Source organism: Perissodus microlepis, chromosome 15 (genome assembly GCF_051167445.1).
Source record: "Perissodus microlepis isolate ML-2025 ecotype Zambia chromosome 15, ASM5116744v1, whole genome shotgun sequence".
In the NCBI taxonomy this organism is placed as follows: domain Eukaryota; kingdom Metazoa; phylum Chordata; class Actinopteri; order Cichliformes; family Cichlidae; genus Perissodus; species Perissodus microlepis.
In genome coordinates, this window is record NC_140475.1 from 10,177 (window position 1) to 64,852 (window position 54,676).

Genomic DNA, 54,676 nt, shown 5'->3' on the forward strand with positions numbered 1-54,676 from the left:
GTGTCTGTCTGTGTGTCTATGTGTGTGTCTGTGTGTGTGACAGACAGAGAGAGAGAGAGAGAGAGAGAGAATGATTGACACTTGCTGTGTATCTAAAAAACAAGCGCTCAAACAAACGAAAGAGAATGACAGACGCAGAAGGCGATTGTACTGTTTGCGGCAACCGACGATGCCTTGCTCTCCCCTTGTACAGTGCGTCGTGATGGCATGTGTGGACCAGGAGATGACGCAGTGCTCCAAAGGCCTGGTTCTGCTGTCCCTTCTGCGGTCTCCTGCTGCAGACGCTTCTGTGCAGGGAAAGTGCTTCCGAAAAAGGTTTGCAGCTCTATCTCCAGATAGGAGGGTCTGACAAAGACACGGCGGGCATGCTTGGAGTCGGGGAACGATTCTGCATCCGTGGACGCATCACACGACCGTTCTCCAACTACTGCCCCATCCTGTAAAGGTACTCTGAACCATGCCATGTTGGGCACCTGCGGATGCGCCCGGACACGGGCAATGCAATGACAGTGGAACCAGGCCCTCTGCACCTTCCTTTCTCCCATTGGGACCGTTTTGTCCCATCCTTTTTGGTCCCATTCGCCATATCTCCAGAACCGAAGAAGCCATCGGCGTGGGCTCTTCGCCACAGCGTCCGGCACCAACCAAAACCCCCACCTAGACACCAACATCAGCCCTCTACACCTCTTACTTTTTCAGTTATTCCACTTTTGTCCCATCCTCTCCTGGCTTTTTCCCCATAACCCTAACCCTATTACCCCCTAACCTAACCACTCTAATACCCAATTGGACTGAGTACCCCCCCTATCCCTGGAATGGGCCCTAAACCTAACCTCAGTACACTCTGTGCAAGGTGGGATTTGGACCCTAATCCTAACCTTTCCCTGCTCCTCTTTACCTCTCCTCCCTCCATCTTATTAACCCCATCCACGGGATCCCACTTTAAATTTCCTCTGGGTCATGCTTCGGGAATCCTGGACACCTGAGATGGAAGCAGGTACGAAAACGGTGTTTTCGTCTGAAAACGCTCCACGTCCACACTAGTATTTTCAGTCGTTTTCACACAGTTGTGCGTCCACATTGAACCGGCCAAAAACTCTTACGTTCCAGTCCTGCGCATGTGCAAAAGGCAGTGAGTATTAAAGAATTTGAAGAAAACCTATCTGGACCATGTACAAACTGATATTAATCTTTTTTAGGAATTGAGAGCAACCAAAACAACTGTTGTATAATGCACTCCGCTATCTTTGTTTAATTGGTCACATGACTGCATCACATGATGCGTTTTCAAAACACTGCATTTTTCCTTGGGGAAAACGATGTCTCAGTGTAGACGGGAGGACAGAACAGAGAGAAAGCGATGCGTTTTCAAACAAACACTCTCATACTCATAGTATCACAAATACTCTTCTGTTTTTAAATGAATGTTACAGATAATGTTCTTCGTTATGTAACTCTAAAACAACATTGTCCTTGAAGTACATGCAAAACTGATCTTCTTTTGTTTTACTTTGCAAAACAAATCAGTTGGAGAGGCTTTTCTGACAAGGATCAGTGAACTTATTTATTCAAGGGTTAACATCACAATGACAGACTTGGATGGACCTACCAGTGAAATTCAACCCCAGCATGTAAAATAAGGAATTGCACTCCTTAATGATCAGAAATGGAAAAAAACAGCCATTTCTACTCATCCCAGTGCTTCACTGAATGTCAAATACTTCTTGTGGCATACAGCACTGATCAGACCCGTACCTTTCACCAGTGTTGTTGTTTGTCTGAATGTTAATTGCTTTAATGCCAATATGATAAGAAATGTAGCACCTACCATTATCTATTGCCAATCAGATGCTTTTCAGATTGTATTACATAAGTCAGGGTTTTAGACTAACTTTTAGCCATGGTTGCACTGGTGTGCCTAACTTTTTTCTTAGGCGCACCAGCACAATGGTTAGGCGCACCAAAATTTTTCAGCACGATCGCTTAACACGTTTTGTGCCCAGTTTTACATGTGCACATTTAAGGGGGAGAAATTGATGTCCATACAGACACTATTAATTTATAAATGATTAACCTAACAATCTTTTCAATGCGAAATTGGAGCACATTTCTACCAGAAAGATAAGTTACTGAAAAACTGCTTGTGCTTATAGTGCGTTGGCACTCTTTGACAATATTGTAAGGCAATGTTATACTTAATCATCACATCAGCCTCTGACGACTTGTTTGCTGCTGCTGCCTGCCGCTTAAAGTCAGTGGAGAGAGGGGACACTTGGGCAGGGCATTTATTGCAGCATATAGCATATATCAATAGTCCTTTTCATCTTTTCTTATTAACCACAGCTATATCCACTTCTGTTGGGCCTAGGCTGCTCACTAGGGCTGGGTATCATCACTGATTTCTACAAGCCATTCGATTCCGATTCACAAGGTCCCGATTCGATTAAATTTTGCCTCAGACAGTCAGAAATATTATAATTCTGATCATTTATCAGTACTGATACATGTGAAACCTTATCAGAGGTGTGAGCATCATAGCAGATGCCTTTAGTTAGGGTTACTGTTCTCCTGACCACCACTGTACTTACTGAGAAAGACTCCAAAATTTTCAAATTTGGTTTAATCAGTCCATAAGGCCATACTGCAGTTCTTTTAAAATGTTTCATGCCTTAGTCTTTTCTCTCTGTTTCCCTTCTTCGGGGATGGCATTTTCACAACCACATGATTTTCATTTATGGTTCATCTCCTGCAAATGATGTAAACACTCCTGTCACTTCTTTCTGGCAAGATTTAGGCTAGGATCTCTTTGGGAATTGTCCCAAATGTGCTAAAAGGGACTCAAAGCTCATTACATCATGTTTGCTGATATGCAAATACGCAATATGCATTAGTTTGCAATCCTGAAGAACAGCAGGAAAATATAAAAAGTGAAAAAGACAGATTATGACTGGTCTTTAAGCTTTTGATATAAGATCAGAGGTATTTCCTGTTTTGGATACATCATCACCTTTAATTTGTGTATCATCCTCTGGCTCACCCTTGGCATGATGGATGTTCGCACTTAATTTGAAATATTTAAATAAGTGAGGAAGTCTTAACAAAAATGCAAAAAGAAGATGTGTGACTCTGTATGCACGCAACTTGTGTGCACACTTGAAAAGAAACTTTCCATGAATTTCACCCACTTCTTCAGGTATGACGTAAAATGGTTTGTTGCCCTGCAAAAGCTTAATAGATGTATTTAAATGATTTTTTAATAAAGAAAACCATAAATGTGAACATTTATATATTTTAAATACATAGATAACTTTGTAAACCCTAGCTGGATTATACAATAGTACAAATTTTGAAATGTTTCTATGATACTGGGGGGTTTTTGCATTCAAGGGTTAGCCTTTTGGGTTTGGTGAGTCTAGTTTCCTTTTAGTGTAAGTAAACTTTGGTGCTGCCATGACACCACAGTCTGTGAGTGATATCTTTACATCTTTTACCAATGTAAAACTGGATAAGTGAAGGATGGATGGATGAGTATATGGATGGATATTGGTGACAAAAATTAACCATCCTGCAAAACTGAACTATGTCTCTTACAACCCAAAGGACTGTGCTACTGTGTAATATTCTAACATATTGTTTTCACATTATGGTACTCCATACAGGAAACCACTGTAATGTTTCTGTGTCCCTGCAGCAAATGGGGAGCAGCATGAAAGTGGTGGCTTGAATCAACACCAACATAAAGTGCATTGCAAAAATCTCTTTGATCTCTTGCCAAAGGCAAAAGATCAAAGGCTTAACTCTAGATAGCTGAAAAAAGACATTTCTCACTACAGCATTTATTAGTTTGTTCAATTTAAGAACCATGCTTATTTTATATTATATACACTAGAATCGTCCCTGTCACACAACACACACACACTGACACGCTCTGACCTCCTGAAGGAGAATGCTCGATTTGTTAGACAAATATTCATGGAAAGTCAAAAGGCTCGACACATATGGAGAGATGCCATCAATGCAAATGGTCTTTCAAAACCAAAGCCAGAACAGCACTATCTGTGAGGGAATGTGTCCCGTAACACATCCCCTCCCAACCAAACGCATACGCACTACCCTTAACACACACCCTCTGTTCAGTATAACTTAGTGTTCATAAGCAATTTGCTCACTCACTTTGACTGGAAATCTGATCGGTGTCTGATAGACATGGAGTGTTGTTTGTTAATTGAAGCAAAGTTAATGGGTTAACAATCATTTTTGTGTAGAGTGCAGCAAAGGTAAGAATGTTTTATTTGTGTATTTCTTTAGATTGTTGTTTTAAGGAAAATAACAGAGGTGAGCTCTCACTACCACCTGACTGAACTACACACAAGTCTGCCTCTTGTATTAAATTATTAGAGTTAAAAGTTTCTGACATTTCAAATTAAGTTTCATATATTGTAGCCTTTCAGGTTTTATGTTGTCAATGTCTCCATCTGGATATATCAGTTTAAAAAAATGCATATTACCAAAACACTATCCCTGACCTTTGTGGTTCTTAAGATGTTAAATAATCATAGTTTAAGTCTGGCCCATTGCTACGGGCCATTCGATCCCTATACAACCGTTGTAAGAGCTTGGTTCGCATTGCCGGCAATAAGTCGGACTCGTTCCCGGTGGGTGATGGGCTCCGCCAGGTCTGCCCTTTGTCTCCGGTTCTGTTCAGAATTTTTATGGACAGGATTTCTAGGCGCAGCCAAGTGGCGGAGGGCTTTCGCTTTGGTGGCCTCAGAATCTCATCTCTGATTTTTGCGGATGATGTGGTTCTGTTGGCTTCATCGGGTGAGGGCCTCCAGCTCGCACTGGAATGGTTCGCAGCCGAGTGTGAAGCAGCGGGAATGAGGATCAGCACCGCCAAATCTGAGGCCATGGTTCTCAGCCGGAAAAGGGTGGAGTGCCCACTCCGGGTCGGGGATGAGTTCCTGCCCCAAGTGGAGGAGTTCAAGTATCTCGGGGTCTTGTTCGCGAGTGATGGGAGAAGGGAGCCGGAGATCGACAGACGGATTGGGGCTGCAGCTGCAGTAATGCAGACGCTGCACCGGTCCGTCGTGGTGAAGAGGGAGCTGAGTGTAAAAGTGAAGCTCTCAATTTACCGGTCGATCTACGTCCCTACCCTCACCTATGGCCACGAGCTGTGGGTAGTGACCGATAGAACGAGATCGCGGATACAAGCGGCAGAAATGAGCTTCCTCCGAAGGGTGGCTGGCCTCTCCCTTAGAGATAGGGTGAGAAGTTCGGCCATCCGGGAGGGGCTCAGAGTAGAGCCGCTGCTGCTCCACATCGAAAGGAGCCAGCTGAGGTGGTTTGGGCATCTGACAAGGATGCCCCCTGGGCGCCTCCTGGGTGAGGTGTTCCGGGCATGTCCCACCGGGAGGAGGCCCCGGGGCAGACCCAGGACACGCTGGAGAGATTATATCTCTCGGCTGGCCTGGGAACGCCTTGGTGTTCCCCCGGATAAGCTGGAGGAGGTGGCTGGGGAGAGGGAGGTCTGGACCTCTTTGCTTAGGCTGCTGCCCCCGCGACCCGGCCTCGGATAAAGCGGATGAAGATGGATGGATAGATGGATGGATAATCTAAAAAGTCATAAATCCTGTAATAGTTAAACCTTTAAATGTGAATCTCTTTATGTTTCTGCTATAGAAGCCCCCAGCATGCTATGGCTGTCATGAGATACATTACCATTCAGTATTACAATATGCTATTCCTATGATAAGAAACCCTTTAACATCTGTTTTGTTAACAGGATCTTCCCTTCCACAAGCCAAATAACAGAACTGAAAATACTTTGTGATTTCATCAAGTTGAGTAGAATCACAGTAGGTGAACAAGTTGTGTTTTATATCTATTCAGTTCACTGATTAGTTTAGTTTTTTTTAGTTTATAACATGGTTTGGTGCATACATTTCTGTTTCTGGATTTAAAAAAAAAAAGTGTTTTTAAATTATCAATATTTATGATACATTACGATTGCTGAACCAAACACATCGGCCGTGTCTTTGACTCAACAAGAAAATAATGTGGGCATAAGCTATACCGCATCACCAGGCTTTGTGTACACAGTGGTGCTATCCTACCGTTGGTGTGGACAGGAATGAACAGTGCACTGTTAAAAGAAAAACCACCAACTTGTTGTTTGCATTCATAGCCAACATGCAAAATGATGCAAACAGGTTTTTCCTAGCTAAATACAAGCTTCCTGTACTTTGGAAGGGAAAGCAGATAGCAGCTGATAAGAGTGTTATGGAAGCTAAGGACAAAAATAGTTTAAGATAGTTTAAGACTCATAGTTAAATATATGGGAGACCCAGTGCTGACACAGTTAATAAAAAGACAATAAAACTTTATAGTGAGATTTCAATAAGCGCATGTAGGAATAGAAACAGGTGAAGTCTTATACTGCATTTCAGCTCAGTATTTTGGTTTTAAAACCTCTACCTTTGCTGTCACGGTTCTGGGTCAGTTTCAACCCAGTATTTTGAGTGTTGATTGTTTAGTTTATTTTTGAATGTTTGTTGTGGTTTTGGGCGCTATGAGTATTATTATAATGATTGTTATTATTAGACTTCTATGTTTCTGTTTATTCATGTTTAAGGATTTGTTCTCGGTTGTATCTCACGTTTGGTTTAGTTCAGGCTCCGTGTGTTATTCCGTCTGTCTCTCAGTGTCAGGTCTGCGTCTTGGTGTAGTGTTCTCGTTTCCTGTTTTTTTGTGAAGGCCTGCGTCTCACGTGAGTGTGTTCAGTTTTACTTCTGTCTCGTCTTGTTGATTATTCCCAGCTGTGTCCACCACCTGTGTGTAATTCCCCTGTGTTTCCCTGTGTATTTAAGTCGTGTCCTTGGTCATTGTAGTTGCTGGTCCGTCTGTGTATTCCACCCTGCTTCATCGGTGTGTTTCCCTGCTGCCAACCGCCATCTGTTTCTGCTCGCTTTCATTCATGTTCAGGTTCGTGTTCTGTAGTCAGTTTGTTCCCAGTTTAGTTTAGTCTTTGCTCCGTTCGCCGTTTGTCCATTTCCTTTTTGTGTTTAATAAACCACCCTCACACCTGTACAAGTGCCTGCGTTTGGATCCTCCTTTATTTTCCACACGGCTCATTTCACTCGCCGTGACATTTGCACACTTTTGAATCCAGTGCTTTTACTGGCTTCAGAAAACAGAGTTCTAGCTTAGTGATTATACTTCCTGATACTTTAAGTTCTGACACTTTCAATTGAGTTCCATTTTATTTATAATAGCAAATCACAATAATAGTTGTGAGAGTGTTAATGTCCTTACAAATAGGACCAGTATTTCTTTATGCATCCATGTGCTGTACCTTGGATAAATTGTGTACTTTATGTATGTTCTTCATTGAGTGTCTCTCTTCTCAGCTTGTCATAACTCGTGTTTTTTTCCAGGTGATGAAAATGTATTCCAAGGTTTTCATTTTTCTGACCGGAGCTGTGTACATCTACTACCAGGTAGAGAACCCTCTTCAGTCTAATGGGGTACTTTTTTGTATAGGAGTACAGTTTACCAATCAAGGTTCAAGTTAAATGTTAATTATATTTTACTATTGTGTGTTATATACTAGTTTAATGTAGAAAATTCAACCTGTTTTATTCCAAATCTCAACTCCACAGTATATCCATATATTCACGTTTATGGACAGAGATATGATTTGTGTACTTTAATTTGTCTTAACATTGAATTGTTCGTTTTTCAGAATGTGTAATTTTGTAATTTTTCTGGTTTTGCCATTGCAGGTCCTTGCACAAGGTAAGCCAGTAAGGTAAAAAGTTAATATGTTTAAAATGTCTTCAAATAGGCAGCAGGATTAAAAGTCCTGGTCACCGCGGGTTTAAAAAAGTTCTAGCAGATTAATTCCAGTGCAACTGTCACTACTTCTGGATTTAGTCAAAGAGGGGTTTCATACACAAATACACAGTGCTCAAGCCATTTCCTGCTAGTGCAAATCTTTGCGTCCAAAATGGACAGGAGTTGAAGGTGATCACATTGATTAAGCTAAGTTTATTTAATAATGTATTTTAGTTTATTTTATTAGTAAGCCTTAGGTATTTCACAAGTAATGATGAGAACCAAAATCTACCTTTTACTATCCCAACAAATCTGAATTCCTAAATTGAACACAATAGTTCATCATGTAGTTAATATAATTTTTACATTTATTCTATTTCTCAAATACCTCTTCTTTTCAAATAAGTTGCTAATCACACAAAATAATAACATATATCAAATCTTATTCCTATTTAAGATATCTACAGCGCTGAGATAATGGTGGAGAGTAATGTCACACTGGATGCCCAAACTGTCCTGTCAGCTATCAATTCAACAAACCTCTCACTGAGCATACAAACAGTACAAATCATAAACACTGAACTGGTAGCAGGTATGTTTCTGGAACACTTTCTTGAATTTGTTGTTAAGTTGTAATTTTTTTGAAGTAGAATAGAATAGCTTTTATTGTCACTGTTACAAGAATAGTGAAAGGCTGTTTGGCATTTCTCCATGTATGTGAAGTACACAATAGCGTAAGTATTTACACAATAACAGACAAATTTACATTTACACAAGAAAGATATGTACAAGTTATACATACACCTGCAAATATACGGATATACCCATACACGCACAGACATACATATATCTATACACATGTATGCATGCGGACATACACACACACACACACACACACACACATATATATATATATATATATATATATATATATATATATATATATATATATATATATATATATATATATATATATCGGAGGAGCAGGTGCATTGAGAGGTGCAGTGTGATCAGTGATATTGCACATCGAGTGTGTATGTGTGTGTGGGGGGGTGATATTGCACATTGGGGGGGGGGGGGGGGGTGCTGTTGCAACTATAATAAATAAGGTTAGAATAAATACAGTTTAGAGAGGTAGGGATGTTGGTTGCATCGAAGTATAAATAGAAATACGGTTTATAAATAAGGTTTAATGTCCATGAGTATTGGCAGTGCAGTTATCCTCCAATCAGGGTGGAGGTAGGGCATGTTGGACAGCCTGTGGGTAAAACTTCTGTTGAGTCTGTTTGTCTTCGACCTGATGGACCTGTAGTGTTTACCAGAGGGAAGGGGGGGAAAGTGAGTGTCCAGGATGCATGGGGTCTTTGATGATGATGCTGGCTTTCTGCTGAAGTCTGCCAGTATAAATGTCTCTGAGGGGGGTTAGTGAAGTGCCGATTGCCTGCTGCCCTCACCACCCGCTGCAGTTTCCTCTTGTCCTCTGCGGTGCAGCAGTCGAACCAGAGTGTGCAGCAGTAGGTCAGAAGGCTCTCGATGGTGGAGCAGTAGAAGTTTACTAGCAGTCTCTGGGGTAATTGGGCCTGACGTAGTTCCCTGAGGAAGTACAGCCTTTGTTGTGCTTTTCCTGCCTGGTGGGAAATGTTTATGGACCAGGTAAGGTCGGCCGAGATGTGGACTCCGAGGAACTTAAAGCTTTCTGCCCTTTCTACCTCCTCCCCATCAGTGTAGAGGGTAGAGTGCCCCGATCGCTTTGTTCTTCTGAAGTCGATTACCATCTCCTTGGTCTTGGCTGTGTTCAGATGCAGGTTGTTGTCGTCACACCATTGCTTCAGATGCTGAACCTCCTCTCTGTAGGCTGAATCATCGTTGTTGTAGTCCTATGATGGTGGTGTCGTCAGCAAATTATATAATGGTGTTACTGGTGTGGATTGGAGAACAGTCATGGGTGAAAAGTGAGTATAAGAGGGGATTGAGGACACACCCCTGTGGGACACCTACATTCAGAATGAGGGTGGAGGAGGTGTGCTCTCCCATTCTGATGTTCTGGGGTCTGTTGCTCAGAAAGTCCAATATCCAGCTGCACAGTGAGCTGCTGAGTCATGGGTTGCTTAGTTTTTTAACCAGTTTGTGGGGTTGAACTGTATTGAAGGCAGAGCTGAAGTCCACCAATAGCATTCTAACATAGGAGTTACTAATGTCCAGGTGTGTGAGGGTTTTGTGAAGAGCTGTTATTATTGCATCCTCTGTCGTAAATAAATATATAATAATAATAATAAATAAGTAAATAAAATTGTGTAATCTAACCTTTAAAAAAAAAAAGGGTCATCAGGCTGTGATTACTTAATATTACTGCAGCTCTGTCATGTTGAAGATAATGTTTAACTGCAATTTGTCTATAACTGATGTTTTTCTTACAAGAGTCAAAACTATTGGACTGGACTCTGTTTTAATAAAAGAAGAATATTACCAATGTGCACTGTTTCGGGTTTTGTCAGGAAGTGCTCATTTGTCAGCTCTACTAAACTCATGTGAGATTACTAGTTTAGATTGATGAATAAATACAATGAACAAAAATATAAGCGCAACACTTGTTTTTGCTCCCATTTTTCATGAGCCGAACGCAAACATCTGAAATTTATTCTACATACACAAAAGACCCATGACTCTCAAATATTGTTCTCAAATCTTTATAAATCTGTGTTAGTGAGCACTTTTCCTTTACAAAGATAATCCATCCCACCTCACAGGTGTGGCATATCAAGGGGCTGATTAGACAGCATGAATAATGTACAGGTGTGCCTTAGACTGCCCACAATAACAGGCCACTCTGAAATGTGCACAGTTTTTCTTTATGGGGGGGAAATCAGTCAGCATCTGGTGTGCCCACCATTTGCCTTATGCAGGGCAACACATCTTCGTCGCATAGAGTTGATCAGGTTGTTGATCATGGCCTGTGGAATGTTGGTCCACTCCTCTTCGATAGCTGTGTGAAGTTGCTGAATATTGGTAGAAACTGGAACACACTGTCGTATACGCCAAGCCAGAGCATCCCAAACATGCTCAATGGGTGACATGTCCAGTGAGTATGCTGGTCATGCAACAACTGGAATGTTTTCAGCTTCCAGCAACTGTGTACAGATCCTTGCAATATGGGGCCATGCGTTATCATGCTGCAACATGAGGTGATGGTCGTGGATGAGTGGCACAACAATAGGCCTCAGGATCTCGTCACGGTACCTCTGTGCATTCAAAATGCCATCAATAACATGCACCTGTGTTCATTGTCCATAACATACGCCTGCCCATACCAGAACCCCACCACCACCATGGGCCACCTGATCCACAATGTTGACATCAGCAAACCACTCACCCACACACGCTATCTGCCATCTGCCTTAAACAGTAAAAACCGGGACTCATCTGTGAACAAAACACTTCTCCAACGTGCCAGATGCCACTGAATTTGAGTGTTTGTCCACTCAAGTCCGTTACGACGACGAACTGCAGTGAGGTTCAAACCCCAATGAGCACGACAAACATGCAGATAAGCTTCCCTGAGATGGTTTCTGACAGTTTGTGCAGAAATTCTTTGGTTATGCAAACCGATTGTTGCTGCAGCTGTCCGGGTGGCTGGTCTCAGGCGATCCTGGAGGTGAACATGCTGGATGTGAAGGTCCTGGCCTGGTGTGGTTACACATGATCTGCAGTTGTGAGGCCAGTTGGATGTACTGCCAAATTCTCTGAAACGTCTTTGGAGACGGCAAATGGTAGGGAAATGAACATTCATTTCACGGGCAACAAGTCTGGTAGACATTCCTGCAGTTAGCATGCCAATTGCACGCTTCCTCAAAGGTTGCGGCATCTGTGGCATTGTGCTGTTTGATTAAACTGCACATTTCAGGGTGGCCTTTTATTGTGGCCAGTCTAAGGTACACCTGTGCAATATCCATGCTGTCTAATCAGCCCTTTGATATGCCACACCTGTGAGGTGGGATGGATTATCTTTGTAAAGGAAAAGTGCTCACTAACACATATTTATAAAGATTTGAGAATAATATTTGAGAGTCATGGGTCTTTTGTGTATGTAGAAAAATTTTCAGATGTTTGAGTTCAGCTCGTGAAAAATGGGAGCAAAAACAATAGTGTTGTTTTTATATTTTTGTTCAGTGTATATTTTAGAGCTAGATTGTCATGCGCCAAGGCACACGTGCACCAAAGGATCAAAAAGCAGACTCGTATGCAAGCAGGAAAACACACTTTACTATGTTAACAAAAGGTGACCCGGGATAACCAGAGAAGAAAGCGAGGAACTGAAAAACTCGGGGATGTAAAATGACGCGGGGAAGCAGAGATCGGGACCGTGGGGAGGCTGCAACAGAAAGGGGAGAATATTACTTGAGAGCCGGGAAAACAGAGAAGCACTACAAGACAGGGTTTGAGTAGCCGGCTTACAATCAGAGTGGGGACCGTGGGACTCGGGAGGGGAGTGTGTAAGTCCGTGGAAAGGGAATCTGTGGAGTCGGTGATGAGGCCAGGTGATGCACCGGGTGGTCCAAGCGAGCAGGAGGACAGGCAGATGCAGGACGCCGGATCGAAATCTAGACACACAAAGGCAGAGTTAACGCCCTTCAAATAAGACATCTGTACAACGCTTCCACGGGAGGCTAGTTACCACAGAGAGGTGATTAACGGACTGGCGTGGAGCATCTGTCAGCGCGGGGTTAAATAGTCCTTCAGGTAATCGCCCCGGATGGAAAGCAGGTGTGCCAGTAATGGCCCAGCCCGGGGGTGTGGCCACCAGGGCATCCAACACACACACAGACACCTTAGACACAGGACCACGGACCATGACAAGATATTTTTACATTACATGTTGTCTACTGTTGTACTGTGAAGGAAAGCAGGTGTCAGTCAAATTTTCCCATACAGTTCTGATGATCCAGAGTGGCCCTAACCCTCAAATAAAAAAAACTAAAAAGAAAAAACTCAGAGAATTAAGAATGTTTTCTTTTATTTCTAGAGTGCCTCATTGTTGGAACTGACACGAACTGCAACTGCTCTACAAATTATCTTTGGAGCAATGAAGTGTGCTACAACTACAGCTGCTGCGGGCATGCTACTTGCAAACAAAATGTATCCTACATCACACCCCTCTGTTCTCCTAAAGTTCAAGGTAGATCTCCTGAAATGTGTAACTCTTTTTTTGTTTGTTTTTTTGTTTATTATTTTTATTTTTTTTCTATTCTGTTGATTAATGATATGGAATAAGTTTTAGTGTATACCAGTGTTATAGAGAACTAATGCAAAATTAAACTATTTGCATTAAAATGAGTGTTGAAAACATTAAAAGTACTTAAAAATAGAAGTGCTTTTTTTGCAAGTAAACAATATTATTTATTTGAAAAAAATATATAACAATAGTCAAACATGTCTTTGGTCAAATTTGACAACAGTGTCTGTTTTGTTGAATAGTATTAAGATACTGTTTTGAATTTCCAAAATATTGCCATGAAAAAAGCACCTATGTTACAAATAAATTAATCAAAAACAAAGCATACACTGAAAGTAATGTAACAACTTGAACATTTTGAACAATTACACCTAAATTAAAATGAGAAAATGTACTTGGATTCCAGTTGAAACTAAATTAATATAAACTATAATAAGTGTGGTGTACAAATCTGTTGAATACAGCTATGTTTATCCTTTGCTTTTCACTCTTCTACTTTTTCAAGATTCAAGAGCTTTATTGTCAATACAGTAGTATTCACAGTATACAGTGTACTGAAATGCTGTTCCACCCTAAGCCCCCCATTGTGCATTTATAAATATATAAAGAATATATATCCAAGAGATATAAAACTAGGAATTATAAATAAATAACATGCTAAGTTTTGGTAAAAATTAAGGGATAAAAAGGTACTAATTACTAACTATACAATTCTATACAATACTATAATGGTAACTATACAATATTACCTGTACGATAAACAAAGATAAACAAAGACAGGACTGAGAGAATACAAAGTGGAATGTGCAGAAGGTATTGAATACCAGTTTCAAGCTATTGTCAGGATATTATTGATGAGACATGACAAAGACGTGTGCGAAATGCAAAATGTAAAGATTTCACCTAAAGAATTTAGGTGTGTGTTCAGAACTATGTGACTGAGTCTGCAAATGAGAATATTGTTCCCGGGACCAGTTTGTAGTGGATTTGTGGTAGTTTTTGTTGTTTTTGAGTCTTTTGATGATTATTGTAAGGTGTTTGTAGAGGTGTATGTTTATATCAGTCCTTTTGTGGTAGTGAGTTGAGGGCTATGACTGCTTGGGGGAAGAAGCTCTTGCAGTGTCTGGTCATTACAGTTTTAATGCTGCAAAACCGTCTGCCAGATGGAAGGAGGGAGAACAGTGCATGTGAGGAGTGGAAAGTGTCCTTCACTATGCTGTTCGCACGTCGAATGATGTGTCTGTCATAGAGTTGGGAGATGGATGTGAGAGGGCTTCCAATGATCCTCTCTGCTCTCCTCACTATTTGCTGCTGAGACTTCTTTTCAGCGAGGGTGCATTTCCCATACCAGATAGTGATGTAGCAGCAGAGGATGCTCTCAATGGTTCCCCAGTAAAATGATGTGAGGATAGGAGGAGGGAGACTGGCCTTCTTCAGTTTCCTAAGAAAGTGAAGACGTTGTTGGGCTTTCTTCATGATGGTGGTGGTGTTCGGGTTCCAGGAGAGGTCAACTGATATGTGCACACCCAGGAACTTCACACTGTTGACCATCTCAACAGCAGATCCGTTGATGTGCAGTGGGGTGTGAGCCATTGAGGTCTTCCTGAAGTTAACAACCATCTAAATGTTCAGAAGACTAATGCAAGACAGGTTGTTATTCTGACACTAGTCCACTAGGTGTTGTACCTCTTCTCTGTATTCAGACTCATCAGTGTCTGTAGCTGGTCACTGAGGTTGTGTACTCCTCCAGGTCCACGGTGTCTGAGTATGTAGCAGCTTCTCTAAACATATCCCAGTCTGTGCATTCAAAGCAGTCCCCATGCTGATATGCATGCTTGTCTTTGACAACCAAAATAAAACCCAAAGTAATAACTAACTGTAATATTTACAATGAACACAGTTTTCATCAATGGATCAGTACAGACTGCAGCATGGGATTCAATCAAGACCACAACGGTATGTCTCATCCTCACGTTTGTACTATTCTATAAATAAACTATAAATATAAATATGTTTTCTATTGTTACATAGTAAAAAAATATCAACGATGTCATGCTTTTTCTTTTCTTAGCTTCAAAACCAATTTCAAAAACTGAATGCTATTCAGTATGTGAACGTTACTGGTCCAAGGTACTGTATTTTACAAAGAAATATGTTATATAAGTTACCTTTTTGGTTTTGTGTTTGTTTTTCGTCAATGTTATTATTTTTTTTAAACAACATCACTTATTATTGTGACACCACTTATAGTCACCAACTAAACTGTTAGTTATTATAGGTGAGTTTTTTGTAAATGATTCTACCTGAGTTAGCTAATGTCTTCAGGGCTGTTTCAGAGACCTGAGCTTCAAAGCTGATTGGTAGATGGGAAACCCTGAAACCATGCCAAAGAATTCTATGTAAAACTCTCATCATTTCAGTAACTCTGTGCATACCTGATGACTAGTGTCAATAGCTGTTCCCTGGCAATAGAGGGGACAGCACTTGAAAACTGCATTCATTAATTTTCTTTTCTGCATTTCATGGTGCACAAAAGTGATTGCGAAAAAGATCAATCTTAGGATTCCAAAGAGACTGTCCAAATACTTTTTGGAGACATTGCAATATGTAATATAATGTCCGTTTTAGACACTTTTGGAGACTGACAAAATTTATTAGATATGCACAGTAAATAAAACTTACTGTTTGTACTGTAATGTTTTTTTTGTTTTTTTAATGTCGATAACAAGTCATTTTTCCATCATTCTCTACAGAACCATCTCCACATCCCCATCACTGCAGTATGTTGACTTTCAGGTAGCTGTCAGTGTCAGAGTGCTGACTTGTAAACTTCAAGACATAGTCAATAATCTTACAAGTCTGCTTACAGCTACTATATTTGTGGACACTTTAGGTCAGTAAAAAATTATTTTTACTATTCTTTCAATTCCTGTACAACTTGATCTTCTAATCTATATATTTCTCTGTACCAGAGATTTATGACATTTGTTTGGACCTAAAAATATAGAGTTTGTGTGCTCCAGATATGGAGTTATATTAAGTGTCATACCTCTTTTTTTTGGAATGTGCATTATGGGTATTGTGTTTTTGAATATGTTACCCCATATTTCCACACACTAATTCAAGTATGACAAAATAAGTAAGCAGTATGGTTCAGAATGAGACTTGTGTTTCCAACAATGCAACAGTCTTTGCTCTTTTGCTTTTATGTCTAAAATGAGCCGTCCAGCTGTTTTTGTTCACACCCCAAGTGTCTTTTCTATCCATACATTAGCAACAATGCTTAATGAGTTAGTTTTCATTTTCCAAAGCACATGATCTTTGTTTTGCTTACATTTAATGCAAAGTTAAATGTAACACCCGTCCCACGTTCTATTGAGAGGGGCCCTGGGTTCCTGTTGTTACTTTCCTACTGATACTCCCTTTTTAATGCTTATGGTATAAAATATGCAATAAAACTACACTATATGGAAATAAACCACACACAAGCAGGTCAATTATAAAGTTAACTCCACTTTAGTGGATAATTGGTTAACATAAGTAACATAAGTTAAAATAAGTAAAATTAATAAAGTTTGTTAAACAATGGTAAGCCATCTACCTGAACAGAAACAAAATAATCAAATAATATTGTGGGCCCACGCGCACTCTCACCGACACACACACACCTCAAGTGCTACAGTCTTTCTGCTAGCAAACCCCTCATTGCAGGCTTGAGTCGTGGCTCGGGTGCTTTGGGACCTAAAACAATATGGTCGCTTCACTTGTTGCCAAGTAGTAAAATAAAAAGCACGTACAAACAACAGTACTCACACCTCCAGGCAGTTCAAGGGGATAGTGGAGGAAACTGGGTCAAGGTGGTAGCACGTCTCCACGTGCTACCACGTGAACACATAACTTCAGCACACCAGCAGAAGGGACCTCTCTGACACACCAGCAAGACGTCCGTCTCCTCCTACTCACAGTAGAGTACAACAGTTTTCCACTCCAGTTAACTATCCGTCAACCTGAAAATACGTCTGTCGCCCTTCTATGAACTCTGCGTTCACTCGACACTGTTGTTCAGCTCTCATCTCTCTCGCTTCCTGCAGAGTGCACACGGCTCCCCACTTACTCACACCCCTCTACCTGAGACTACTTCAGGGTTCACTGGAGCTGTAGTACATATCAATAACATTTCAAAAATAATGACATAAACCTCAAAATACAAATAAAAAGGCTGTGCATTTAACTGACACACATCACATACCTTACAGGCATTTGTATACACATTGTTGAACACAGTGAACATTTGCATTTAATTATCAATATAAATGAACTATTTAAATAAATGACCTATTTATATAGCCAGGGCTACATAAAGTTTTCATATCAAGCCAAATTTACTCACTTCTTTTTTAATTAACAGTGTGTGAATGTTTGTGTGAATGGGTGGATGACTGAATGTGTAAAGCGCTTTGGGGTCCTTAGGGACTAGTAAAGCGCTTTACAAATACAGGCCATTTACCATTCACCAAAGCTGCTGTAAACTCTCACTGAAAAACATATATTTCCACAAGTGCACCAAAGTGAGAACACGTAGCATGAGTCTGAAACATTTTAGTATTTTTGAGACTCATATGTCATATGTATATTTTATGTTTTGGGCCTAGCACTGGACCTTGAGGAACTCCAGATTGTATATCCATGCAGGTTGATTTGTATTCATTTATATCCACAAATTGCTGTCTCATCACCCAATTCAGCACAAACGATCTAATACCACACTTTTCCAGTTTGTTTAATAATATATTGTGTCAAAAGCATTTTGAGATCTAGAGGTATTCCAACTGCACACTCTTTATTGTCTATAAAATGTTTGAGTTCTTCAGTTAATTCCAGTAATGTCAAATATGTCGATCTGTCTTTTCAGAATCAATAAAACTACATGTGAAAAAATTGGAAAAACAAAACAAAATGAAATATTATGCCCACATATATTTAACCATACTAATTTAGCTGAAGTAACATTAGCTTACCATATCCCCATCATTTGTCCTCAAGACCAATTCATTTTAGTTTTCACTAATGCATGGTTATTACAATTTATCTGTCATGATAGGCTGTGTGCAGGCAGGAAGGAAAAAAAGGACCCAAAATGCAGGACACTCAACAATGGGACTGGAACTCAAAACACAGCTTTCATTGCTGGAAAAACCTCCTCATAAAATAAAAGTCACAAAAGCAAAACAAAACTCAACTCAGAACAAAGGAGCTGGAACATGACAAACACACAGCATTTAGAGGGTACAACGCAACAAAGGCAAATACAGGGTTTAAATAAACGGCATAGTAATCAGGGAATGAAAAACAGGAGGGAGACACAGCTGGGTGAAATTAGGGCTATTGAGTACTTAAAGCGCTGCATACAACATGCCTCATTCACACCATTCATACAATCACTTCTAAGATCAAGTGCAATTTAACCAACATTCACACTCTGATGAATGCATCGGAGAGCAACTTGGGGTTAGTAACTTGCCTAAGGATATTTGGCATGCAGACTGGGGAAGCCAAGACTCGAACCACAAACCTTCCAATCAGTAGCTGATCTGCTCTACCACCTGAGCCACAGCCAAGAATCGGAACATAAATCATAATACAGATAAACACCAGAATATGAAAAACAAAAAATGCAGGGTCAAAATGACCCAGAACTGTGACATTATCTATTCTAACCATTCAGTATGAATAAAATAAATGGTCATAAATGTTCCAAAACAATGTTGTTGGCTAAATTTAAAGTTGGATAAGTTTAAAGTGACCTTTTTAGCATTTTTATAATTTATATTTCCATGTATTATCTTAACACAGGAATGGTCATTGTAGAGGCCCCAGGGACTCAAGTTTGCTATCAGTCCACACCACGACTTGCATGCAAACTTGAGGAGGCCACAGGCAGCGCAGGCTGGAATCTAACCACAGGGAATCAGCGCTTTGAGCTCAACAACGGCAGTGTGGTCCAGCTGAATACGACCTGTAGCACAAATACCTTCCAATCTTGTATTGGTGTTACCCTCAACAAGGTGACAGGCACTTGGGAAGGCAAGTGTTTACACTTTTTGCTTGATCAAAGATAAAACATCTCTGATATGAAATCAGTATACAAAATACACTTAGTTATAAACTCACACTAACAAGATAGTATAATGAATTAATCCTGTGAAGCACTTCCTCTGAACAGGTTTGAATATTTTTTTTTCTTTTTTGTGATCAATATTTTATTGATTTTCAACAGGGATGAGGGGACAGGTTTAAAAAACTGGTTTGATCCTTTGTGTGGGTAGCACAATGGCACAATGGATTTAAACTGTTTGATCAGCTCTGCTCTGAACCTTTTCATAACAAATAGGAATCTGATTTTTTTTAAACTTGCATTGCAATATTTTTGACATATATTGTTTATACTCTCAGCGCTGTTTCCACTATGGTCAGTAATATGGCAACTGGTGGCTCAGCTCCTGTCATTTCCTGCATGTGTTGTTAACTGAAATGTCAATTAATGTGTGAAGGGCCAACCCTCCATTTTAATTGTAACTGTCTTATGTTCCCTGCAGGCACATATGAGTGTGGATTTACCATTGGGTCAATCAGGCACATAGGCAGGACTAATCTGAGTGTGGCCCTCCTACCTGATACAATTACCCTGAGTAGCATGCCTCTTACTGTGGACTGTTCAGAAAATCAGGCACATGTAAGCATTACCGTCAGTGCCATAATCCCAGCAAGCGATACAACCTATGACATTTCGTGGGGCTACAATGGTAAGGTGTCTACTGATGTAAAAAAGACAAGTAAGATTTTTTCCTTGAATTTTCAGTATTCTAACAGAAACTAATACATAGGGGTTTTTTTTTGTTTTGTTTTTTATTTATGTCATTAAAAACACTCACATTAATCAGTAATGCAAAATATGTGTAAAGCTTACTGCACAAAATCTTTATTCACTTAAAAAAAATGTCATCTTCTGTTACAGCTTCAAGCAGTTACGTCAACTACACATTCAATCCTGACATCCTCTGCCAACAAACGATTGAACCATATGTTAATATCACTTTTAAGAATGTAATCGGTCAAAATAAAAGTGCACAATTGAACATCCCAGTTATCTATGGTAAGGATTCTTTAAATTGTCTATTATTTTAAATATGTTTAAAGGGGCCTTATTATGCTCATTCCAGCTCCAGATTTCTATTCTACTATTATGCCAGGGGCTGGTGCAATCCTGTCTGAAAAACAGTTCCAATAATACCACCTTTCTTTTAAGCCAACTTTCAACTGACCAGCTACCCAATATTCAGCAATATATGCCTGAAATGTATAATGGGTCTACTTTAATCTGTTTATTGTAAATTTCATGTGTAGTATAATGACATATTCTCAGGCTTTAGAATTGCATATGTTTGCAAAGGCCTATGCTGCACCAGCTAATGATATAAATATAATTAATAATATTATTTTCTTTTTCCTAATGTTTTTTTTTTTTTATTAAGCTGGGAAGCCATTTTGTAAAGAGGATTTCCTGGATGAAGATACATGGCCAAAAACCCCAGCTGGAGACACAGTGATTATTCGAACATGCCCAGCAGGCAAGGTTGGCTATAAGTCCCGACCTTGTAACGGCCCAGCCTGGCAGGCAGTGTTCTCAAGCTGCGTCAGTGAACAATTGAACAAAATTTCAAATGCAGCTGAAGTGAGTGTGTCTTTATTTGTCATTACAATAATACGTTTTTGTTTGCTCTCATTTGCATTTGTGTATGTGTTTCAGTATTTTTAGTTTCTGAAACTGCAATGATAAAGGTTTGTAAATTTTCATCTTAGTTCACCTTGACTTTAAAGTTCATACTCTCAGCTCTCTGCTGAGGCTAGGTCTCAGTCACACAGGCCTAGAGACTGGTCAGTGACCACCATGGTGACCACTAGTTGCTACGGAAAAAGTGTATTCCAGTATTAAGTAGTAACTGGAAGTTTGCTGACGGAAGCTAGAGTGAATTACTTTAGTCACCAGCAGGTTCCCACAATAACCAGTGGTTTACAGAATAGATGCTAACTTGGCTCCAAATACACTTACTTTATCAGTTTCTGGTTTGTGTATTCCTTACTAATGCAACCAATACATTTCAACTCAGTTTTCAGTTTACTGTTTGCATCATACTGTCACTACGACTAAGAGAATAAAATGGTGAGTGTTTGACAGACAAGTTGGCATTTTTCATGTAAACTACAGATATCTGCTGGCAACTAATCACGAAGAGGTTTTTGTTGCAATTTGTTACCATTTTCACCCAACATTATAAGTAAAATTTAATAAACTCCAAAACTAAGCTATATAGATCATACCATTTAGAAGGAGTATGGTCAAATCTGGAGCGATTTCAATTACACAGCGTAGCATATTGCATAGGTAAAACTACTGCTTTGTGTAATGTTTTGCATGTAACCCATACAAATCCAAATGTAATAGTATGTCAAGACTTTAAAATAAAGTGTCTGTTGTGCTTACTGTTATGAACTATAAAATCGAATTATAGGATTTTTCTTTTCTTTACACACTAATTCCTTTATCTAGGCCTTCCTGGAGGGACTAGGGGCCACCCCGGAGGTGGCCAAGAATATATTTGAAGGGCTAAAGAACAGCTCTACATTAAGTTCTGGATCCGGTGAAAGTATTGCTGACATTAGCGCCTCCATCGGTGTTCTAAATATGATGGCCAACGCATCAAACACAACTGTGTTGGGAGAGGATATATTTCCTGTAAGCACATCTACCTTTTCTGTTATACATACATAATTCTGAATATAAAAGTTCAGACTTCATTTTAGAAGTAGAAATTCAAATAATCCTCAACATATACTCATTCTACATTCTACTACTCATGTCATGTCAAGATAGTTAGAGGAATAATACCAATAATACAACACAATGGAAATAAGTCAATAAAAATGTACAAGTACCTATTCTGCAGGAAAAATGTCCACCAACAGTATAATATGGATTAATATGGCAGATTATCAGTTTCATCAGTTTAAATATGTTACATTTTCTTTACTCTACAGTAAGATCTTTAAGAAATAATAGAATAACAAAAGAATTGCTAAAATAATGTCCTTCACGACTCTGTGATGCAGCTAACTGTCAATACAGCAACATATAACTCTTTCTAAACATGTTACTTGTTCTGTTACTAATTAGCTAACATAAATGATGTAAGTCTATTAGCAACAACTAACCAGAACAGGGCTCTGTAGTGGAAATGACCCTTTATACATGTAGTTTCTCTTCCACTTTAAATTTCAACAACAGACCATGCAGTACTTAAAGATCCTTGACTGTACACCCAAGCAGATTACGCCTGAATAGGGGTCCTAGCATCAACTGAGAAAGTGTGAAAAGTCACTGGTTTTTTTAAGTTTATTTTCTATTTTACTGTCTTTCAGGATTTTGTTAGTGCAGCAAGCAATATGTTGAATGGCACCTGGAGTGGGGTAAATGACACAATTCGTTATAAAATGTCATCAAACTACCTAGTTTCTGTGGAAGGTCTAGTGAAGAACATTAAGGTCAACCAGAGCAACGGAATCAACAGTACAAATCTAGACCTTACATTCTGTCGAAGCAATGACTGTAATGTGTCTGTGTTTGACATTGGTGTGAATATGAACAAGACCAATGGAATACTGAAAACTGTAGCTGTGAAAAATCTAATGAGTAAATTAAATAACAGCTTTAATGGCATACATCCTGAATGTACCAACCTCATATTATCAGCCACACTGGACAATAATAGTGATTCAACTATACGAATTAGACTGGACTTCCCCAGTGGGAAAACCAACCCCACTCGACCTCACTGTGTCTTCTGGAACACCACAGGGAATCAATGGTCAGATGAAGGATGCAATATCAGCATTTCTGATGAAAACCACACAATATGTGAGTGCAACCACCTAACTGCATTCTCTGTCCTAATGTCCAAGGGTGATGGAGGAAAAAAAGATCCTACCCTTGAACTTATTTCAAATATTGGCCTTGGTGTGTCCATTTGCTCCTTGGTGATCTTTCTCATCATTGAATCTCTGGTGTGGTCAGCTGTGGTCAAGACTAACCTTTCTCATTTTCGGCACACAGCTATAGTGAACATTGCCACATTCCTCTTGCTCGCAGATTGCAGTTTCTTGGCTTCTAGCAATCCCAAGACTCTAACTGACAGCTGGTGTCTAGTACTAACCATATGCAAACACCTGTTTTTCTTGGCTATGTTCTGCTGGATGCTGTGCCTGAGCATCATGCTTGTCCACCAGCTCATCTTTGTCTTCAGCCCACTGAGGAAAAGAGTTTTCATGTTCCTCTCCAGCATTTTAGGCTATGTTTGCCCAATCCTAATGGTGGGATCCAGCTATGTGTACTGCAAATACACCAACCAGAACTACTACAACAGCGAAACATGCTGGCTAGTTTATGTAAAACTCTTGGTTGGCTCCATGCATGCTTTTCTCCTGCCTGTGGGAACCATTGTTTTGGCAAATCTCTTTTCCATGGTTGTTGTCATCGTTACACTGATGAAGACCTCAGTCCCTGACAGCAGCAAGGCCGATGACAAGGAAACGGCAAAAGGCATCCTCAAAGTGGTGATTGTTCTAACACCTGTCTTTGGAGTGACATGGATCGTTGGCTTCATTCAACTCATCATGTTTGATAGCCCCATTCATAACGTTATCACCTACATTTTTACCATCCTTAATACCTTCCAGGTAATTTGAATGCACAGTTAGCACATACCAAGCAAATTTAGGTAATAATTATTTCAAAAAAATGTATTTGATGATCTAAAACATTCACAAATATGAAAAAGAAAATCAACAATGGACAAATCTCCATTTCCCTCTATTATATTTTATAAATTATAATTGTCTTTTTTTATAATTCTTTTTCTTTAAAAGTTATATTTTTTTGCTTTTCATTGTTGATCAGTTGTAGAAGTAACATATTTTAAAACATTCATTATTTCATTGTTTAAAAGTAAAAATAAAGCCATGTATTAAAGTTGAGTTAATTATCAATATACAAGTTTCTGATGATGATCAGAAAACGTCATTCAATGGCAATAGGGATGCACAGATCTAACTTTCCCATTGGCATATAATTCCCTTAAACTCTTGTCTCTGCTGATAAAAACTGCAAACCTGATTCAAAAGGAAAACCATTGTGTCTTTTTAGACATGTTACGTATTTTTTCTCTCTTCCAGGGTTTTTTTATTTTGATCACAGGGTGTTTTGCAGAGCAGAAGGTAGGTTTAATCATTTTAGCGGAACAGATATCACTCTAGATATATTTATATAAAAAAATTGATGGTTAGAAGAAAGTGTTTAGTATTTGCCATGTACCTAATGTATTAAACAATTTGCCTACATTGTTACTATCAGGTCAGAGAGGAACTGTTCAAGCTCATAACTGTAAGCACACCAATGAGATACATACAGAATTGCCTGATAAAGTGATAGAAACATGGTTGATAATAGTTCTGGTCTCTTCCCTCAGGGAAAATCAAAAGGAAATGACAGCACAAAGAAATTCACTTCAACTACGTACACAAAAGACCACTGAAGATGAAGGTCAGTTCTATCTATTGTCCTTAACAATATTCCTTTAATAATGCCAAATTTCTATCTTGAAACTTGGTAGCCCACTGAACTGATCAATCCTGAGTGATGAGAGATCCTTCAGTAACTAAACTCGCATTTTCAGGGTTATATCTATTAACTGTTGATGGCTGCTGTAAACCACCACACAAATACAAGTTGTTTTGTGTTTACAAAGTAATCTATAACAAGGCTGAGTAGCAGGGTTGCACTTGTACTCAGGTGGAACGGCATAGGTTGTGTAATATCAACATACTAGCATGCTTAAAATTATAACGTTGGTGTTTAGCAGATATCATGTTTAGGGATAAGGTAATTACAAATAATTGCAACAATTTAGCCAAGAAAGAAATTTTAATTTTGCCTTGATTATGTTGGATGATAAACATTTCATGGATTGCCAAAGTTATGAACCCTGTTTATTTGCTTTATCTACAGTGTGGAAAAGACACATTTCTCAAGGTTTTGCTTCTTTTTTTTTAAGCAGCGGAAATTGACATTTTGATTTCTGGGTAACCCAAACTGAATAAAATGAGTTATTAAACCATGGTCACACTGAACCTGTTGAAACAATATGAATACTTGTTTTCTGCTGGTTTTGTGATCACAATTTGAATGTTGTGCTGTTTTTCACGAGGCTCTCGTGTCAAACAGTTATAGTACCCATATGGTCAGCATTAATTACTTTTTCACCACATGGAAGGAGAAATGATCTTTTGTGAATTAAAGTTGAGTCTTAAAAGTTTTATTTTTTTGCTTTTCAGACTGTGAATCCTGAACTAACAACTCGCCTGTCCAACTACCCCTCTACAGGAGAATACAGTTAGCATTAAGTTAGTATGTAGTTCATTGACATTTACAGTGGGTTGTTTAAGGAGATTTAACTAAATGTTGTTTATAATCATATCATTATCTATAGTTATATGTAGTTTTCCTAAAAAGCAATAGAACCCCTGTCTAGTTATTATTTATGACCAATTAGAAGTGCATGACAGTGTCTTTATCTCCAGAGACCCTGCCTTTCTTATTTATTCTTATTTTGCCATGTAACTGACGTTTCTTGACTGTAACACATATACAGGACAATAACAGCAAACAGGACGAAGAATGCACTTCAGCTGCATTGACAGATAGTGTAAAACATGGATGTACCTGCCAGATGTAAAAGTGAGGCTTGTCTTATACTTTTGTTTGCAGTCGTTACTAAATGACGTCCTTGACATAAATGACAGCCTGAATGGCGAGGGTTAGGGTTTCAGTGACTTGTTTCCAGTCATCTTGGAAATCTAGGTCATTCTTCTTGCCAGAAAAGAGAATTTCCCATGATATCTACATCAGCACAAGTTTCATGGTCAGTTCTACCCTTCACTCTTCACATCAGGTTTCAAAACACCAAAATGCCACTCAAAAGAATTATCTTGAAGCTTCAAATGAGATTTCAGGAACCAGCGGGTAACACTGAACATCTTTTATACTGAAGTGAATCTGGTAGTGAGTTTGAAAATTGTGTTTTCTAGCAATAACCAAAAAATGTAGCATACTATACCTTTAAATAGAGCATTGTTGTCAATGATTAGCGCTAAGGTTCCAATGATATTTGTACATGACACATAGTACTTCTAGCTATTCTTCTTGCTATTATTATTAGCTAAGGTTGGTAGATTTTGTCAGTTATCTTTGTAGATGCAAAAATCATTTGTTTTCTTCCATTCCAAGTAAAATTAAAGATAACTAACTGTGTACATCTTCGACTTAACTGGATTTTGGATATTAAGTAGACCAAGAGTGCAAGTGCTCACTGTGCATAGAACAAAGTAAATGCTTTAACAAGTCCGGACTTGTTTAATGGTTGTATTTAAGATGAATTACTGTATATTTAAATTTATGTTTGGCATGAACTATAACCTGTATACTATCCCTGTGTGGCCACTGTATGTATCTGAAATCTGTTCAAATAAAATAAATAACATTATTTTTTTGTTGTGAAATTGAATTCCAACCTTACATTTTCCTTTAAAAAAATCACTGTCACATACAAATAGACAAATCATTGTTTTTATAATGTTATGTTGGGACATCACCTTTGAGTGGAGTGGCTCAATTTACTCCTGGTCCTTATATTGCTTCTAATCCTGATGCCTAATAGAAGGTCCTTGTTATTTCAAAAATCAATGGAAAGGTTTATGTGATACAATAATCTTTGCAGGTGGAAACATTCACAATCCATCTCCCTCCCAAATGAGCCCTAATATAACAAATTTACATTTCAAAGTTAAAGTTTCAGCTACATTACACTCCAGTACTGATGACAGTTTTGATTTCATTAATGAATAAATGCAGAGAAAATGTCATCCACTCAAGTGAAAGTTACTGTAGTCTTCTGATAATGAATACAATAGCCAGGGTCAGCACTACTGTTCCTGTTATGCCACCAGTCACAGCTGCCAGGAAGCTTCTATCTATATTAAGCTTCTCACACATCTTTCCAGAGTAGTATCTGGTAGTGATGTGCGATACCACTGATTTCCTTTCCGATCCGATACCAAGTAATATTCAGGATGGTATCGACGATACTGATCCGATACCGATACTTTGTACAAAAACTTATTTTATTTATTGTATCTCAAATTATAGCATCATAATGATTACAGGACATCAGATTACTTGTTCTTATCACTTAATAATGCAGAGTTCATCATATAGAAATAAAAAAACTGAAGTTGTGCTATTTGAACACCTTGCCTGCAGCACTAAAGGACTCCGTGAGAGACGTCTGTCTCGCCCTAGCAGCACCTGTCCCTGTCCTCCTCTTCAGTTCGCCTCAACATACGCTCGTCATATTCTGTGATATGATTTACTCTGAGGTGTTTGACAAGGTTAGTGATGTTGCCACAACCATACATGCCAACCCTCCCGATTTTTCTGGGAGAATCCCGAATTTCAGTGCCCCTCCCGAAAATCTCCCGGAGCCACCATTCTCCCGAATTTCTCCCGATTTTCCACCCAGACAACAAAATTGAAAAACCATATCGCAGAATTCATAGCGGGCCCAGCCAATTCCAGTTTCCAACAATGACGGCAGCTACTTAGTTTTAATATTACTCTTATTTCTCTTTCTGGGTCGCAAAAAAACGTTTAACATATTTTGAGGTGAGAATGTAGCTGTGTAAACTTCAAATATCTGAGCCGACCGACACATCGTCTTCAAACCCCCGCGGTCTTTCGCTACTCGGGTTAAACATGATATATAAGTCACTTTGATAACTTAAAAATGTTATTGTTTGGCTTTTTGGTGTTTTATTTGTTCGTGAGTAAATCGGTTTGGCTGAGATTAAAGTTATTAGATTAAATAAAATTTAACGGGTGGGTTCCTCCGGGGTTTTCACACAGCTGAATAAACGTCAAGCAGAAAACTAATTAAACAAAGTGTGAGACAGTCCAGAGTTTACGCAAGCGCCCAGTTATATTTTAGATAGCAAGGAGCAGACGGCAGAGTTTCACTCCACCGAGGGAGCTCATGACGTACTACCCAGCTTTCTTTAGACCACGAAGGCCGGGTCCTCAGGTGGAAGCAGCCTCTGAATTTGGACACCCCCACTGTTTCCGAGCCGGCCAATAATAACAGTGACATTTAACGTATTTTATCCGATAAATAAACCCTGTAAAATGTATTTATCACCCCCCAACAGCCCTTTTGAATGTCTCTCTAGTATGGCCACAACACCTCACTTTTTTGCCACATGTATTGCAAACCACGTCTCAGCTGTTTGTGGAGGTAAAATATGTCCGCACATGACTCCAGTTACACTCAGCTGCACACGCCAAGGGGCTGCGAGACATTTATACAGCCGTATTTCGCACATGACTATGAAAGGCGGAAGAGGAAGTAGTTCCTTTGAATGTAGACAATCCGAATGTTATAGTTTCTTTCCACTGTGTTGCTGTTAATGATAAACTACAAATTTACTCTAAATTACTAAAATATCGATATTTTAATGTGAGAATCGATTCTAGAACATAAATGATTGGTATTGGAGGAATCGATATTTCAGGATCGATCCGCACATCACTAGTATCTGGCCTGGCTTGTTGCACACCTGAAAAGCAGCAGACAGACCTTTTAATATGAAAGCAATCCACTGTATCTTAAAAACATGCTTTAAAACTGTGTCTAATGCCCAGGCTCAGGGGTGATATTGATCTGATGTCGCAATGGAATAAAAATGTGCATGTTTATAAAGATTTCAGCCTTATAGATTGTGTCATTGACCTCATCCATTTATATTCCTTTGATAATAAAATCTATAATATAAAATTAAATATTATGGAAAGCAGTAAGCCCAAAAATGGAAAAATGACCCCATGATTAATAATGCTACACAGTATATTCATCCCAAAATGTATGTATATATTATTGCTATTTCTAAAAAATTGTAACATATTGTATTGTTTAAATAGTTTATTTCCTTAGGGACTAATAATAATAATAATAATAATAATAATAATAATAATAATAATAATACATTTTATTTATAGGTGCCTTTCAGACCCTCAAGGTCACCTTACAGTAACACATAAACAATACCATAAAAAAACATAAGAAAAATGTATAGATAGCAGACATGGTAAGATAAAATTTAGACATAAACAGTCATAAAAGTATAAAAGCAAATATAAAAACTGAGCAAGGTACAAATGGCCTAAGACAGATCAGGTGTATGCAATTCTAAATAGATGAGTTTTGAGACGTGATTTAAAAGTGGTGAGACAGTGTGTGGTCCGTAGAGCAAGTGGAAGTGCATTCCAAAGTCTCGGGGCAGAACAACTAAAGGCTCTTAGTCCAATGGTAGTCAGGCGAGCAGGTGGAACAGACAGAAGGGAAGCTGAAGAAGAGCGGAGTGTACGAAGGGGTGAGTATGTATGGAGAAGATCGGATAGATATGGAGGAGCCAGGTTATGAAGCGCTTTGAAAGTGAGAAGCAGGATCTTGAAATTGACACGGAGGTGAATTGGGAGCCAATGAAGCTGTTTAAGAACAGGTGTTATATGTTCAGTGGATCTAGTTCTGGCAATAATACGAGCAGCTGTATTTTGAACTAACTGCAATTTGTGGATTGATCTATGAGGTAGACTATAGAGAAGAGAATTACAGTAATCCAGACGAGATGTGACAAGAGCATTGACAAGTATGGCGGTACTGTGTGGTGTGAGTGAGGGATGAAGACGGTTAATATTATGGAGATGAAAGTAGGAAGACCGAGTGATATTATTTATATGTGCTGTGAAGGACAGAGTGCTATCGAGGATGACACCAAGACTCTTAACCTGAGGGGAGGGTGTGACAACAGAGTTATCAATGGATAACAAAAGACTGGTTGAAACTGTAGTCAGTTTAAGTCAGTCTAATAAAGTATTCTGATTCTGATTCTGAAAACGAGACCATCACAAACCTGCAAGATGATTTCCCCTCACTTTCCACACACACTCCTCAATTAAAACAGGGGTTGGGGAGACAGGGGTTGGCAGCACATGCCACTCTGTGGCTGTATCCCAATTCAGGGTCTGCAGCCTTAAAGTACACAGCCTTAATGGTCGTGTGTGTGTGTGTGTGTGTGTGTGTGTGTGTGTGTGTGTGTGTGAAAATGTCTTAAACCAGAGTAAAAGTGCTTAGTTAAACTTGTGCTTTTGTAACGTTCTGTATGGCGAGACATACAAGCTGCATGCCCCGTTGGAAAACTTATTTCAATTTATTTGCATTTGTTTAATCCAAACAAAGAAAATGAGAATCAAAATCTGATTCACAAACGCTTGCGATCCCCCCAAGCATAAGCTCACTGCGGCTCCCACCCAACCCTTAGGCAAATAAGCAGGTTAAACTCCTGAAAAAACCCTCCGGCTTCTCCCGAACTCACACCGCTAAACCCCATACAATAACTTGTTAGGGACTCCCAGTATCCCCCAAAACCTTGTGTGCGATATCAGGGGAAACCCTCAAAAACCCTTAGTCTTTTTTCTTCAAATGATCCCTCTTTCTCAAATTCAGCACACAGCCTAAAATTTTCCCTTGTTACTCGTTCTCTCTTAGTACCCAAATGATTCTTGCCTTTCGTTCAAACTCTGCGCCCGAGACAAACTCCACCTCCGATGTGCACCTAACTTCGCCCGCTGCCAATCGCATATCAAATGGGTGGCTCCCGCGGCACCCCGGTTAGCCGATCGGCTACAAGGCTATATGCATATCAAGTGCACAGTGTTAAGTGTTAATCTTCCTGTCCTCTCCTGTTTTAGCATTTTCCTTTTAACCAATCTGTCAAACGTTTCATTTCAAAAACCACGCAAATTGGCTTTGTAACACCTGCAATACACTTTAAAAATATATAAGCTACACTTTAACACTGGGGTAAAAGGTTTGCGTGTTTTAAAACTCATTTTTCTTTTTAGACTCTGAAATAAGCCTGCTCTGCTCTAGCCCCGCTGATTCTCTCTGTGATGTCATTGCTTGGTGGGGCCAATTGAACAGGCACCTCAGTCTTGATCAGGTGGGTCAAAACAGCCAATCCGAGGTGTTAGCGGAGTGTCACCTGCTTTTAGTTGATAGAAATAGATCTCGCTCTCTCTGAGGCTGAAGGCATAGCCCCAAAATCCGCCAGAGCTGAGACGGAATCTCTCCTCCATAGGGTTAGCGGATGCTGGCTGAACCCTACAAAGATTCAGTCGTATGAGTTCCGCTGGGGTCACGGAAGCTCTGTAGCTGGTTACAGGGGTCAGAGAGCAGAGTCAGGTTGGCAGGTCTGGCATCCATGTTGTTTGTGAAAAAGAGAGATAAGTCTTTTTTTTCTGGGAGAAAAAAAAGAGTTAAATTTAAGCTAAAATGTTCGATTATTTATCCTGAATGAGTACCAGGCAGTGAACCTATTGCAGAGAAGGTAAATCGGCCCTGTAGCCGATTGGCTAACCGGGGAGCCGCCCATTTGATATGTGATTGGCAGCGGGTGAAGTTAAGCATGCCTCAGAGGTGGAGTTGGTGTCTGGCGCAAAGTTTGAACGAAAGGCAAGAATCATTTGGGTATTCAGACAGAATGGCTAACAAGGGAAAAATTTAGGCTGTGCGCTGGATGTGAGACGGAGCGAGTAAGAGGGACGGAAAACTTAGGCTGTGCGCTGAATTTGAGAAAGAGGGATCGTTTGAAGAAAAAAGACTAAGGGTTTTTGTCACGGTTCTGGGTTGGTTCGACCCAGTAGTTTGAGTTCTGATGTTTTGGTTTATTTTTGAATGATTGTTGTGTTTTCAGGTGCTATTATTATTATTGTTATTAGAATTCTTTGTGTCTGTTTGTTCTTGTTTAAGGATTTGTTCTTCGGTCGTGTCTGTTTAGTATAGGTCTAGTTCCATGTGTCATTTTCTGTCTGTCTCTCAGTGTCGAGTCTGCGTCTTTGTGTGATGGTTTCTTGTTCCTGTTTTATTGTGAAGGTCTGCGTCTCATGTGAGTGTGTTCAGTTTTACCTCGTCTCGTTAATTACTCCCAGTTGTGTCCCCCACCTGTGTATAATCTCCCTGTGTTTCTCTGTGTGTATTTAAGTCGTGTCTTCTGTCTTTATAGTTGCTTGTCCGTCTGTGTATCTACCATGTTCCTTTCGTGTGTTCTCCCTGCTGTCACCGTCATATACCATCTTCCGTCTTCCTTCATGTTCAGGTTCGTGTTCTTGTTCAGGCTCAGTAGTTTAGTTGTCCCAGTATAGTTTAGTTCTCCGTTTGCCGTTTGTCCATTCTTATTTTTGTGTTCAATAAACCACCTTCACACCTTCACTACTGCCTGCGATTGGATCCTCCTTTTTATTTCCACACAGCTCATCTCACTCGCCGTGACAGTTTTTGAGGGTTTCCCCTGTTATCGCACACAAGGTTTTGGGGGATACTGGGAGTCCCTAACAAGTTATTGTATGGGCTTTAGCGGTATGAGTTCGGGAGAAGCCGGAGGGTTTTTTCAGGAGTTTAACCTGCCGTTTTGCCTAAGGGTTGGGTGCGAGCCGCGGTGAGCTTAGGGTTGGGGGGGACCGCGAGCGTTTGTGAATCGGATTTTGATTCTCATTTTCCTTGTTTGGATTAAACAAATGCAAATAAATTGAAATAAAGTTTTCCAGCGGGGCATGCAGCCTGTATCTCCCGCCATACTGAACGTTACAAAAGCACAAGTTTAACTAAGCACTTTTACTCTGGTTTAACACATTTTCTCTCTCACACACACACACACACACACACAAGCATGGGCCCAGACACAGGTGCGCTCACAGGCTCGCACACGTGCGGGCGCGCATGCATGCGCACATGCACTGACCCATCAGCAGATGGCATTTTTTACCCATTAAAAAAAGTAAACTTTTTTTTGGCTTAAAAATAAAAAAAAAATGCTATTTGATATATAAAAACTTTATTTTTAAATAATGAAAGAATTTATTTTTGGAAAATTTATTAGTTATTAAATATCATAATTTTATGAGTATCATAAAGTGTTATTACATCCTAGGGTCAGAAATCGTTTTATTGGGGGTCATAAATTGCTCAGTTTGACATAAGGGGCCCTCCTCAGTACTACTAATCCAGACCTTCCCAAAGTGTGGGACCCGCCCCCTGGGGGGGGGGCACAGAGCCATTGCAGGGGGGGCGTGGTATGAAAAGGGGAAAAAAAAAACCAACGCTTGGACACTGCTAGCACAGGGTGCCTACAGAAACACAAAGCAGGAGATGAAGCATCGCTGAATATGTTTCCAAACCAACTTCATTCTAAGCCAAAGACTAGAAAATATGGTGAAGCATATCTGCCCTTTGGTTTCACCTGCAAAAGTACCAAAGCAGGTCTCCCCTGCATAATTGGTTTTCCCTGTGTCAGGAGCAGCGCTGGGCTGTTCAAATCACGGACAAACAGGATCCCACATTCTTGATTTTTAGTTCACAAACACTAGTTTTAATGACTAACTACTCCTGACATTTTGGAGATGTTATCTTTTTATACAGTAAAGTTACAGTGGGATACAAATAACATCAGGCTGATCCTGCCACGATTTGTTCCCCCGGTTCAAATCACGGACAAAAACAGTATCCTACAGCTGTTTATGTTTTTAAACCCATTTTGCACAGAGAGGCATTTTTTGAAAAATGTATTGATAGCAATGTTGAATATTATTACACAGGAAAAAAACAACTACACGTAAAATAATCACACCGTGACGCCTCTGCCTTTCTAAATACCCGTGTAGGTGTGGCCGTAGCATAAAAGAGTTAGTAGTTTATTTTATTACTAACTGTAATTTATTGCAGATTACTTGTATTTGCTTAATTGTTTACTAAATGTTTGAGGTGTGAAATAAACCACAATGGAGCAAAATATGGGGGTGCGTGGTTGGAGGATGTGTTTGTGCGTGCATGTGCGCACGCGGAGGGGGGGGGGGCAAACATTTTTTCTTGTAAAACAAAGGGGGGCCTAGCAAAAAAAGTTTGGGAACCACTGTACTAATCCAAAATACTCAAAGCTTCATAGAACTGAAACAAACATTTATTTTTAGCTCCATTGTGCTGCTGATACATACTTTAGGTTTCTGAACATTAAACTTGTTGCTGCCTTTCATAGTGTGTAACTTGAAGGCCCTGAGTACTTTCTCCCACACTGAAAACACTGGAATGATACAATTATTTGAACATTATCTAATAAGACTGATTCAGGACAGACAATTAGTTATTTTAAACTTTTCTAGCAGTCCTTCACAAACAGGGAACAGTCTGTCTATTCTCTCCATCTGTCAGCTGCTGCTGGCTCTTCCTCCTCCTCTTCCTCACACACTGCTGAGTTTGTCCTGGTGGATCATCAGGGGTGCAAAGCCTCACAGATGATGTGCAGCAGTGGGTCCCTCAGTCTGTCCTCACTCTGGACACTTGCAGTTGTCACACATGGAAATCAAATGTGTGATAAGCTGCAGGATTCAAACACAAGTGTAACTTATAAATACATGTTCATACTTTTATTCCACAATCAGAGAGAAAGAAACAGAGAGAGAGTGCAGGACAGACAGACAGGTGACAGTCTCAGGTGTACACACTGCTATACAACAGCACCAAAGAAGCAGGATTTAGTGTTTGTGTTATTACGAGTGCTAAACAAGAAGAGTTCCCAGATGGTACAGTGGACACATGTGTGACTGCTGTGATTAAAGCATCTTTCTTTCAGCTTAACGAGTGAACCGTTGGCTCGTTCAAACACACGTTAAAGTCCGTTTGGCTCGACACCACCGAACAGAGGCAGCAATATAACATAGCTAACATTAACAGTGCAGTGAATCCTGCTTGTGCCGTGATATTCAGGACTGCAAACCGAGCAGCATCACTGACTTTCAGCTTGTTGTGTTTGTGGATATATGACTGACTTTAATTATCCATAAAATCATCACATTCTCTGTAGGATTAAGGGTCAACTATTAAACATCATGAAGACCCTGGAAAGGCTCATCCTGGACCAGCTGTGATCCATTGTCAGACCACATCTGGATCCCCTTCAATTTGCCTATCAGCCTCATCTCGGACCTGAGAACGCCATCATCTACCTGCTCAATCGTGTCTACACCCATCTGGACCAGCCGGCGAGCACTGTGAGGGTCATGTTTTTTGACTTTTCCAGTGCTTTCAACACCATCAGGCCGACCCTCCTGGGAGATAAGTTAACAGCGATGCAGGTGGATGCTTCTCTGGTGTCCTGGATTGTTGATTACCTGACAGGAAGACCAGAATATGTATGTCTCCCACAGTGTGTGTCTGACAAGGTAATCAGCAACATAGGGGCACCACAGGGGACTGTCCTCTCCCCCTTCCTCTTCACCCTCCACACCACAGACTTCAGCCACTGCACAGAGACCTGCCATCTTCAGAAGTTTTCTGATGACTCCGCGGTGGTTGGATGCATCAGCAGGGATGATGAGACAGAGTACCGGGCTGTGGTCGACTCCTTTGTCACGTGGCGTGAGCAGAATCATCTGCAGCTCAACGTGGCAAAGACCAAGGAATTGATAGTGGACTTCAGGAAGACCAGGAAACACTTGACCCCTGTTTCAATCCAGGGGGTCAGTGTTGACATTGTGGAGGACTATAAATACCTTGGAGTTCACATCGACAATAAACTAGACTGGGCTACAAATACCACAGCACTTTACAGAAAATGCCAGAGTCGTCTCTATTTTTTGAGGCGACTGAGGTCCTTCAACATCTGCCAGAAAATGCTCAGGATTTTCTATGAGTCTGTTGTGGCCAGTGCGATCCTCTATGCTGTTGCATGCTGGGGGAGCAGGCTGAGGGTCGCAGTTGCCAACAGACTTGAGAAACTGATCCATAAGGCCAGTAATGTTGTGGGGATGGAGCTGGACTCCCTCAAGGTGGTGTCAGAGAGGCGGATGTTGTGCAAGATAAAGACAATGTTGGATAACATCTCCCACCCACTCCATGACATGCTGGTCAGTCACGTTCAGTGAAAGACTGAGATTACCGAAAAGCACCACTGAACGACACAGGAAATCTTTCCTGCCTGTGGCCATCTCCCTGTACAACGTATCCAATTAACACACTGTTTACTACAACAGCTACACCCTTCTTGCACATGTTATTTTCAGCTATTTATTAATAAGTGACTTTTATGTATACATATGCCTGTATATATCGTGCTATTCTTAGTTAGTGTATTGTCTGTCTTTGTAATGTTTGTTTATAATGGAGCACTGTGACGAAAAATAATTTCCCCTAGCGATCAATAAAGTATTCTGATTCTGATTCTAAACGGCGTATATTTTAAAGTAAAGGCTTTAAAACAAAGTAAATGCAGAAAGTACAAACATCGCTAATGGCAAATAACTTTGCCGACATGTGGCCAACAGTAATGTTTTAATGTTCTTCATTATTAAACATTTGCACATAAATAAGTGACATAATATTCAGTACTTACTTTTAAAAGTTTACTCTTCGGCCGCCCCTCTTCCGATGTTTTCTTCGGCAAAATTATCCACACCCACTGCCGCGCTATGAAGTCTGGGATATGTTGGGCCATGAAGTCTACACCCCCACATCCTTAAAACTCAGGGAAATGAAGGACGCATTTGAGCAGCCTTAATTGGGACAGCCTTCGTCGCGTCGCTGTGACGTAATCAGCCATAAAATGTGGCCTTTAAGGCTGCAGACCCTGAATTGGGATACAGCCTGTGTTTTGGAGCCTCTGGTCTCATTTCCATCTTACTCTGGTACTTCTCATCTGTGATGTCATTGCTTGGTGGGGCCAGTTGAACAGGCACCTCAGTCTTGATTAGGTGGGTCAAATCTAGAAAACCATTGAGAAGATGCTAATTTAAAATGTTAGATAGAAAAATTAAATGGGGCATCACATTTCAGATCCTTACCACTGAAGTCGGCAGTAACAATGAGATTATTGTTCTTGAGGAAGCTCCTCCTTTGCAGATGTGAGTGGGAAATGAATGTGCTCCAGCCAAAGTCTTGACTGCGGAAGCATTTACAGCTGTCATCCCACACTGGTCAGGATGTGGCTGTTGGTTTGTTCCAATGAGCATGAGTGTCTGAGTGGACAAAATAGGAATATTCATGTTTGAAACCTGGATGTTGGGGACACATTGCCGAAAATGACTTGGTCAAAACTAACAGAATTGTCAGAAATGGTTAAAAGACTTAATTCTTTAGCTAATGTCCTGCATGCACTTGCAGCAGCCATAGACCAAAGTTAGCATTCATTTGAAGTTATTTTTTCAGCCTACAGCAAATACAATATTTAGGCAAACGTTTGCCTAAAGTGATCCACTGTGCACTGTTCTCCAGGAATTAGTCAAAGCTGTCTATAGTTTCTTGATTGTGAGGCAGATTATCCACAATTTTCATATCCTTTCAAGGTTTTCTTGACTGGAAATAAACCTTTGTATGGCCATAATTAACTGCAAAGTCAGGTGATGTGTTCGTTTTTTAATAAGTTTAATTTCACTAGCTGGGGCATGTTTGGAGGTGTGGTCCTGCTCCTGAAATTCCAATACATAATCTCCAATTCACTAGCTGGGCCCACCTCCTCATTTTAGGTTTGACAGCGTTTAGTAGGTAAAGGTAAACACTTGGACATGAATTGAGCTTGAGGTTTGGGGAAGGCCTCGAAGGGGACTGATGACGGCTCCTGGGCCTGGCAGATCCCCAAAGAAGGCATCCAGAAACAGTAATAAATGTGCAATATGAAGGTTGAAGACGTCAGTGTTAATATTTTTGATTTTCAATTCAACTTATTTATACAGCACCGAGCCACAGTGACGGACACCTCGAGACCCTACAATGATGTCTAGAGGAAAAGCCCAACAATCGTATGACCCCCCATGAGCGAGCACTTTGGCGACGGTGGGAAGGAAAAACTCCCTTTTAGCAGGAAGAAACCTCCAGCAGAACCAGGCTCAGGGAGGGGGAGCCATCTGCCGCGACAGGTGGGAGAGAGAGAAGGAGATCAGGGCAAAGACAAGCTCAAGGAAAGCGAACGTCGCTCCATGGTGTGGAGTGGATGAGCTCGGAAAATTAGGAAGGAATGGCAGGAGAAGAGATTAAAGGAAACAATGGAAATCTTAATAGATGAATGAGGGGAATCCTCGATCAGGTAGCGATGTGGCTCGACTTTGAGCTGAAGCTCTGACAGAGAAGAATGCTGGATTTGAGATTTGAGGTAAGGCTTGACGGCTCAAAAAGCTTGTGTGAGCTTGTCTTTGAGTAGAAGATGGAGAGGTGGTGCTTAGCTGGTTAATTGCTTCAGATAAGGTAGCGATAACAACTGAGCTGATTTCTGAATGAACAGAAGTGACAGCAGCAGCTTGGGAAGAGTTAAGGAATTGAAAGACTGATTAGAGGAAAATAATCTTCTATAATAATAACCTCCAAAATCATCCAAGAGCAGAGTGCGAGTCCACTGGACTTTGTGGGAGATGATAAGCCATTTAGACGTAGTCAGAACCGTGAGTCGACTTAGAAAGCGGTCTTGAATGATTGTGTCGAGGGTGGATGCCTGATGATGCCAGTGAAAGCACATGTCACGGAAAGCACATGAGAAGTGAAGGGATGCCATGAATAATTATGCGCCTGGCACAGTTTGGATGTCTTGAAAGGAGCGATAGAGGACAGAACCTGGCATCCCGGTGCCACGAAGGTTTACCAGTGCTTTGTGAGGGCAGGAAAGATGGCAGCGAAACTGGCATCTCAGTGCCGGAATGGTTTGCAGCTACATCTTGTGGAAGACTGGACGAAACTGAAAAACTGGCATCCTGGAGAGAGGATTTTTTTTTTTTTTGCGCAAGTGATTGATGGCAGAAGCTGCCAATCCAGTGCCAGAAGGTTGAGCTGCTTAGCGAATGGGAATGGAACCTGGCATCTCAGGGCAAAGAGCTTTTTCTGCATTGCAAATGGGGAATAGAGACACGGAACCTGCTGTTTTGGTGCTGAAAGGAACGTCTGCTGTTTAGCATGTGAGGGCTAGATGCAGAGAATCAGAATCAGAATACTTTATTGATCCCTGGGGGAAATTATTTCTGAAGCTGGCATCCCAGCGGTAGAAGGATTCACTGCTGCGTTGCTGTGATAAATGCAGAGAAACTGGCAACTTTATATTAGAAAGCATGCTGCTGCGTTTGCGAATGAGGGATGCAGAAGAACCAGGCATCTCGGTGCCAAGCTTCCTACTGCATTCGTAAAGGAGGGACAGAGGAAGAGAAGCTGGCATCCTGTTGCCAACGCTTGCTACTGCATTTGCGTTGGGGCATAGAGGAAGAGAACGTGGCATCGTGGTGCCGAAAGCATGCTGCTGCATTTGTGAATGAGGAATAAAGAGAAACCCTGGCATCTTGGTGCCAGAGGAGTTTACTACTGCTTTGCAATAACGGATGCAGAGAAACTGGCAACGTGGTGGAAGTTTGCTGCTGTGATTACGAATGATGGATATAGAACTGGCTGGAAGGATTCTCTGCTGCTTTTGCCATTATGGATGGATAGGAACTGGCAACTCAGGGGTAAGAAGCGTATCCCTGTGGTTTGCTCATGGCAGATATAGCAAGAACCTAACACCACGGTGCTAGAGGGGTTTGCAGCTGCTTGCAATGATAGATGTGGAGAAACTGGCAGTTCAGTAACCCGGTGCCTTTTTATTTATTTATTTATTTTGTCTATGTAGAGAACTGCCAACCCGATGGTAGAAAAGCTGCTGCTGCTTTTGTGGATGAGGGATAAAGGAATCTGGCAACCCGGTGCCGACGTTTCCTGCAGAGTTTAGCCGAGGAGGGATGAGAGGCTGGGAACCTGGCAACTCGATGCCGACGTTTGCTGCAGAATTTTTCGAAGGAGGTGTGGGTGGCTGAGAACCTGGTAACCCGGTGCCGATGTTTGCTGCGGAGTTTAGCAAAGGAGGGATAAGTGGCCGAGAACCTGGCAACTCAGTGCCAACGTTTGCCACTGAGTTTAGCAGAGGAGTTATGAGTGGTCGAGAACCTGGCAACTTGGTGCCGAAGCATACTGCATTTGCTACGGAGGGATGGAGTACTGGCAACTCTGTGGCCTTTTTTTCCCTAACTATGCTGAGAAACTGGCAACTCAATAGTGAAAAAGCTTGCTGTTGCTTTTGCGAATGAGGGAGAAAGGAACCTGGCAACCCAGTGCCAACGTTTGCTGCAGAGTTTAGCCACGGAGGCGTAAGAGGCTGGGAACCTGGCAACTCGGTGCCAAGGTTTGCTGCCGAATTGTTCAAAGGAGGGATGGGTGGCTGAGAACCTGGCAACCTGGTGCCGACGTTTGCTGCGGCGTTTAGCAGAGGAGGGATGAGTAGCCGAGAACCTGGCAACTCTGTGCTGACGTTTGCTGCAGAGTTTAGCAGATGAGAGATTGGGAACCTGGCAACTCGGTGCCAAAGCATACTGCATTTTGCCACCGAGGGATGGAGAACTGGAGACATGGTGCCTTTTTTGTGTGTGTGTCGTCTTTGCTGAGAAACTGGCAGTTTGGTGGTAGGAAGCTTGCTGCTGCATTTGCGAATGGCGGATAGGGAAGAACTGGGCAGGGATGAAAAAAATCACGACGATGGAGAACAGTAGACAGTATGGTGTCACGGTGGGGTGTGCCGAAGTGTTTTGACTTCAGGACCCAGATGCAGATGCAGAGAGAGAGGCGTTGCAGGAGACGGGATGTGACTTTAACCAAAAGCGAGCTTTATTTAGCTGGTTGCAGACAAAACATGAAACTAAGAAAACAAAGAGGAATAAGATAAGATAACTCTTTATTGTCATTGCACAGTCATATATAGTACAATAGTACAATGAAATTGGAAAACTGTCCTACGTCGGCACTACATATAACACAACACGACCCGATACGACACATCACAACGCATCACAAACAACACAACACAGTATAATAACTTAGTAATAAAAAAGAAGAATAAGTGTATTTGTATTGCACACTGTTATTATTGCACATTAATTGTTATTGCACCTTGTTATAAATATAAATATTATTATTGTTACTGTTTTTACCGTTGTTACCTCCCCCCCCAAAAAGTCCAGGTAGGTAGCCAGTCAGGTCAGCTGTTTGCATTGATTAGGGCTATTGCCCTGTTGTAAAAGCTGTCCTTGAGTCTATTTGTTCGGGACCTCAGCAGCCTGAACCTCCTGCCAGACAGCAGCAGCTTAAACACCCGGTGTCGTGGGTGTGTACAATGCCGTAGGATGCTGCGTGCCCTCTTGAGACAGCAAGTGCTGTACAGGTCCTTCAGGGAGGAAAGAGGATGTCCAATGATTTTTTGGGCCATATTGATGACCCTCTGGAGTGCCTTTCTGTGTGCTGTGGTGCAGCTGGAGAACCACACCGATGCAATATGTCAGCACACTTTCAATGGAGCAGCGGTAGAAGACGGTCAGCAGCTCCTTCTTCAGGTCCATTTTTCTGAGGATTCTCAGAAAGTGTAGACGCTGTTGGGCCTTCTTTAAAACCGCAGAGATGTTAGAGCTCCATTGGAGGTCTGTGTCTATGTGCACACCCAGAAAACTGAAACTGGAGACCCTTTCCACGCACTCCCCGTTGATGCTGACAGGCTGCAGCTCGGACTTCCTCCTTCTGAAGTCAACTACCAGTTCTTTTGTCTTGGTGGTACTGAGGTCCAGGTTGTTATCTACACACCAATCTGACAGCCTCTGAACGTCAGCTCTGTACGCCATCTCATCTCCCCCAGAGATGAGCCCCACCACGGTGGTATCATCTGCAAACTTGATGACTGCGTTGTCTGGGTGGGAACTAACACAGTCATGTGTGTACAGAGTGTACAGTAGGGGGCTCAGTACACAGCCTTGTGGCGAGCCGGTGTTAAGGCTGAGGGCTGAGGAAAGATGAGGCCCCACTCTAACTCTCTGTACACGGTCTGAGAGGAAGTCTCTGATCCAGCGGCAGGTGGTAGAAGGAAGTCCGATTTCCAGCAGACTATTAGTCTGTCCGGGAGTATCGTATTGAAAGCAGAGCTAAAGTCAACAAAGAGCAGCCTGGCGTAACAGCCCTGCACTTCCAGGTGAGAGATGGTGGTGTGGAGCGTTGTAGCAATGGCATCTTCAGTTGATCTGTTAGCTCTGTATGTGAACTACTATGAAACTCAGTGAAAAAACTATGAAGAAACCATGAACACTGAGTAACTATGAAACACAGTGAAGACAAAAACCTATGACACTCTATGACTGAGAGATAACAGTCGACGCGACGCTGAACACAGCAAGACTGAGCACTTAAATACACACATGAGGTGATCAAGGGAAGTGGAGACACATGAGGACACAGCTGACTAGAATCAAACATAATAACAACACAGGGGAGAGAAAAACTAACCACATGAACCCAGAACACACAATCTACTTCAAAATAAAACAAGAAACTAGACATGACAACACTAAGCTGACAGTCCTAAAACACATGATAAATTAGACAAGAATCCAAACATTGAAGCCAAGGAAACAATAAATAATGTTTCAGAGGCCCAGGCTGTGACAGTATGGAGCTAGCGACACATTTCCAGCTTGCATTAAATTCTGTTAGTAGGAAGGAGCACAGAGCTGAGTTTCCGCCTGCTACCTGGCGCTGGCGGGTGGGTGGAGCTACGAAGTATGCTATAGCTTTGCTATCGGAGCTGCGATGTGTTTGGAAGTGTGGGTTCAGCGCTGATGTCCGTCGGCTTTCCGGCTAACTCGCCCGGCACACTGCACCTTCTGCAGAGATGTATTCCACCCGTGTGCAGTTCCTCCACTCTTGTACATCACCCTATGTTCCTCCCTCTTCCTTAAATGTGTTGTTCCTGCAGCCATTTTCATCCTTTTTGCTAAATCCACTACTATGTGTCCTTCTGCTGTTCTCTCCTTAAAACCATACCTACCCAACACCTCCTCATCTCCTCTGTTAGCTTCACTTACATCTCTTCTCAAGTCCACATCCCCCCTCCTGGGTACACTCAATTCCTCTATTTCTCTTCTAACTGACATCCAACCTGAGGAGTGTATGCACAGACATTCAACGTCACCAGCTTCAAACTCACACACTACATCTACCTTCATTCGTTCCATCACTCTCACCTCCACACTCCTGCTTTTCCTTCTCTAACACTGCATCCTACCAGAACTTCCCGCTATTCCCTTCCTTTGTCTTCCTATAACAGCAGCACAGTTTTCATTGTGGCGGGGTTCTATAGGAGTTTTTCCCCTTAATAAAGGAAATAATCATTTTAAAAACACATTTGTGTATTTACTCAGGTTATCTCTGTGTGACAAATATGCAAAAAAAAACCTCCAAGAAATCAGGAAGTGGAAAATAGTTTTTCAACAACCCTCCACAGTTCGAAGAACCGCAACTTTCCATTTTTTAATTTTTGTTTGTGCATGCAAATTGTGACGTAAGAACCAGCAGTTGACCTGGTACACCATAGTCAGTAGAGACTAAAAGAAGAAGAAGAAACCACTTGTCTTACTCAATCTATTGGTTAAACCAACCAGACTAGCAGACACAGAAAATAAAGACACAACAGAAACATTTCATCAGTGCTGTACCTGAGAGAACGCGTTAACTGTTGGGATGGTTTATGTTGGGAGGATGACTTGAAATAACATCATTTGAATGTCATTTTTATTCTGCTGAGAAGTTAAGCAAATGTTCCAATGAACATTTGCCTCGATGCAAAGCTGTTTGTTCAGACATTTGCTTCAACTTCATGAGGAAGCTCAAGGCATTTTCTATGAAATGCTCATCCTTGCTAACCTGCTTATTTAACAAATACCATAAAACGTGCATATTTTCTTCATCCTGCAAACAGTGTCTGTGCCATTATCTGTCTTGACCCATACAACCAGCCTGTCCGCGGGGCCCCCTGTCATCTTGTAGAAGAACTGCAGACACTGAAGCTTCCTCTTGGGGTAGAGGATTCGAGGTTCCAGCATAGCAGACTCCTGAGGCTCCCCAGTCATAGTGTTGAAGTGCATGAAGTATCCAGCATCTAAAAAAAGCAAATAAACATAAGACAATCTATAATAATGTTTAATTCCCTCTGAAATTACAGTAAACATGAAGAGACATTATTCAGAAATCTGCATTGCCCCAGGAGTGTGTGATCCAGTGTGCCTGCAGAGCTCTGAGTGTAGACACACTTCACATCATCAGAGGCCTGGATCATCCCACAAATGCTTGCATACTCAAAGGTACACTGATCCAGCAGGGTGAGCGGCCCGGCTGTATGAGAATGAGAGGAGGGGTATGCACATAGGAATGTGTTTTACACAGTCCTATAGCTGTCAGATTAAAAAAAAGTCGACTCATTGAAGCCCAGTGTGACAACATATACATACAGCAGTTGTACATCTTGGTGAGCCTGAGGGTGTCCATCTTGCTGAAATCAAGGTACTGGCCAATAATATTGTAGAACTCTGGGATTTTGGTGGTGACAGTGGGGATGGATTCATTCTTGTTGGAGGAGAAGTGCCTGTAGTGCATGACGGACTCATAGTCGTATGCAGTGTTTTGATCAGTGATGAAGTCGTCATTGTATTTGTTGAAGTTATGTGGAAGCCCTGCAGGAAATGTTCTCTTATTTAATAAATGTTATCATAAAAAAGCAATCATAAATAACTGTACATTTGACACTTCAATTATGTGTCACAATACAATGCATCATAGCATTACACTATAATGATCGTAGCATGTATGTTTGCGTGTTCCCTGCCTCTCGTGCACAGTGCAGGGTTTGCTAGTGTAACTATCTATGCAGCAGTACACTTTATCCTAATATTTTTTGAGTCAATTTCTACATAGAAAATGGCTGAAAAGAATGAAAGAACTACATATACCGGACGTAACCTGGTTCAGCCAGATGTTGTCCATGCGGGACTGTTCATGGTAAAATCCCAGAGCATGGAGCAGCTCGTGCTCAACCACTGTGGTCACAGCCTGGTCCTAGTGACAAGATCTGACCTGTCTGCTGGTCACCAACACTAGAGAAGCACCTATGGGAGAGGAAGTTTTTGATAACAAATTATAACTGCAAACGTACAAAGCTTGAAAATCAAGTCACCAGTTATGACATAACCCCTCCAAAGTAACTAAGGAAATTACCAACTGTTTTCAAGTACTATCTGTGAAGGCAAAAAAAGGTTACCCACACATTCTTGATAAACATTAGACAGTACAAGGATAAGTATATAAAATGTTAATAACTAAAGGTATATAGTGCCTCTAAGCTCTTTGGACATTAGTGTTCCTCTGGGAAACTTCGTCATCAAGCCTGAACCTGAATGCACCGCTGAGTCCACCAAAACCATTGGTGTCACAGTTTATGACTGTAGTAAATATGAGTGCCGTCCCCTTCAAACAGGTCAGCATCTGATCCTACAGCACGGTAAAAAAAAAAAGAAAAGAAATTGTGTTTAACTGTATCATCAGCAGCACCAAGTATGCAACAGTTTTGATTTTGGAACCATTACGTGTTGAAACATATCTCACCTAAATTTAAGATAGGATTCTCATCTTCTCCATTCTCATACACCTCTGTAACGCAAACAAACTTGACTCAAAGTCTTTCCACATCTCTAAAAATTAAGAGCCTTTCAAACATCATCTTTGCACATACCGTGTACTTCAGGGGAAACTGGTATCTGCAAAACACACACACACCAAGATGTGCGGGTAAACATTCAGTCTCTTCTTTTAAGTCTCCCTAGAAATGCTGAATGGATACTTACAGTGTATGAAGTGTGAAGAACCACTAATCCCAACAATAACAGCACTCTCTCCATCATGATGCAGCGTGTCTCCAAGTAAATGCTGCTTCTTTGGTTTACATATAATACGACCTTTGGAAGTGGAGTAGTTTTATGCAAGCTGTAAACAGTAACTGAGGGACTTTGACTCAAATTGTTACTGATTTGTGGGTGTTTTCACATGTGCATCAGCCTGAGGTGGCGTGAATATCTCCACACTTCCTGTCTTAGGCTATTGCCTGGGTATTATTAGATTCTCTGATGGCAACCCAGAATTCAGCGCAGCAATCGTTCAGGAGCACAAATGCTGATTTTTTTTATGTGATATATTCAAAGCATAAGACCCACTCTCCCTAGCTCTACCTATGCTCGCTCTTTTTTCTTCAGGTGTTTTCAAACGTGTAGGCAATTTGATAAAGTTGTGGGTTTTAAGTTAAAGTCTCGATTGTCTATATTTTCCTGTGGGTATTTAAAGTCAGACGTTTATTTTTTATGACCAAATCTAATCGCTAGATGGGGACAGATACCCAGTTTTTACCAGTACGGCGCTCGACACTACGGCACATGCACATGCTACGTAAAGCTATACGTAACCCCGGTGGTAGAGTGGACACTTTTTACGCTAAATCCACACAGAGATGTGAAGGGGCTAGTTAAAACCTACAGTTCAATCCAACCCTGAAAACAGTCACGCTCTTATCTTTGCTGTTGGCGATGTTACACAGAATTTTCCATTGATCATATGGTCCTCATTTCCCTACGTTTGCACAGATGGACAGATAAAAGCAGCAGTGCTGCAACTTTTACGATGTTATCTGTGTCGTATTACAGAAACGCCCCCAAACGCAGCACAGACAACGGCATGTATCAACACTTGGTACGTCACTGACTTAAACGCAGCTTTTAAAAAAGTGGCATATATCAAGGTTTATCTAAAGGGTGGGCTTTTGCTATTCTCGCCTAATCAGCTCAGATGCCAAAAACAGTCTTGGACTTTGTTGAAATACAACGAGGAGACGGAGACGATACCGACATGTGTCCACACTACGCATTTTCCGGGTTTAGGTAGTTGTAGCCACTGTCTTTTGTGTTGTCATATTGCTAATGTCAGCAAGGTGGCTAACGGCAGTGCCACATTTAGCCTAACATGCTAAAACACGATGGTGTGAAACCTTAGAAAAATAGTCTTGCCCACTGTCGGGATTTTAACTGACAGCCGTTGAATATTGATATTACTATGGGCATGTCCCAATGGTGTATCGAGACGAGGTGGCCGAGTGGTTAAGGCGATGGACTGCTAATCCATTGTGCTCTGCACGCGTGGGTTCGAATCCCATCCTCGTCGGAAACTTCTTATATTTAATGCGTGTACCAAATTTTGATATCACTTTTCATAATGTTTAAAAAGCAACAACGCTTAGTTTATGAGGATTCAACCATGCTTTAGCGTCTATAATTTATAATTTAAAATTCACTTTATTCTGACAATTATATAAACAGTAATATTATTTAGTTGCTAAACACTTTTTAAAAACAGTTACAAATTGCTTCACAGTTTGTTCTTATAATATGTGTGGTTGACTCTGTTTGCAATTATAAATAGGTCCACGTATTTCTAGTGTCTTTTTTTATCCAAAGGGCCACAAATAATGGGGCAAAAGATAAGGTAAAGCCAACCTATAGAGATTAATTTTCAGCACCCCATAAAAACAAATCCGAAAACCAGCTGACCTGATAGGCTGAGGATACAGGTCATGGATACATACACACACATACATTGCCCTAACCCTAACCCCCCCCCCCCCCACACACACACACACACACTTGAGAAGTAAAATTGGGCAAAATTGAGCTGGGCACACATGAGCCAGGTGAGGGAACACTATCACATGGAGCCGTCTGCACCGGGAGCTGGTCACAGACCGCAGCCTCCAGGCCGGGCACACAGCTGGAGGGATGAAAGAAGCAAGCCAGCCTGAGAAGAGCCACAGCAGCCATGGTCGATCACAACCCCGGTGCAGAGAGCCCCCTCCGAGATATGACCTAAAAAGAGTATATACAGAATAAAAAGATAAAATTCAATAAATATTATGTAGAACCTAATTTAATAATATAAAAAGAATAACAGGGTAACATAAACGTACTTAACGATAAACATTAAGTAAAAGTTAAATTAAAAAGGTGGGTCTTGAGCCTGTTCTTAAAACATGTACGTTCTCTGCGGCCCTGAGCTCCTCCGCCAGGCTGTTCCACAGACGAGGACCATACCACTGAAAAGCTGCCTCTCCGTGAGTATGTGTCCTGACTTTAGGAACAATCAAAAGGCCAGTACCAGAGGACCTCAGAGTCCGCGAGGGTTCATATGGTAAAAGCAGATCTGAAAGATAAGAAGGCCCAAGACCATTAAGACATTTAAAGACCAATAAAAGAACTTTAAAATCGATCCTGAAACACACGGGGAGCCAGTGCAGCGATTCTAAAACCGGTGTAATGTGGGCCCGCCCTCTGGTCTTCGTCAGCACACGAGCTGCAGAGTTTTGTAAAAGTTGTAAAGGTGAAATATTCTTTTTGGGAAGACCAGAGAGCAGGGCATTACAGTAATCAATGCGACTGGTAATAAAAGCATGCATCAACATCTCCATGTTGGCCCGAGAGAGAATAGGGCGGACTCTGGCTATATTTTTTAGATGATAAAATCCAATTTTGGTTACATGTTTAATATGTGGGATAAAACCAAGCTCAGAGTCAAAAATAACACCCAGGTTTTTCACTTGTAGTGAATGGCATAGTGAAAATGCCTGTAATTTAGACAAGAGTATCTCTCTCTGAGCCTCAGGACCGACGATTAAAACTTCAGTCTTGTCCTGGTTAAGCTGTAAAAAGTTTTCTGCCATCGAAGATCTTATATCTAGAATACAGTTAAAAAGGGCATCCATTGGTCTGGTGTCATCAGGAGACACGGGGATGTACAGCTGAGTGTCATCAGCGTAACTGTGGAAGTTCACTCCATGCCTCCTGATGACACCGCAGAGAGGGAGCATATACAAATTAAAAAGTACAGGGCCTAAAACCGACCCTTGAGGCACACCACATGTCATTCTATGGATCTTAGAGGAGCATGTATCCATACTCACCATAAAAGTTCTGTCTGAGAGACAGGAAGTGAACCAGTTGTGTACAGCACCAGAGAGGCCCACCATGTGTTTCAGTCTGTTTAAAAGAATAGCGTGGTCTACTGTATCAAAGGCTGCGCTTAGATCCAGTAGCACCAGGACTGAGAGCTTTTGGGAGTCCCAGTTACATCTAAGATCATTTAAAACCTTTAGGAGAGCAGTCTCTGTGCTGTGGTTCACCCTAAATCCAGACTGAAATATCTCTGGGATCTGTCTATCATTCAGAAAGTCATTAATCTGAATAAAAACAAGTTTTTCTAAAGTTTTACTTAAAAATGGTAAGTTGGATACAGGTCTGTAGTTATTAAAATCATTACATTCCAATTGCTCTTCTTCAGAAGGGGCCTCACCACCGCCGTTTTAAAGGCAGCAGGGAAGACGCCCAACTGAAGAGAGCAATTCATCATGTATAAAAGCTCAGCTTCAAAAGATCCATAAAGTGTTTTAAAAAGTAAAGAGGGGATTGGATCTAAAAGACATGTGGTGGATCTCACTGTGGAGAAAACTTTCTTAAGGTTCTCGGCATTAACCAGGACAAAGCTGTCCTGTGTCTCCTCAGGTACAATCGAGCCCTCAGATGTGTTTAAAATCATATAGTGAGAAGATAAAATATCAGATCTGATGGCGCTGACGTTTCCCCTGAAGTGGTCTGCAAACTGCTCACAGAGTGAGTCTGTGGGGTTCTTTGGGAGCTGTTAAAATCAGGGTTAAATAAATGATCTATGGTGGAAAAGAGGACCTTGGGATTATTTTTGTTATTACTGATTAGTTTGGCAAAGTATGAATTTCTTGAATTCCTTAATGTATTATTGTACATTTTAAGTTGCTCGCAAAGTATTTGATGGTTGGCAGCATTTGTATTTTTCCTCCATCTCCTTTCTGCTGCCCTGCAATTCCTTTTGAGTTTTTTGACTTCTTCGTTTCTCCAGGGTGATGCATGTTTTACGTTAAATCTTTTTGGTGGTGAGTGGAGCAACGGAGTCAAGGCTTTTCTTCAGTTTGCTGATAAAATGATTAAAAATAAAATCACAGGGGGGCATTCGTCTTAAACCCTGGTATAATTTGCAGCCACTTCAGAGGTTAGATAGCGCCTCCTCACAGTTCGCACCGAGGTCTCCCGCTGAATAAAACCGGTGATGTTAAAAAACACACAGTAGTGGTCAGAGACAGCCAAGTCAACAACAGAGGACACGCTGGTGGACAGCCCATGGGTGATGACCAGGTCCAGAGTGTGTCCTCTGTTGTGAGTCGGCTGCGTGACGTGCTGGGTAAAATCCAAACAGTGAAGAATGTTTAAGAATTCTTTTGATGCAGGGTCAGAAGGATTATCTATGTGCAGGTTAAAATCACCGGTTAAAATTATCATGTTATATTTTGAGTGTATGTTTGTTAAAAATTCTGAAAATTCCTTGATAAAAGCAGCGCTGTCTTTAGGTGGTCTGTAAATTGTGACAGATAAAACTGGAGGGCTGCTGAAAACAATAGCATGGAATTCAAAAGTGGTAAAATGATTAAATAAAATGTGTTTGGTGGTGAGTGTGTTGTTGGTTAAAGATGCAGTCCCACCACCTCTCTCACCACTTCTAATAGAAAAAGAGAAATTAAAATTTGGTGGGGAGGCCTCAGTGAGAACAACTGGTGCATCCGAACCCAGCCATGTTTCAGTTAAAAATAAACAATCAAGTTTATTATCTAAAATTAAATCATTAATAATAAAAGACTTGTTCAACAGAGAGCGAACATTTAGAAGTGCCATACTGATCAAGACTGGTGGATATTTGACAGTAGAGTTCAATGGATGTTGACATTTTTGAAGAGGCCGGAGGTTATTAATGTTTTTGGAGTTATATGCTGTTAATAACATTTTTTTAAAATTAAATCAAATCACATGCAGGCTAGTTCTTGATAGCAGTCTAGCTGTTGCTTTGTTGACCAACTGAAGATGGATTAAGGAGGAAAAAGATGCAGAGAGTTACAATAATCAAAACAGGAGAAAATGAAAGTGTTTACTAGAGATTCCACCTTACTGGGAATCAAAGAAGGTCTGATTTTTGCATTATTTATTAAGTAAAGGTAATAAGACTGGATGAGCTCAATCTCATCTTAATTTTTGGTCAGAAATAAGACAGTGATATTGTTGGCAAAAGGGCTGAAGTAAGAATCTCAGTTTTGCCAGGATTGGGAAGAATAAACGGTGAAAAAAGCTTGCACTGGTAGTTAGACACAGAAAATGTTTTAGTTTGTTTTGTTAGCTTTTTATTCTTCACGTTGTTGTAACATTCCATCCTGGGGACTTCACATTCTTTTGCTTTTCTTCTCTGAGATTCATTTCAAGTGCTCCTCGTCCGCTTGATAGCCCTTGTTGTGACATCCTTCTTTTCCAGCCATTTGTTTCTCATCAGAGCTCTCCTGGGGATTGGCAGGACAGCTTACATCTCCTGTGGCCCCATAATGACTCCAATCAGACCTGGGAGAGAGTGTCACGGTCTCTGCCTGTCCCTTCTTGAGGTCATCTGAAGCTCGACTGTTTGTTGTCTGAAGAGGGTTAAACAGTGAACTTATTTTCCTTTTATAAGATAGACGATAGAGTGAGTTCTATTTTTTGCTTGAATGTTTGTGAACACATTACCTTGTGATCATGTTGATAACGATCTATGGCGTACTGGTATTTGGCTGCACTGAGTCCAAGAGCACCGGCCAATCTTTCTCCGAGGAAATCACAGGCTGAATTTGGAAACAGAAAATGTGGAGACTCAGTGAAGCCTGCACAAAAAGCTAAAGTCAGGGCCTTCTCTACAGTCACTTGGCTTCTGTATTGATTATGTCACATGGCATACCCAGCAGTGAAAACCTCCCAACTAGAATGGCCACATTCTTGAACGATAGCCGAGTCTGAGAAGAAAAAAGACAGAAGCAATGACATGAACTGACTGTTGCTAAACATTCACCACAAGTCTCCCCCCCCCCCCAAACAGATGCCCACCTTCTGTTTAGGTTCTTCAAAGGGAGTTTTGTTTGACGTCTCCACCTCTTCCTCCTCGCTGTCTTCAACTACAAGAGTTTCACCGCTGGAGAAGTGGATCACCTTCCTCTCTTTGGCCGAAGCAGGACCCTCAAAGTTTGTTTCAGTGGTGTTTGCTGATGTCTGACGCATCAGAAAACTTTTATTTATTCACAGCATATCATCTAAGTACTGTGTGTTATACTCACTGCATTTATAATACTATTACAAATTGCACCGGAGCGACAGAGTCATGGCAGACAACTGGACAAAGTTCATTTTGTGAATACAAGCTAAGCTAACAGCTATGTTTGCTTCATTATCACAGCACTTACTTCCTGGTTGTTCATTCTTCGGGTTACATTAGTGTTTCTGTACTGCTCCAAAGGACAAGTATCCAGTCATTGTTCTGTGTCACTGCTGTCCCGGACATCCATCCATGCTGACTCTGCGTTGTGGAGAAAAACAACTACAGGATACAGGATCTGACTTGAAACCTGAGACGCCAAATACAGAAGTGCACAAACCTTATCAGAGGCAAGTCGCTCCAACACAATCAGTTTCACTCTTGAATTCAAGGGGCTGGGCTTGGGAGGCAGGTTTGGTGGCGTGTTGAATATCACAGCTTAGCCATGCTAAGCCACTCTGCTGTTAAAGTTAGATTTTCTTTCAGTAAAGTCTGACTGCACATACTGGCAATCACGCCATTCTTAGATAACCAAGTTAGCCTTACTAGCTCAGACAAGCAGCAGAGAAATGACAGAGCACAAATTCTATACCAGATTATCTGGTAGCACCAGACTGTAGGGTTATTAGAGTATAGGGCAGTGGTGTCAAACTCAAATACACAGTGGGCCAAAATTCCAAACTGGAACAAAGTCGCGGGCTAACATTAATATTTATTGAAAAAAATCTTCCTCCAGATATATAATAAGGAACCTTTTCTTATAGACTCAAACAAGTTTTGCTGAAAAACTGAATATGGGACAAGCTTTGCTTGTTCCATATTCAGTTTAAACGATATATAACTTATATAAAAGTATATATAACTTAATATTGCACACATGCAAAATTGAAATTCCAATTAAATAACATATCAGTGGAATTTATTTCTTAAATAAAAATTGTATTTTCAGCCTTCTGAATTAAATTTTAACAGTAAACCTTTTCCCCAGGCTAATAATAAATATAAAAATAACAATAATAAACCACTTAACTAATAAAAATATCACTGAACGTGAAACCATTCAAGCCCATGTCTGGGAGTAGCAAGAAAAAGTGCACAAAGAAAATGTTAATTATAGCTCAGTTTGCTACACACTGATCTACTCTGATGTGTCCAAGCCAGATACCTGGCATCTCTTCTTGGATGCTAGTTCCTCAATGTCTAGGCTCAGGCTCTGAGCTGAGGAAATCCTCAGGATTGAGTGAAGGTGTTCATCGGTTAGACGTCTCCTGTGAGATGTTTTGGCCATCTTCATTGAGGAGAATAGTTGGTCACATAGGTAAGTGCTGTCGAACATGGAGAGCATCTGAGCAGCGTGGGTGTGGAGCCCAGGCATTGTGTCAGGGATGAAATGTGGAAATTGTGAAGTGCCCACAGCATCATACTTTGACTTCAGCGTGTCACTACACTGGAGTTCAATCAGCTCCATTTGGAGGTTTGTTGGTGCGTTTGCAACGTCAACTGCAAAAGGATTACTGAGCAGTTCAAATCGACATTTCTGGGCATCAAAGTTGGCAAATCGCCGGGTAAACTCAGCACTGAGTACACAGAGTTTTTCAGCAAACTGTGCACATGGGAACACAGCAGTAGAGATCTGTTCATTGTTTGGCAGCAGGGAAAATGGCCCAGGTTTCCTTGTAGCATCTGATTCTGCCACAGGCACAATTTAGTTTTAAAAGCCCTCACTGCAGCATACATGTCTGTGATGATACCCCCCCGCCCCTGAAGCATCGAGATCGCTCGTGATCTCACACATAAAGGCATTGCCACAAAGTGATTCTTGATGTATGATGCAGTTATAAACAGTTAGCTCACCTGCACAGTTCTCCGCTCGCATCTGCACCATCTGTCGTTAACCCCGCAAGTTTTTCCTATGGCAACTTTATTTCAGTTAGACATTTGGAAACTTCATCAAATATTTCCTTCCCTGTGGTTGTGCCATGCATTGATTTTAATCCTAAAAGTTCCTCCGTAACACAGAGATTTGAGTCCACACCACGGATGAAGACTGAAAGCTGGGCAGTATCAGAGGCGTCACTGCTCTTATCAACAGAGATGGAGAATGCAACACAATTGTTTTCCTTCTCCATCAGCTGGTTATATAGATTGGTGGCAACTTCAGGTGTGTGATCAGCTACTGTGTTTCTGCTCAGGCTGACATTTGAAAATGCTTGCTTTTTCTCTGGGCACATAACGTCGCAAACTTTCATCATAC

At 41.0% G+C, this 54,676-nt stretch overlaps 2 protein-coding genes, 1 non-coding gene and 2 pseudogenes across 6 annotated transcripts; 3 read left to right on the top strand and 2 right to left on the bottom strand.

Moving 5' to 3' along the window:
* Window positions 1-4,152: 4,152 nt before the first annotated feature.
* adgrf3b (adhesion G protein-coupled receptor F3b) lies at window positions 4,153-26,696 on the top strand. 3 transcript variants are annotated; one of them, XM_084953846.1, is made up of 19 exons: window positions 4,153-4,277; window positions 5,783-5,855; window positions 7,434-7,496; window positions 7,782-7,794; window positions 8,291-8,425; window positions 12,854-13,006; window positions 14,964-15,019; window positions 15,135-15,193; window positions 15,817-15,956; window positions 18,917-19,147; window positions 19,660-19,896; window positions 20,079-20,216; window positions 20,596-20,795; window positions 21,672-21,857; window positions 22,541-23,854; window positions 24,350-24,391; window positions 24,528-24,557; window positions 24,643-24,716; window positions 25,508-26,696. In XM_084953846.1, exons 3-18 carry the CDS (start codon window positions 7,437-7,439, stop codon window positions 24,706-24,708), a joined length of 3,060 nt encoding a protein of 1,019 aa, XP_084809972.1. In that variant the 5' UTR covers window positions 4,153-4,277; window positions 5,783-5,855; window positions 7,434-7,436; the 3' UTR covers window positions 24,709-24,716; window positions 25,508-26,696. The 3 variants fall into 3 exon arrangements, with proteins under 3 accessions (XP_084809972.1, XP_084809974.1, XP_084809973.1); XM_084953848.1 differs by having other exon boundaries at window positions 19,660-19,866; XM_084953847.1 differs by lacking the exon at window positions 5,783-5,855 and having other exon boundaries at window positions 4,158-4,277.
* LOC146371326 (uncharacterized) lies at window positions 10,565-11,753 on the top strand (annotated as a pseudogene).
* A 414-nt stretch (window positions 26,697-27,110) lies between the features above and the next one.
* On the bottom strand, window positions 27,111-46,097 carry LOC146371327 (meprin A subunit alpha-like; annotated as a pseudogene).
* A 1,227-nt stretch (window positions 46,098-47,324) lies between these two features.
* trnas-gcu (transfer RNA serine (anticodon GCU)) lies at window positions 47,325-47,406 on the top strand. Its single transcript has one exon. It is a non-coding gene; the product is annotated as a tRNA-Ser (tRNA).
* Window positions 47,407-48,147: 741 nt separating this feature from the next.
* Window positions 48,148-52,883, bottom strand: LOC146371329 (uncharacterized). Of its 2 annotated transcripts, XM_084954106.1 has the most exons (6): window positions 52,763-52,883; window positions 52,571-52,683; window positions 52,218-52,379; window positions 52,072-52,126; window positions 51,864-51,958; window positions 48,148-51,769 (listed from the first exon to the last, which is right to left on the bottom strand). In XM_084954106.1, the coding sequence occupies exons 2-6, from the start codon at window positions 52,583-52,585 to the stop codon at window positions 51,560-51,562; spliced, it is 537 nt and encodes a 178-aa protein (XP_084810232.1). In that variant the 5' UTR covers window positions 52,586-52,683; window positions 52,763-52,883; the 3' UTR covers window positions 48,148-51,559. The 2 variants fall into 2 exon arrangements, with proteins under 2 accessions (XP_084810232.1, XP_084810231.1); XM_084954105.1 differs by having other exon boundaries at window positions 52,571-52,781.
* Between the last annotated feature and the right edge of the window lie 1,793 nt (window positions 52,884-54,676).

Bases quoted from the DNA above. Each gene is read 5' to 3' on its own strand.
- adgrf3b (XM_084953846.1), top strand. From the start codon at position 7,437: ATGAAAATGTATTCCAAGGTTTTCATTTTTCTGACCGGAGCTGTGTAC. The intron at 13,007-14,963 runs GTAGATCTCCTG...CAATGAACACAG, and splicing joins CTGTTCTCCTAAAGTTCAAG to TTTTCATCAATGGATCAGTA. The intron at 24,392-24,527 runs GTAGGTTTAATC...TGTTACTATCAG, and splicing joins GGTGTTTTGCAGAGCAGAAG to GTCAGAGAGGAACTGTTCAA.
- LOC146371329 (XM_084954106.1), bottom strand. The intron at 52,127-52,217 runs GTGGGCATCTGT...TTTTCTTCTCAG, and splicing joins TTGAAGAACCTAAACAGAAG to ACTCGGCTATCGTTCAAGAA. The intron at 51,770-51,863 runs GTAATGTGTTCA...AACCCTCTTCAG, and splicing joins GTTATCAACATGATCACAAG to ACAACAAACAGTCGAGCTTC.